The 72,089-nt window shown below is 46.0% G+C and overlaps 2 protein-coding genes across 2 annotated transcripts in view; both read left to right on the forward strand.

The window, feature by feature from the left end:
- LOC146196946 (uncharacterized) overlaps positions 1-9,368 on the forward strand; it is a 10,995-nt gene extending 1,627 nt beyond the window's left edge. The window contains exons 2-5 of the mRNA XM_084596421.1: positions 1,364-1,468; positions 2,316-2,363; positions 3,872-3,922; positions 9,160-9,368. Of these exons, the coding sequence (XP_084452547.1) occupies positions 1,364-1,468; positions 2,316-2,363; positions 3,872-3,922; positions 9,160-9,360 (405 nt within the window). The 3' untranslated portion in view covers positions 9,361-9,368. The remainder of the gene's footprint in view (positions 1-1,363; positions 1,469-2,315; positions 2,364-3,871; positions 3,923-9,159) is intronic.
- An 18,552-nt stretch (positions 9,369-27,920) lies between these two features.
- On the forward strand, positions 27,921-58,714 carry LOC146196947 (serine/threonine-protein phosphatase Pgam5, mitochondrial-like). Its single transcript, XM_084597098.1, has 10 exons — positions 27,921-28,081; positions 28,711-28,889; positions 30,082-30,299; positions 33,269-33,399; positions 35,463-35,604; positions 50,516-50,588; positions 51,793-51,887; positions 52,642-52,743; positions 55,978-56,028; positions 58,448-58,714. Exons 1-10 carry the CDS (start codon positions 27,921-27,923, stop codon positions 58,712-58,714), a joined length of 1,419 nt encoding a protein of 472 aa, XP_084453224.1.
- The last annotated feature ends 13,375 nt before the right edge of the window (positions 58,715-72,089 follow it).

Raw genomic sequence — 72,089 nt, forward strand, 5'->3', positions numbered from 1 at the left:
TCTATAGTCGCTTATTAATCGTTCCTGTTTCGTTTGCCTATACTCTTCTGCAGTGTATTGGGTCCAACACTTGGCCCAACATCGTATATCAGGAGGGCGCCTAAGCTTTGCCCTAAGTGTAGACGCGATAGCGAGGCTTAAGCGTTCACCCTATTAGGGAGAAAACGTACATGTACGCAAAGGAGCACGCAGACGCCTTCCATTAACGCTTTCCCATCATACACTTAAAAGTGGATATTTATAGTCCACCGTACGTTTTCCGACCGCCGTCTGCGGTGGAAACGGCTTTTCGGTGAAACAAACTGTATACGTTATCGCGTAGTAAATGCAATCAAGAAATAACGCACTGAACATTAACAACTAGCGTCAATTGCTGGCCGCCAGCTTAGAACACAGCGTAACTCTATGGGATTATAAGAAGAAGACAACGTATTGCCTTGAGATTCTGCGTGAGCATCGTGAATTTCTTATAGATTACTGTTCTGATTAAAGACAAATTATGACAAAGAAGAATATCTGCGCTCACAACGGCTAGTTCGAGCTTCCAACCGCCATGGGGAATGAATGGAGGGCTGTGAAAAAAAAAAAAAAAATACTGAGCGAGTTTTTATACCACACCGTCCAGCGATATAGGTGCTGGCAGGCGTTCCAACTAAAAGCCTTTTACTCAAATTTTAGATCTTGACGGCGAAAATGCCATATTAATTCCGTAGACAAAAACAAACGCATGTCGGTTTTATTATTTTTTTTTCATAGTATGCTAGGACTCCTGCTAGAAGTCGTCAAACGCTTCTTAGTGATGCTTGCTTATCTGCCTTTATATCTCATTTGTAATGATGCATGCAGTTTTCCCTGGGTAACGGTCGCAACTATTTATAATGCAGCAACTCATCATCGGCCTGCAAACGAGCACTGCCTAGCAACTACCAAGAAAAGCTACGCAGCTTACAAATGTCGTTCGAGTACCCGAAGGAAAGCTCCGATTTCCACCGCAGTGGCGTGGCGGTTCTTGTGTAGATGCAAATAAATTATTTCACCATTGACTAAAACATACTGCACCTTTGGAGAACCGTCATGTTAGCGAAGTCGGAGTTTATTCATAGTAGGATTGGTTTGAAAAACCACTCGGGCATTTAGATGTTGTTATTAACATCCTATATTGCACTAATATCTACTTATTTCTATTTATAGCGTTTTCATTGTTGAGTCCTTGTATTCTTTGTTTTATTTTGCACTGTTTCGTTTGCCGCAAATTGTGTGCCACTCCTACATCGGTCGCCGGAAGACAGGCTGCGGTGTGGAGCGAACGAGAAGAAGCAATGAATAAGGAAATAAACAGTGCTTACCTCCTGTCTTTCCACAGGGCAACATTCGCGGCATGAGGATAGGATTCAACATCATCTTTGTGCGTGTCTTGGGAACCCTCATCTACGGCCTGGGTTCCATGTTTTACGATACATTTCTCGTGGTAAGTTTATCGTCTACCTCAGTGAACAATTCAACAGCAAAACCGCTGCGGTAGCAGAATACCTAACGCAGGTTGGAAATGTTGATGTCAGTAGTATTTGATCCCTGCCTCTCTATCAAAAAGGAAATGTTTGATACTAAGTAACAGGGTATAATTCACTCACCACATTTACTAGTCGGTCAGATTTGAACGATGCCCTTCATTCAATTTTTCTGTTCATGAATGAGGCTCACTAAGGTTCTGCTCTGTAAAATTTGTCGCTTTGGGGTAGGATAAGGACAGCCGGGTGGCTATACCTGTGTTCCAATTGAATTCCTTAAGGACCTTGTCCCCGTTTGAGATATAGTCAATTTCGCTTTGATATTGGATCATAATAGAGAGGGGCTTCGTCGTACGAATAAACGCTACGCAGCACTGTTTCCTGTAGAACTCGCGCAATGTCTGTCCATTCTCGGCTGTTCCAAACTGATATGACGTCATCAGTCAAACTTACAAATTGATCGTGCACAACCTGTGCACCAGAAGCCGAACGTCGACCTTTCGAACTTTCGTTCATAAGTTCACAAAGCAAACATATGCGCTATCAGCTCACCAGGGTGAGAATCAGTTGAGCTAGCTTTGGTAGAAGACGGCAAAATTAATTTAGAAGTTAAAATAACTGATCGTAGTTTCACTGAGAAGGACGATGATCGCGCTTGGTATAAACATTGGATGTGCGAATGATAGAGCATGTTACCCATTTTAGGCGTAGTCACGCTGACGGCTCTGATGTATACTGATATTTGTAGTTCTCACTGTAAAAGATTATACAACATCTGCTGTTTCCATTTTTTTTGTATGTATCCAGAGAGACACCCTAGCGCGGCGGTACCGCCAAATTATTCATCCCGAGCTCGTAAGTATCAAATATAAATGCAGAAGGAAGGCGTGCATTCTGTGCGCTTTGCTGATTGTTCACGCTAATTTCAGTCTGATTTAGTGGAATCAAAATTGGAGGTACTCACTCTGAACAATACGCCATTGAATATTTTGTCCGCATAAACTCCAGTGATTCGACTTTTTTCTGGCTTTGCTGGATTCTCTTCCGCAGGAAAGGGTGTAATAATTGGTGACAAATCTGGAGTTAACGGTTCAGGATTACCCCCCCCCCCCCCTCCCCCGCGTCTTTTATTTCCATTCGTAAAGTTGGTGACAAAGTCCAATTAACCCAAGCCTCCGCAATGTCAACTGCAAGAACCGAGCGGTGCGGTCTATAGCCTCCGGGATTTGCACAATGCTTCACTTCACGCCGACTCGATTGTTTGCGAAAAAGGCTCTTTGGTGGCAACGGCTGTCTTTGGCTTCCTGTCCTTCCAATGCCTTATAAAGAGGTACGCTTTCAGGAATACATGTTCTTTGTAAGCACAGAATTTATGCTGCCTCACTGCCACTTTTCCCTGAATCCAGACATTGATTCTTCATTTTTCCCCAACATAATATGCTTTTTGGGGAATATTCGGGCGCATGTTCTATGCTCTGTGCATGCTGACAACATGGATTTAATTTTCTACTAATTTTCCTGTTATTGCGAGTCAGCAAAAAAATATTTTGTAAAAATGAGGCATGGGCGAGAAATGCTGTTCAGTGCATTTTCTGTTTTGTTTTTTCTAACTCGTGCATATTTTGGAAAACTTTCCACGCACACGTTATTTTTAGGCCCAAATTAATCATTCGTGTTTTTCGTTTGCATCAGTAAATAGTGCTTAGAAGAGGGCTTCACGGTACCGATGTCATATAAAATTTAGCCTGGTGGTTTAGTATGTATATGTTATGCATAGTGCGTGTGGTAGTTAGCACATGGGTTCTAGCGCTGCGAAAGTGCTCATAACTTCGGAAATGCGCCAGATAAGAAGAGCATCTGATAAACTTGAAAACCTGGAGTATTTTGATCTTTACTGACAACGGCCAGCCAATGAGTACTTTTACATTTCGCCTCCATAGAAACGAGGCCACTGCGGCCGGCATTCGACTCCGCAACCTTTGTCTGACTAGCCGAGTGCCATAGCCACTGAGTTTGGTTCAGAACGCTTAAAAAAGCAAGGAACAACACTCTTACTTTACCACATTTTTACATTTCAAGCGCTACCATCTGAACAATTCGACATACGTCATTGTGTTGAAGAGTCTTTGTCACGTTTTGTTATGCACGTGCGTCCCGAAATAACAGCTAAAAAAATGTTACGCCAAGGTAAAAAGCACTAAAATATCTGTGAAATTGAGAAATGCTCACCATAAAACAGACACTACTATCGGTAGCAAGGACATTCAAACATAACAAATTATTGGAATTGGATAATGTATCACGCAAATGCTCGATGTTTTGTTTCCGCACAATAAATCATGACATGTACGTTTTTTATGAAGGTACCGAAGGACATGATCCTTATTAGTCTCCTTGCATGGACTGTGACTGAGGTAAGTAACAATTCTTCCTTCACTTCACCTAATTCACCGCTGTTCTAGAGAGAGACCTTCCTCCTACAATCAATCAATCAATCAATCAATCAATCAATCAATCAATCAATCAATCAATCAATCAATCAATCAATCAATCAATCAATCAATCAATCAATCAATCAATCAATCAATCAATCAATCAATCAATCAATCAATCAATCAATCAATCAGTCAATCAATCAATCCGATCAATCAATCAATCAAGCAGTCAATCAATCAATCAATCAACCAATCAATCAACTGTATGCTGTCTGCAAGGCAGACCTGATTACTACTCAAACGACATTTCCCGTTAACCGAGGTCGGTTATAGTATTAAGGCGAAAGCCCTTAATGGCTCATACTGTCCGCGTTCGTTCATTCCATCACATTATAGCTGTCAATCAAATTATGTCATCACCCGAAACCTCAACTAACGTTATCTGAAAAATAAAAATCCCCGTTTAGGATCGAACATCCATCCCTCGGATTTCCAGCCGAGCACTTTAACCAATTGCGTAACGCCCGGGATCGTAAAACGCACATCATAATTCTCCTTTTCTACCGTGAGGTCGATTGATTAAAATAAATTCTGTCTCTACCGGGAATCGAACCTCTATACCTCGGATCTCCAGCCGAGTGCCAACTGCGCCACACCCGGGATTATGAAACATTCATCATGATTCTCCGTGTCTAAAGTGAGGATGATAGTAGCGATGACAATGATGCTGCAATTGGTGATAATGACAACGATAGTATTAGCAATGATAATGGTGGTGCATTTATTTGGTACTGATAGTGAGAGCAATCGTGATGCACCGTGTGCACCATAAACACTCAGGCTTTCACATTTCCGTGGTGTAGATGCCACAGTGCTCTAGGAATTATTTAAAGGTACTAAAGAAGGGTGCCTTTCAGAGACTCCCCGCCCCCTCTTTGGTTATGCGTTTACAGGCTCTCGAGAGCATGTTCAAATTCCACCGAACGTACAGACCCATCGCATGACTAACTTCACTTGAGGTGCCAATCACCCGGAACAGCAGGCGTCGTTCTCACTCGAGCCATGTTTCTTCCACGGTCTCGAAGTCCATTTCATTCTTATTGCTTGCAGCTCCATGTTTCTGTTCAAAGAGAAACAACCCGCGTTGTTACTGATCGATTTGCGTAAGCCACATCTGAACAAGCTTTTACCTTCTAGATGCTGGAAAATGAAGTCTTATCAATAACGGGTGTAATGCAATGATAAGAACAGTAAATGTGGTGTTTGCGATAAAGAGCAGTCTCGATCGTTAAAACAAAGATTACTATTTCCACGGAGTGGCTGAACGGGTCATTGCTACACTCACTGGATTAAGTTTTACTGCTGATGAGATTTTCAGCTCGTTTGCCACGTGTCTGGTAGAGGAAATTGTGCCGTATTTCTAGTTCTTAGCACAACCGGAGAGCTGATCGCCTCGGCGGCCGCTTTTCGATGGAGGCGAAAAGCAAGGCACCCGTGTGCTGTGCGATGTCAGTGCACGTTAAAGAACCCCAGGTGGTCGAAATTTCCGGAGTCCTGCACTACGGCGTCTCTCATAGCCTGAGTCGCTTTGGGACGTTAAACCCCACAAACTAAACCAAACCAACTTTATTAGGAACGAAATTCCGTGCGCGAGAGTTGTGCGCATGATCTGTGTGCGAGATCTGTCAACACGCGCGCCAAGGAACGCCACGCGCCCGTTCCTTGCCGGAGAAAGCGTGACAGATACTGCGCCTCTCCTTTCCTTTATACCAATTATAATTAGATGTAGCACTGCAACGAATGCCGATAAGAGACAAACGAGGAGAGAGTAGGCTTTCGCCATTCTCTTCTTAAGAGACCCTCTAATTGTTTTCATCACTGTACATGCTGCGCTTTGGCGTGATTAAAGAAGCGCTATAAACGATTCCATGCTGTGACTCGAAATATCTGAAAATTCATTTTAGAATTTCTACTAGGATATTACCTAAACAAAACAATATTAGAACCACTGTTCACGTTGTGAAGGGTTTTCCATGTATGAAAAACTGTACCTGTATACTGTACATCCCGTCAATGCGTGCATATCATTGTCAGTGATATTCCGAATCCGTCTCGTGAACTTTTTATGTACAGTCGGGTTCAGAAGGTTCTGAAACCCTCTCCCCTTGTAATTCCGAGCCCTGCTTGACTGCGTGCGGTCACCATGCATCTGAAGATATACACCCGATGTCGGGACCGGCCCACTATAGCGGTGTAACAGGGTTCGGAAATTGGTGGAGGTCAGTGACTTTTGACTTAAACTGTACTCACAAGCTAATGCTTGCACAAGGAAAAGTATACCCTACTACTTACGCTCAAAAAAAAAAAAAAAATCCGACTTAATTTGCATCGAGACGACTGCGAACTTCCTCTCCGAAAAGCTGGTAGCGGCATGTGGCTTACCAACACTTGTGAATTAGTTGTGCCTCAAAATTCATCTTGTTAGCGCAAAAGGACAGGACACACAGAAGGAAGACACGTATACCACAGGCGCTTCCTTCTGTGTGTCCTGTCCTTTTGCGCTAACAAGATGAATTTTGAGACTGATCATCAACTAGCTCAACAATTAACGCTTTTAAGGTATAGTTGTGCCTGTTTGTTTTAATTTTGCCGTTGTCTTTTCTGCCGCTCTTTAGGTTTCCTGCACCTTAATTTTTATTGCTGCTTAGAAATTTAAGATGAGCAGGCTTTAACTGGCACCTGTAGAGAAGGTGTGCTAGTTCTCATTCAAGTTGTACTGGTCGCTAAGGGCGTACAAGTGGGGTTGATTTGTATTTACACGCCCGCCTGACCTTTTCTTTTCTATTGCCTTTCGCCCCCTCTATAACCTTTCCCAGATGCAGAGAAGCCTACTAACTTGACATCGGTACATTTTAGTTCCGCTCAGTCTCCATTATCTATCCACGAGGCTGTTTCTGTTCTTAGGTGTACCACCGTAGCAATAAGGTGAAGTTTAAGCAGATTCCACATTGCACTTGCCTTCCTCGGTCCGAAGAAGTGATTTTCGCGTCGGCGCTGTGCAGTGCGTGATGTTGGACCGCATGAACCACTACGAGGTGTACCGAAGTCACGCGGAGAAGCCTCCTCCTGTGCCCAGTTCCCGAGTCACGAGCCCCGCGGGGCTCCTGTCTCCCACGGGAGCCTGGCCTCGGTCTGCCGTCGCGTCTCCCACGGGCCAGCAGTTAGCGTCTGCGGCGGTAAGCGCGCCACTCTTCTGGTGATCATCCAGTGTAACCCTTCTAGTTAGTAAATGTAGGTAATAGATTCAACAAGCCCATACTGCTTAAAGATTTAAGCCATCGCGTGGAAGAAAAAATGCCATCTTTAGCTGGACCACAACGCGCACCCGCGAAACCATTGCTTGCCTTCCTGGAGATTTGGAATTGCATCTAAGGCTTCCAACGGAACTCAGATACGAAGTAAACAGAGGTGTGGGTTAAATAAATGACGAAGGACGGAGTTAGCAATGAAGACGAGCGTGGACTGTTTAAAAATCTCAAAGCATTCAGCCTGGCCCTTGTCTTTTCTTAGGATGGGAATTCCTTAATGCGAATGAGCATATTTTTGGCCATTTAGTTTGCACTCCTCTTCACGACCGCCCATGAAGAGCCACGTACTGTTTTAACGAGATAGTGCTAAAGGCCTCGTTGTGAATAAAATCCGGTGTTGTCGTTTTTGGCATGGGCGAGGTGCGTGAGAAAGCACGGGCATGGCTGCGGCAGGTGATAATTGGCAGGGGGCATGACAAGGAACTGATTACTCGGCGGGTTTTTCGACGTCACGAGACAAATGACATGGCAGGAGCTGCCAACTAAGGTTTACCCATTGAGATGAAAGGGTGAGATGGGAACCGAACCCATCGGCCTCCTTGGATCTCTAGTAGGACAGATACGCTACTCCTAGGACACACAAGCGGGTCATATGGACAGGTTAAAGCGGGGCTTTAGATCTATGCCCAATGGCCTTCCGATATTGTCATAGGTAACGAATGTATGCTAATGAGTAAGCGAGAGATAATGGAGGTACTCATTGAGGGAATAATTATTTCGCGGACACGAAATCACACTTATTCGAACGATTACGTTTAAGTGCGGATCTTAAGTGTCTCAAAATTTTTCCTCTTTCTTTTTCTTTTCTTTCTTTTAATTCCGCCGTTCCTAGTTCACCAGGTTAACGCGAATAACCGGACCTTCTCTTGTGGGCAGAGTAGATATGTGAGCAGAGTAGATTTAAATGGTTGTGAATATATCGGTTCACCTCGTACCCTAAGAGCGTGGACTGTTGTAGACCAGGACTCCAGGTTACATGCGCTTATTTAGAAGGCATGCATTGTGTTAAAGCCATCGTCAGCTTGCTTATTTTCTACTTCGACACTTACTTCACTATAAGCACTTACTTCAGGGAACCCTTCATGCGCAGTCCGCTAGCTTGCGCGTCACAGCGAGCTGCTAGAATATGTACGGAGGCTGCAGCCAGCAGTCATCAAGAAGTTTGAAGAACAACTTCATTAATGCGAAAGCATCATGTTTCTCCCTTACCATAAAAGCCGGCGGAGGAATCCATGACACGAAAATCGCCTCTGGCAGGCGATTGACATAGCCGGGCAGTGATTTTTTGTCAGTCTGTGGAATGCCAGGAGACCAAATGTCATGGCCGAATCTGCAAAATCTGCCGCTAGGGCTGCACGAATGATATGGGGATTGAAACCACCGCTACCCTCGGTGCGCTCGCCAGGCTACTCCCAAGCCGTAGAGGCACTTTTGTACGTCTTCGTCAAAACGAGGCTTTATGTCACTCCTGCCAATACGGGCGGAATACATCACGGTCCTTCCAAGGGCATGCCTAGGTCACAGGTGACATAGGCGGGTAGTCATTGGCCGGCCGCAGCATGAAGGAAGGTAATTAATATAAGGTAACGGTATGATTTCGCATTATGAAACGAGAGTCTTAAGCGTCTGCGTCGAATTATTTCTATTTTCTTATAAAAAAAGTTCTGTCTTAAAACTTAGTTACAAATTGTAAAATTATGCATCTGCTATAAATGAATATTTCTACTGAATACTTTCAAGTATCAAAATTTTATCAGTGCTTTTAAAGGTGGTTGCAAAAACGGGGCAATACAAACACTCTTCACCTAGCGAAATATCTGTGATTTTGGCGTCGTCGGCGTATTGCAGGCTTCCAGGGTGACAAGCCCCGATGTGCTGAGCCCGACACGGCCACGTGCGGGTGTTAGTAGAGTGGCAAGCCCGACCTCTGGGGCGCCTCTTAAGGGGCCTTGGTCTCCGGGGGCTGTTTTCTCTCCTGTCCGCCGTCCCGCCTCTGTTGCACCAAGTCGTGTGGGCAGCCCTCCAGTCGCCTACGCCACCAACAAGTGACTGCGCGCCATCCAGCTGGTCCTGTTCTGGCTTTGCTAGTACACGAATACAGAAGCGCACTGTTTGTTTCGTCGAATCCACAGTCTAAATAAATCATATTACCTACCTGCTCTCGCCGAGTGCACAGTCGACTGTACAGCTCCGTAAGGGAAAGGGTTAATGAAGTGGAGGCATCAAGGAAGGAATCACCTCACTTTACAGGACGTAGACGCACAAGGGGCGGGGCGAGCACAAAATGAGAGAGAGAGAGAGAGAGAGAGAGAGAGAGAGAGAGAGAGAGAGGGAGATATTAAATGCTTTGTTTTATTGCACTTCGACTAAATTCCATTTTATTGGCATACTTGTGCGAGCCAGTTTGAAAATGCACTGAATGGGGACAAAGAATGACAGGTTGGCTTCAAAGATGAAGATAATCTCTGAATGAAGCTGTCAACCGTGGAGATACTATGAAGAATACTGCACAACGTTTAGTATCCCCCCTTTTAGTAACCCCCGTTCACAACACGCAAGACTGCACGAGCTGGTACTGAGCTAACATTTAAACACACAAGTATAGCGCCCTCAGGGTGCTCACTTCCGATGCAAGCGCACTTAGCACATCTTCAAATCGGAAAATAGAGCGAGTCCATCTTAAACAAGCTCCTATGTCCGTACAACGTCAGGTGACATTTATTAGATTATTATATAATGCTTTGTCATCCATAATATTTTTTTCTTCCGCTTTCTTCATCAATCGGCTATTTTTATCCGCTTTCCTGTACAAGCTTGAGATTATATACCTATATGTTGTGCTTACTTACTGTGTTAATAAAGTAAGATTTTAGTTAAAATGAATAATTCATATATCAGACACACACTTGAATATGGCTGTGTGGCATGGGACCCTTATACATCGAATGACACCCAAAAACTTGAGAATATTCAACACTCATCAGCCCGTTTTATTTTTAATCGATACAGACGCAGTGACTCACCTTCATCTATGATTCTTCTTGCCCGCATTGATCCACTTAATGAAAGGAGAAAGAAAGCTCGTCTAGCCTTCCTTCAATCGTTATATTTTTCCACACGGCATTAAATCTGACACCTACCTGAAAAAAGATTCCTCCAGACCCTCTCGCCATAAGCACTGTCTTGCCTTGTCACCTATATTTGCCCGAACTAATATGTACAAATTCTCGTTTTTTCCACGAACAATCGCAGACTGGAACGCCCTACCGATTGACTCGCCGTTTTTATCGCCTCCCAATTGAAGTGTCATATGTTTTTTTTTTTTTTTTTTTTTTTTTGCGAAGTTTATTGCCTCAGGGCATAAGAGGAATGTCATGATGGATGAGGGATGTGGTCAAATAAATGAAAAAAGGTTGGCTGATGCAATGAAGTCGAGGAGTGAACGATGATGCGGTCCCAGTGTCCAAGCAGCATATGACTCCGGATTATGGGGGGAGAGGCCAGCTGCCACCAGGTGCCGGATCCGCGTTGGCTTCAACGCTGGGCAATCCCACAGTAGGTGATGGATGTCTGCTTCTATATTTTTAGACTTGCAGATGGGGCACCCAGGGTGTGGATATAAATACCGAAATTGTGGCCACTTTCGGATCACTGCTGGTGTTAGGGCCACCCCAACTCTAATCCTCCGAAGCGCCACCTCCTCTGCACGGGTTAGACCGCGGGGGAGGCTTACCGTACACGGAGGTATAAGAGCACGTGTACGGCGCCGGAGGTGCTCCTTTCTTGTTAAAAGCAGGGTGGCATTGTCTAATTTTATGAGGTTTGGCGATGTCGATGTCGAGTTTGATATGCGGGTTGCAGCATCCACTTGGCTTTGAGCACTTAAAAGGTCACGCGGGGTCCATTCAATACGAATTGGATTTGGTATGCGAGCCGCTATACTGTGTATGTTCTGGCAGATTTCCGGGCTACTACTAACTCGTCTAAGTAGCTTTGTCACCTGGAGGGCATCTGTACGTATGATAATACGGGCCGTGGGAAGCATGGGAATGGCGGTAACAGAGCGAAGCGCCTCTTGCACTGCAAGCAGTTCCGCACAAAAAGAAGATGGAGGTTCCGGTAATTGAAATGTTGCCGTCTTGTTCAATGAAGATTTGCTAGGACAGTAAACTGCTGTTATCACTTCACAGGCTTTGATGCTTGCGTCGACGTAAATTATAATTGAACCATGCGGCAAGCGGGCGTCTTGTTCCATAATTCGGTCGCGAAGTGACGACGCCGTTTCCTGTGTTCTTGGTCGGCGTAAATCAGTTGGCTTGTTATCGCTCAGTTGTACAAAACGCCAAGGTGGAAGAACTGGCAGTGGCGGTGGTAGTAGTGAATGTTTCGAAGCATAAGCCTTCAGAGCACACGTTGCGTGAGAGAGTGTGGCCTTAAGCTTGCGTGCATCACGTCGTTGCTGCACCAGTTCATCTATTGTGTTTAGTTGTGCGTTTTCTTGGAGTGCCACGATTGGTGTAATGCGAGGGAGGCAGGTGATGACCCTCATTGCCTCTCGATTTATAGCCTCAAGTCGATCCCATTGTGCCCTTGTTAAATGCTGAAATTGGGCTTGATAAACAAGGCGCGGTTGCACAACTGCCCGCACCAACTGTCTCGCAACATCTGAGCGAGCGCCGCCCATTTTTGGAGCAATGCGTCTAATCAAACCCAGTGTCTGTAACGCCTGTTTTTTAGCGCCAGACAGCCATGTAGTTCCAGTTCCTGATTCATGAATTGTTAAGCCCAATATTTTTACTGTTGGACTTTCTTGTAGTGGGGTTCCGGATAGATGTAGACGAATAGGAGTTGCCGATAGTTTACGGCGGCCCCAGCGGTTGGCGACTGATATGAACGTAGTTTTACTGGCGGAAAGTTCAAGGCCAATGGAAGATGCATATGTGCACGTAATATCTAAAGCTGATTGCAGGGCCGATGATTGAGTCAGTAGGTCGTTGTGTGTGCTCCACACCGTGATGTCATCAGCGTATATTAAGAATTTAACATCAGAAATTTCATGTAACCGCCATGCAAGTGAGATAAACGCAATATTAAATAATGTTGGTGACAACACCGATCCCTGGGGTACGCCGCGAAGAGGGACAAATGATCCTATGGCCTCGTTATTTAGGCGTATTGCGAATTGTCTATTTTCAAGAAAAGATTTTACAAAATTGCGTACTCTAAGAGGTAAATGAAGCATGTCAATTGAATCCAGAATGGCAGCATGACTGATATTATCGTAAGCCTTCTCTACATCCATGGCGAGGACGGTGCGTACATTGTGGCTGCGTGTTGATGATAATACGGAGGACGCCAAGGCATCCAATCCGTCTTCTGTGCCTATAGATGGTCGAAAGCCTATCTGGGCCGGGTGGTAGAAACCGTGATGTTCAAGCCACCACGAGATTCATGTGGCGAGCATTTTCTCAGCAATCTTGCAAATTGTTGCCGTTAAAGAAATAGGTCGAAAGTTACTTAGGTCTGTTGGTGCTTTCCCCGGCTTTGGAATAGGGATCACAATAGCCGATTTCCAGCTGTCTGGTACATCGCCGTCTAGCCATACCTTGTTAATGGTGTCAAGGAGTTGAGGAAGTGCATCACCACTGAGGTTCTTGTAGACCTCGTACGTAATGGAGTCCGGACCGGGCGCTGTCTTTCGGTTGGCCTCATCTATAGCTGCAAGCAATTCGGGCATGGAGAATGGGCTCGCGATTCCCTCGGTGTCGGCAGCAGATGGCAGCTTGTCGACATGGGCTGGCATGCCCCACAAGTAAGTTCTTGTAACTGGTGCAGGCAACACGTCGTACTTGGGGAAAAACTTGCGTGCTGCTTGTCTTGCGAAATCATTCGGAGACAAGTTTGCTGCAAAGCATGCTGTGGCCGCTGCATCAGGAGGACGACAACCGTGCTCCATGGCATGGAAAGTTCGCCAAAGATGAGCATTCGATGACTGTGTGGAGAACTGCTCGCACCACAGGTACCATTGTCGCCGTGAGAGATCACGCTCATACCTTCTAGCCTTAGCAGTAATGTAATTTAGTCTTGTACGTGCATGCGCAGAAGTTGGGTCTCTGGTTGCAGTCAATTCCGCTTGTCGACGAGCAGCCCACAAGTTGAGCAGAGGCACATCCGGTGTTGGTCGACCAACCTCCACCCAGGTAATGGTTGTAGCCTCATTTAGTGCTCTTTTTATGCGGTCTAGAAGCGATGGTGCCGACTACACAGAGTGATTTTGAAGAATGGCGCGGAAATTGTCCCAATTAACAACTGTACACTTGCGGCGTAATCGTCGGGCCTGTGATGGATGTTCTACTGTGCATTGTATTCTTTGTGTTATCAGTTCATCGCTGTGTAAAATTCTGTTTTATTGTTTTCAAACTACATGACATCTGATGCAAACGACCTCTCCTGCTTGGGCATTTAATATGCCTGCAGTATTTCTTAAATAAATAAATAAATAAATAAATAAATAAATAAATAAATAAATAAATAAATAAATAAATAAATAAATAAATAAATAAATAAATAAATAAATAAATAAATAAATAAATTTCACCACTAGCACTCGACTACTGACTCCAAGGATGCGCGATCTGATAGCTGCCGAGGAGGACGCTTTCTCATGGAGGTGAAAAGCAACGCGCCCGTGTAGTGTGCGATATCAGCGCATGTTAAAGAACCCCAGGTGGAAGAAACTTCCGGAGCCCTCCACTACGTTTTCCATTATAGCCAATATCGCTTCGGGGTATTAAACCCGACAAAAACAAACAAACAAACAAAAACCAATCCATAGAAAATTAAATTATTTCGGCCTTCTATAAGGGAAATGCATAATGTGGAACGGAAGAAGAGAATAAAAAATAGCATATACGATGACATAGTAAACACAGTAAAAAAAAGATTATGCGGCGCGTATATAATATGGCTCAATAAAATGCAGTGAAATTCAGCATTCACAAAGTATTGCGAATGAATGCAAACTGATCTGTGACGGAAAATATTAATTTCGAAGCAACGCATGGCATATCAACGCTGTGTAAATTGCAAAGAAGGGCATACGTAAGAAAGGAACCAGCCTTCTAGTTTTTGAAGTGGCGCCTTTATTTCCAATTGCCATCGGTCTCGTACGAAGAGGGAGTGTGGGTGGCGTTGTCAGCGTGCCATGCTTCCGTTACTTCGTGAGCCCTGCAGTTCCGCTTTGGCCGGTCGCATCGCCTGCGCTGATGTCGCTGTCAGTGGCTGCCTTGGCGTCGCTCCTCTGCTCAAAGTCCTGCTGGTAGCCAAGCAGGCAGCGCAGGAATAACGCCTGCACAAGAGAAGGTACTAGCTGTAGAAGACAGCACCCCGCTGTGAATGGCTAGTTACATCCACTGCACGACCGGAGTCTCGAAACAGAATGAGGACATCAACGGGAGATTACGGCCCGGAGCGAACACTTGGTAGCGAAAACGGCAGCCAGGCTTCCTTGCGCACCATCCCCACATTCTTAATGACGTTTTTGGGCCAAGGAGCATGCAATAAGCATGGTTTCATGCTCCTGGCCCTTTCAATACAAGACAAGTTCCGTCCAAGTGTTCACATTACTCTTTCTTCTGGGGCTCTTCATGTACCACGTGACTACCCCTCATAAGCTGTTACGTGGGGTACGCAGAATTTCCCAAAATTACGTAGACGTACTAGCGTGCTGCAATAGTTCATGTACCATGTATAGTTGCAGCAAGGTCGGGAAGATGAACACACACACACACACACACACACACACACACACACACACACACACACACACACACACACACACACACACACACACACACACACACACACACACACACACACACACACACACACACACACACACACACACACACACACACACACACACACACACACACACACACACACACACACACACACACACACACACACACACACACACACACACACACACACACACACACACACACACACACACACACACACACACACACACACACACACACACACACACACACACACACACACACACACACACACACACACACACACACACACACACACACACACACACACACACACACACACACACACACACACACACACACACACACACACACACACACACACACACACAACTTGTTCTTCACTCTTGTTCTTATAAATTGCTTATTAGTTATGGCGCCATCTAGAAGTGGCCAATAAAAGCGATCTACTTTTTTATTTTCCCTCTAGATTATCTCTATGGCGGTTACGTTTAATAATTATTGTGACTGCATCTCTTCAGCTGATTTTATTTGCCAGGTGCTTGTGCATTTGACAACAATCTAGAAGTTTGCAACATCGATGCATTTTTGTTTATGGCCACAGGCGCCACCACTACCCTTAAACACCCAAATTTTGACCAATCAAAACTGCCGTCTTTTGACACATGGGTACTCTAGTTTTACAACTGGTAGTATTGAGAAGCTCTGATATATACAGAATACGAAGATGTACTTGGTAACTACAGAGGTTATATTCAAGTGGAGAAACGCTCCACTTAACGATTAGGCCAGCATAGCGACAATACTGCTGTCACCTATAAATGTAAGCGATGTCGTAGACAGGTATTGGTGGTGAGTAATTTGAGGGACACCGCCCAGATTAGAAAGCAAATAAGCAGGCAGATGTTATTGCCTTACGAGATCATGAACTAGAAATTGGTACTCACCTCTATGCCGGCTGGGATGAGCATCAACCATGGCGGTATTCGCGAAGGAAGCTGGGTGAGAAGTTACGTGGGAGCGTCACGTTATGCACACCAAGCCTTGAATTTAGGAAACCTGTACTCATAATCAATCTGACTGCGATCACTGAAGTTGAGGTTACTAGGTTACTTCTATAAAACATTGCGGAGTAATTCATATCTGTAACACGTGGGCATAACTGGCACCTCGGCCGTTGAATGTTTTGCAGCCACTTTTATTTACGGAAAGAACACGTTTGCAACACGTGAGAAGAAATATCGGTGCAGTTCAGCTGTCACAAAATAGATATCCTTCATATCAATTTCACTGTACCACTGCTTTCAATGAATACGTCAGTCGATCCTTCGCTAGCAGTACCAATGCCGTCAAGCTCCTGCGTAGAGTTCATGATGTGGCTCTTAGGCTCCAAAATATTGAGAAATACTGCCTGTGCACTTCGTGCTGTTAATACGACTGGAATCACGACGTTGCTACTTCGTTTATGATTGGTTCTAACGTGCAAGTTTTATTTTGCCTCTAGAGTTGTTTCAAAGAATGTTTAGGAAGCAAGCAAACTTCGTGTAACTTGTAGTAGCGTTATAAGTGCAGCGCACAAGACAACGACGAAATGAGTTCACAGACATGGCGCTGGCTTACACATACACCTGATTCAGCGATTGCCGCTGCTTAGATTCCGCAGCAAACTGACTCAAAAGAAAAGCGCGCGCTCCAAAAAGTGACAAAAATGCCATGACAAGAGCTCTGCACTTTGCAACATTGACACATGAGCTGCGCGCATTTCCCAATCGATGTTTTAGAAAAGCTTAGCTATTTTTCGAACGGATCTATTGATACGGTGCTTACGCATTGGTGAAGGGAGGTTATCCAAGTTTACGATATTCATAAACAACAAATCCTATGCGTGGGCACTGCACATGTAGCAGCTCTGTTCAAAAAAGAACTACGCTTTTCTAGAACATCGATCGGGAAAAGCGCACCGCTTGTCACTGTTGCCACGTGCAGAGTTCTTGTCATGCCATTCTTGTGATTTTTTTTGGTGTATGTGTTTTCTTTTTGAGCCAGTTTGTCTCAGTATTTCAGCAGTGGCAAACCCTCAATAAGGTATAAGTTGTAAGCCAGCGCTGTGTCGATAAACTCGTCCTCGTCCATGCCTTATGCATTGCACGGATAATGTTATACCGACATGCCCAAGCTTCCATCTTGCAGTAGCGACCCCTGCGTCTCATCTCGGCCCTTTGTCCGCGCTGCTGAGCTCTTGTAAGTCATGAATTGTAGTAGCAGTCCAAACCAAATCTATCTGATAACGTTACTTGATCCCTACAGAATCGAGCAGCTAGATTCATTCATTCCTACTATTTATACAATGCCAGTATTTCATTTTTAAAAGCTAAGTCCGGTCTAACAAACCTTGCATGCCGTCGTTGCATCGCCAGTATGTGTTTGTTTCATAAGTTTCTTTCCAGCTCACATTGAATTCCGCCCTATATCAGCCCTCCGGCACGCATTCCACCCCGCATTGGTCATTCCCTGCAAGTTGCGCGTCCGCAATCCCATACTACAACGTTTGCGGCATCATTCTTTTCTCGCTCAGCCGTAGACTGGAATGACCTTCCACACGACATTGCTGGAATCACCTGCCCATCCACATTTTGTAATTGTATAACTGTCATATTTAACCAATAACATATTTATTTTTCATATAATCTTCATACGTATACCCACCCCTTATGCTTATTTTGTATATAATCTTCATACCTGTACCCACCCCTTATGTAATACCCCCGAACTGGGGGTCTTTAAGGTGATAAATTGATGTGATGTGATGGTGAGAGCGCATCGTAAATCCAGGACGGACCTGCTGGTGCCGTATGTGCAAGGCGGCGGTGGTTCACTGTGTGTAAAACTGAGTGACCAGCTCCGAGATAGCGAGAAATTGTAATAGAAATGCGGGATATATAATACGTACCTCTTCCATATGCAGAAATATGGCCTGGACATAATCAGCATAAGTTTCTTGCTGTAAAAAAACACACACACGCACACAAACAATATTAGGCACAGTTTTCAGATGTTATGCACATGCCGTTTCTTCGCCTCAAGAGGTCACCAACTACTGGTGCTCTTGTCAAAGCCGATGAAAGTATATATTTCAAACATAAGTTTCTTGACCTAAATTTCGTTTAACTCACAAATATAAAATATTGCTAATGCCGATAAAGAAGCCTGAGTAGTAACAAAGAAACAACACTGGGGCCGAATAACGCTCCAATCACGCCACAAAAATTGTCACAACCTGTCAATCAGCCTCCACTCCTGTTGGTCTACAGGTCCGCCGGTTAGAATCGGCCAGTGAGTGTGCTGCTAGCCGATCAGGTTGTGACAAATTTGTGACAGTTTTTGGGACGTGATTGGAGCGTAACCCAGCCCCTGACCTTAGCTTTCCATTTTTCCCACGCCAGCGAGTCAACAGGTGTTGCTCAAAAATAGAATCCCAAGTTTGTGCGATGAAATACAGGTATCGGCGGCCGCATTTCGGCACAGGCGAAATTCACAAATGCCGTGCTAGAATGAATACGCATTGCAACGCAAGAACACTTCCGACCATTCGATTCCTTGTTAGTTGGGGCCAGCTAATAAAAGAGCGAAGTGTCGCAGGCATTCCTGCATTAATATTGGCTATAGTTATCACTTTTCGTTGCCTCGCGGCTACCTTTCATGGCGGCTGAAGTGACGGGCGCCAGCCGATTGCAAACCGTTAAATTGGTCGCGAGATACTCCTATATTGTGCCTCCCTTTAAGAACTGGCTAGGGCTGTAACCCTAACTTCTTTCTTTTTGAGCTAAGCGAGCGACAGTGAAGTTAAGCGCGGAGATGTCGGCGTGGGTGATGCAGTCATGGTTAAGGGCCTCCTCTGGCTGGCGTCCTCACCTGGACCGAGTTGTGGATGGTGCAGATGACGGAGTAGACGCACATACCGACAACGTGCATTGCGATGGCCGTCGAGCTGAACACCATGTGTCGCAGGCTATCCTGGTGAGAAGAGAATAAAATAGAGTTGTTCGGTTGGCACGCAACAATTATTTTGTGCAGGCAAAATACTCTGCATCGCAAGCTAAAACCTGGCCTTCTGGGAATCACATTGACGCGGAAAATCCATAATTTAGTCCTGGGTGGGCAGAAAGGTGGAATATGTAATTACTGACAACGCAAAAAAAATAAAAGTTTCACGAGCGTACTCCGTTTACTTATGTTCGCACCTGCACGTATACAGCTCAGCACGTTGAGCGGTAGGTTGAAGGGTGCTGCGGTGCAATTCACTATTGCTAGTTGAATGTTTCCTAGTTATATTTGACACGTTTAGGCGATTGTGTGAGCTTGAAGGTTGGTCAAGGTGGTGGCAAGCCCTGAGGAGCGAGACGTGAAAATCTTTGTAGAAATATACAGCCGGAAAATAAACGCAATTGGGAAGATCTCCCCACTTCAAATGCAAAAAAAAACAACAACAACAACAACAAAAAAAAAAAAAACAGCCCTCACACATGAAACACAAATTCTGATCCCGTTCGTCATCTTGTTTTCCACACTCTGGTGTCATTGCGCTGAAACACGGTGCATGAGACAGCTGTACGTTGCCTGGCGCGGAGCTGCAGCGCACTATGTGCTTAATTGCTGCACATAGGGCAAAATAACCGACGGGAAGTCATGTGAAAGTGGAAAGTTGTGTTCTTTAGCTTTCAAGTGAAGGTAACACCGTTCTCGCACGGCCCACTGACTATCAGCGCGAGTATTGGCTTCTCTGGCGGCTTCGGCTACTCGTTTGGAGCCAGGAACGGGCCGTGCCGCTAAACTGCCAACGGTTCTAGAATCGAGTTTCCCGCTCGCGGTCGACCGAGGCGCGCACAAGAAATACTAACAACCATAGTGCGCACAGGAAACGACTCTCGCAGTACATGCTGTGAGTAGTATAAAACGATAGAAACTACCGCAAGCGCACGTTTATCGCTCAACATTTACAACTGTGAAAGAATCCAATGCTAAAACATCTTTTCGGATCTTTAATGTTTAATAGGTTAATCTTTTAGTGTATTTTGTGCGAGAAAAGTGAAAATAATGAGCTGATTTTATCAGCAAAAAAACCCACCGATGAGTGCAGGCAACCATGAGAGAGCCAAGATGGCGCTGCACGACTGTCGCAGAACCTCCTCGCCGCGCTTTACCCCGCTGGCTCGGGCAAAGGATTTTTTTTTTCATTTTTTTTAAGGCTTAATTTCATGCCTTATTGTTCGTACCAGGAGACCCCCATAAGCTGAGATGCAGCTTCACGCTGCAAAATGAAGTTGGCTAGGACATTCGCACCATTAGGGATATTTATTTACCAATAGTGCGGATTCATTCGACTCCAAGCAAGGGTGAGCTAGGAGTTGAGAGGCAGTGATACAAAGTGGATGCATGGAGCGTACATATGTGACGTGAAATAGTGCGGCCATTAAAAATTCGTCCCACAACTGTAGCGCCTGCCATGAATTTATACATCCATATCGGCCATGGTAGAGCGACACAGGGTTATCGCTGAATAGCAAACAGGACCTTATTCACTAGCAAAACCACTACTGCCGAGAGACCTCAGCATCCGACCAAAAGCTACGGCCGTCCTTGGTCGCACACAACACTCGTTTATACTGCGCTATGCCGATATGTTGGCCGACCGTCGTATGCATGCAAGCAAATGCCACTAGCCTGAGTGCGTGTTACGTGCTTTGTAACGCAGCAATCGGCGAGAGGGAAAATAGTGAATGACAAGCACGCCACGAACAGGGACGTGTACTTGCGAGTGTGAATGCTTGCATATTACAGCCATGTGGCTTCGGGTTCCCTCTCCTTGAAGCCAGTATTTTAGCCTTGAAGGAACCGGAGCTTCGAGGATGTAAACACAATTATCATTGTTGTGAACGAGCTAAAAATATCTATCACAAATGTGTCACCCATTTTTAATAGCCTAAAATGACTATCAAGAGCCTCCAAGTGTGTCTATCCATTTGCTTTCTTCATCTTGTGATTCGTATTTTACATTATTCATGACTATCTGTCGGCAAATAATAATTTCGAATTTAGGCTCATATATTACCCTTAAATATTTAATTGATGTTTCTATATCGCGAAAGCGTTCATTGCACACTGGCGCGGCAGGGATTTGCGTAAAAACACACCTGACCTACGGCTGCGATCCAAACGATGAGGAAGCCCACGTTGAGTCCCCGCAGGATGCATCCGAAGCCTCTGGACATCCAGATGTACGGGCGCCCTGAATATGAGGAGGTTAGAAAGCATTCATTCATTATGGCTCGCAGGCCTAACTTAGAGTGCGATGCCCAGAAATGGCGTGTAACGGGAAGGTAAGATAGATGATGGTCCATAACGGTGAGAGAGTGGATTCCAAAGGAAGGCAGGCGTAGCTGATCTATAATAGGATGGATGTCAAGAACACAGCAGCAGGTGGCTTGAAAAGGAGGCCCTCCATCCTATAAACGGCATCGAACAATTATCGACACATCTTCGTGATATCAACCCTCAATTGTCAGCCGCCTCGCAGTACGACGCTATAAAGTGCAAATGTTTTCGGTCCAGCTATCTGCTTTGAAATGAGTATGCCGCTGCGTTTTTGATGTTACTGATTACATGTAATTATACTTTGCCATCAGCTTTTGAGATAATGAAAGCTATAAACTTTGCAGGACTCACCAGAGACAACCCCAGTCTGTGGCCTCTTAGTTAAAGTACTTAATCGATATTTACTGAATTTCATGGCAGGAAAACTGTAGACCCAATACAGTTTTAACACACACCTGAACTTGACAATGAGTTATTAAAGCTCCAAAGTCGCCTCGGATTGCCGTCAAGATGGTTGCCACAGACCAATGGCAACAGGACTCAGTGATGACGAGTCTACGTGCCCTATCAGATGACGTCTTACTCGAAGCTGTCCAATGGTTTTACATGTCTGAAATTTCTACCTCATGCTATGGAAGACTTCGCATCGGAGGTAGAATGATGATTGTATATTTCATGTACTCACTCCTCGCTTCGCACGCCATGGCCGATATAAACATCAGGATCACTTGAATGCTGAGGAACAGAATGTTGATGACCTGCGCGAAACGTAGACGGCAGTAAGTGCACTGTTTCGTGTCGCCATCATGTCAGTGTAGACGGAATATCCGCGCTTTCTGAGACTGCTGTGTAGACGTTGCTTGCAATGCACGTGCATAGGGGATTAATGTTATTCCTTAAGCGCATCCTAGCAAGTGTGTGCTTACCGTTAAGACTAAGGCGGTGCTCCGTGCCCCCCTCCTGCTGCCCGTCCCACACATGCATCCCATGTCTGGAGCCTCTGTTGTCTGCAAATCGGGAACGGCCGCGTGAATTCAGGTACTGTTTTCTTCTTTTTCATTCTGTTTTCCCAAATTTGGTCTAGCTAATGTACACTGGTTGTTTGAAATGAGGTTAGGCTAAAGGGGTTTGGGTTAGGTATCGTTACGCTAAAAGGTTTTCGAGTGTGCTTTTCATTTAACCAATACTCAGGCTCGGGCGAGTCGGTTCATTTCTAATAAGGTACGTGCTTGCGGAAAGAAGACAGGACAAAACGAAGAAACACATGACAAGTACACAGCTTTTTTTTTTTTTTTTAAATAGCATTGTTTATTGCCTCAGGCCATAATGGAATATGTAAAAAAAATTTAAAGGGGTATTAAATGAAAGAAAAAAGGTTGGATCTTCTGATAAAGTTCAAAGAAAGCGATGATAAGGCCCTTGCGTCCAAGCAATGTACGAAAATTGGTTGTTGGGCGAGGCCCACTGCCATCGGGTGCCGAATTCTCGTCGACTTCAGTGCCGGGCAAACCCACAACAAGTAGTGAATATCTGCCTCATGATTTTGTGACTTGCAGACAGGACATCCTGGACGTTGACATAAATGTCGATATTGAGGCCATGTTAGTGTTACAGCAGGTAGGAGGGAAACCCCTACCCAGATCCTCAGTAGCGGAACCTCCTCTGCGCGGGTACAAGAGCACGTGTGCGGCGCCGGAGGTGCTCCTTTCTTGTGAGAAGCAAGAGTGGCATCATCCATAGTGAGGAAGCGTGTCATTGATGTAGGTAGAGTCGCCTGGCGGGTTGCAGAATCTGCATAGGTTTGCGAATGCTGGATATAGTGATCATCAACGCCAATTTATGGGAATCCAGTGCCATTCTTCAGCGATGTTTCTGCGCCCGTTTGGGTTGAAGCGCGCGTACATACAGCCATGTCTGCTTCTCCGACACAACCAAATGAGGGAAACGTGGAAGGAAATCGACATCCTTGGCGAGCGAAACAGCAGCGTCTTCGGCGCCAGCAGCAAAGAGGATGACGATGCAGTAACTCAGATATATAGTATCATGTTGTGCGATTGCTCATATATTCGTGCGGGAAGAATAAAGGCCACATTCTGAAATAACTGTCCGTCGTCTGAGGCCGCCGAGAAGCGATGAAAGAAAAAGATTCAGAGCACAGATAATCATCCAGAGAAGATTGGAACTTATAGCCTTCGATGCGGTTCATAGGAGCACATTTCGTGCATTGGAACCGAAAATAAAAAGCTTTATCGGGGACGGCGACGGCTTCCATAAAAAACTGGCGCACGCCGAGCAAAAAAGCAAAAAGTAAGCTAAGACACCTTAATGCACACTTCACGGACAATAAGAGCAAAATATACAATGCATAAATGACCACAATTGTTGCTAAGGCCGATTTCTCCTTAGCCGATCAGATATTTCGTTTCAGCGAATGCGTTTTTTTTTTGTTCAGAGGTACTTTGTGTGGGTGAGGTTGAAACAGTTTAGATGACGTGCCAACACTGCAGAACCACGCCATGTCATGTCACCTCCCAGCTGCTTTCTGCCAGACCACCTGTCAAATGAGCTGTTAAATTTTGTTTGGTGCTGTCAGAAGGTCATATGACCTAGCTAGGCGCCGATAGGTCGATGAGGTGTGGCAAGCCACGTGGCCAACCCTTCTGGCCCAGTCACGGAACTTCGTGAGGAGGGAAAGCGCCAGCTTTTCATCGGAATGTGGACTCAAATGCTACCCCCCTGAGAGAGAGAGAGAGAAAAAAAAAAAAAAGAGAGAGAGAGGGAGAGAGAGAGAGAGAGAGAGAGAGATAGAGAGAGAAAGAAGAATGCGTATGACGACCTAGGAGCCGTAATCGTACACTGCCGTGAGTTATTTTGACGGGGAAAACACACCCAGGTCACAATCTTTGCCACAGCGAGGTCTTTGCTTACGCTATTCGGATTAAAGCCACATCATTCATTTCGTCTAATTTGAAGTTCTACAATCGAAGTAAGAACACAAAGAACAAGATTATTCCACTGATTTGCCACAAAAAAAAATGCACAGATCGCAGTCTTTGTTTACGCTATTTGTATTAGAGCCACCGCATTCTTGTCGTCTAATTTGAAGTCCTGCAATCGAAGCAAACAGAGATAGAACGAGATTATTTGAGGCAGGATTTCGGTGCAGTATAGCACTGCTACCGGAATACTGGGCAAACGCCGGTCTACATGTGAATCCTCCATGCTCGCGCAGCAGCTATGCTCTTGTCTGTGTCACGTGACTACAAGTTGTGGCCGAATTAGCAGGAGATGCTAACTTGTGCAGGCACGTTTGAGATAGGAGCAGATACTGGGAGCCCTGGATCTAGAACTGATTTGCGAAAAGAGAAATGGAAGCCAATTCTACTTTGACAAATAAATAAACACAAAACATTCTAAGGAGGACTGCGATACTCTTTAATGCGAAAATCGAGCGCACTATGTAAGCGTTCTTGCCATACACTGAGACAAAATAATGTTAGAGACGCATGTATGTATGTATGCATATATGTATGCGTGTATGTATGTATGTATGTATGTATGTATGTATGTATGTATGTATGTATGTATGTATGTATGTATGTATGTATGTATGTATGTATGTATGTATGTATGTATGTATGTATGTATGTATGTATGTACGTACGTACGTACGTACGTACGTACGTACGTACGTACGTACGTATGTATGTATGTATGTATGTATGTATGTATGTATGTATGTATGTATGTATGTATGTATGTATGTATGTATGTATGTATGTATGTATGTATGTATGTATGTATGTATGTATGCGTGTATGTATATATGCGTGTATGTATATATGTATGTATGTATGCATGCGTGTATGTATGTATGTATGTATGTATGTATGTATGTATGTATGTATGTATGTATGTATGTATGTATGTATGTATGTATGTATGTATGTATGTATGTATGTATGTATGTATGTATGTATGTATGTATGTATGTATGTATTGTCACGTGGTGGTGACCAGGGTCGATGACACAAATGAAGACACAGACTTAATGGTACGGAAATTAACTCTTTATTGGGCTGACTTGCGCCCGCAAAAGAACTAAGCAACTCGGCGGCGGCGATAGCAGCAAACGTGTTGGTCGATCGTCGAACAAAGAATGCTCGTCACACTCATCAACGCTCAATTTAAAGGCTGCACAGAACAATCTAGATAACGTCGCAAACAGCTACCAGCACGGGCTGGAACATTGTGGAAAGACACACGAGTGGCCGGAATCTTCGAGATAGATCTCGGTGCATCTTGCGCTACAACGAAACTGATAAAGGTGTGACTCGCGACATCGAGCATTAACAAACAAAGATTACGGAACTGATACGCGATCCAGAGTCAGAGTGATAAGCCTGTATGCCGGCGGCTGTTGAAAAACAACAAATACAGTTTTGAAGGTTTCGCGGCAGTATGTATGTATGTATGTATGTATGTATGTATGTATGTATGTATGTATGTATGTATGTAATGTATGTATGTATGTATGTATGTATGTATGTATGTATGTATGTATGTATGTATGTATGTATGTATGTATGTATGTATGTATGTATGTATGTATGTATGTATGTATGTATGTATGTATGTATGTATGTATGTATGTATGTATGTATGTATGTATGTATGTATGTATGTATGTATGTATGTATGTATGTATGTATGTATGTATGTATGTATGTATGTATGTGCAGTTACAAAATACTCTTTATCTCACGCGTCAATGAGTATGGAAAGAAGTGTAACTTTATTATTGAAAGGAAAGGTAGGGGTTGGGAAGGTCGTCAGCACACGCCTCCGAGGCCATGTGGATCTCGTACGACTCAGGCCCATGCCACTGCTCTGGATTGAATGTCCGGGTCTTCTCTGTCCTTTGCTTTATTCCACATGCCAAGCCCAATAATCCAAAACTATATGGCTGAATGATTCGATTTCCCCACATAAGAGAATTTCTCAGACTAAGAGATAGAAGAGCCATGAGCGAGCAGCAAGATAATTTCTCAGGAGAAGAGAAAGAAGAACCATGATCCAGCGGCGCGGAGCTCTCAGCTCTTCTTTCTCTTCTTCTGAGGATTTCTGTCGTGGCTCGGGATTTTTTCACTCGTTCACACCGATGACGGCACCAACGACGATGCTGTTTAACCATCGAAGAGCTTGCCTCGCCTCCAGTACGTGGCCGAGGCAAGCAAATCATCAGCCTTGCTGAGTTCTGTTTTCGACCAGCGCACTGTCTCTGTAGCCGGTTTTCTTCACGTGCTGAACTGCTAGTCTTCTTTTTCTTGTGCTTCTTCTTCTTCTTCTTCTTCGAGTTCACTCTGAGCTTCCGATGTCATCGCCTTTGTCGCCTCGCCCGGTTCTTATGCGTAGTCGATGACTGCCTTGGACGAACCTGCTTCATGCCGCAGCCTACACGTGTCTGAGCAGGCTGTGCCGGCTTTCTCTGGAGGCTAACCCGGCCTTGCTTGGCCTAACGTAGTGTATCGCCATCCTCGACTACAAGAAAAGCTGCAGGCAAGACGACCGAGACAGTTGGAGTTAAGCGATCGTAAGGTCTCGGTTCGGGCCAAAGCAGTCAGGGCAAAAATTGCTACTGCACGGTACTCTGCTCTTAGATAGGCTAAGCCGCCAGTAAAATTTTTGTTCTCATATTTTATCGCGTGACGGCAAGCATTAAGTCACGGATATGTTTACCTCAGCTAATTGTAGTGTATATATCTCTTGAAAACACTGCACAAAGGCAGCCTAAATTCCAACTTTTTTTTTTCACCGGCACAAACGAAAATATGCGTGGAGCGGAACGTTAGCAGAACAACATAGAATCTGCGCAGAGATTTAGTAACCGGTAAAATAAAGCTGAAGTGCGTAAGGAGTTTATTATGGTGCAGTAAATCGAGCTGAATACCCAAAAGGTGCTAATAAGTTGTTGGAAGAGCACCTCGCCACCGTTATCTGCCGCCTCTAGAGTTAATCGATCACCGAACAGCCTACCTTCACTCTCCAAATAGACTTTTAGCCACTAAATCGAGTCTAAATCGAGAGTCTAAATCGAGATAATGTATTCAATCTTTGCAGGTGCACTGAACTCTGGCCAATCCCCCATTGTGAGTATGTTCCATATGTAGAAAGGCGTCGAGAAGAAGAAGAGGGGAGCACCACGGCCGGTCTCGATGGGAAAGCGCGCGCTCCCCCCAAAACCGGCCGTGGGCGTTAACTTATTCTTTTGCAGCTTAGGATGGTGATGGTGCTGCAGTTACGATCTGTGCAAGCTACTTTTCGGAAATAGGCCACGACGAAGCACGCGCCTTTCGCGCTCGGGGTTCCTGCAGCTTTAGTGGCCGACGCTGGCGCTTCGAAATTCGCTATAACCATCGCTGCTGTTCCAACGAAATGCTTCGCGGTATCTTCGCGGGCGCCGGCGTCCTCGGCTGCACCGCGGCAGTGTTCGCGTTGAGCATCGAGCGAGAGAAGCTGCGCGAAGAGCACGCCCCGTGGACCATCGACGTCCGACCGTTCAAGCCCACCTCGCATTGGGACAGCAACTGGGACAGGTGGGTACACGCAGGGCTTAAAGTCAGCGGGATCTCCTTGCTATTACTTTCGCTCAATATTCGGTTCAGCAGCGTTGAACTTTTCTAATTTTTTTCCCTTAAGGCACGGTTAAGGTGTGCACCGATACCTGTGACCAACACGTCTTTTCTTTACGAATATCAATTTACAAAGGAGCTGTCGTGATTTATGGGGAATGAAATACGCAGTATCTGTCACAGTTGTGAATTTAAAAAGGAGCTGTAGTGTGCACCCCCACGGTGGCGCAGTGATCATGCTGTCCGACTACTGTAGCGGAGTACCCGGGTTCAAACCCGACCGCCGGCAGCCTCGTTTCAAGGGAGGCGAAACGGAAAGACGTCCGTGAATTGTGCGTGTCATTGCAGGCTAAAGATCCCGATGTGGGGGAAAATACGCCGGAGCCATCCACTACGGCATCTCTTTCTCTTTTCGCTTTCACTTCCATTTTCCTCCCTTACCCCACAGTGCGGCAAAGGTGTTCATTGAAACAATTGTGACGTATATTGCGCCTTTAGTTTCCTGTAAACCAATTTATTAAAGAGCTGTCGTTCCTACTATTAGGAAAAAGCTTGAGTGTCCACCAGAATTTTGCCTTTTGCTCATTGCCCAGGAGAGACCCCCATTGCTGCGTGAGGCCACAAGTGGACCTCTCGAAAGAAGAGCAAAGCCGTTACGAAAATGAGGTAGAGGAGGCTAAGCCGACGGCTACGCGGTACCTTTACCTAATTCGCCACGGACATTTCTACACCCCTGGGGAGTCGGATAAGGAGCACGCGCTGACCGAGCTGGGTGAGCAATCTTTCACTACTGTCCACTCACTGCTGCCCACCTCGGCTTGTGAGGGTACGCCTTACGCAATAAACACGTGCAGCCTTTGTCAAAAGCCTCAAAAGTTTGGAGCGCAGGGGGTTAAGTTCTAAGCCGTTCAGCGGGGCTCCTTACCACTCATGGAATTGCTTCCCGCTCGAAAAGGTAGGAAAAAAAAAAAAAAAAGGCCCATTCGAGGCTGCGAAACATCGATATTGAGTTAGCTCAGAAAACATTTTTAGGGCACACCTCGATGGCAGCATATTGCTGTGTAAAAGAGGCTTGAAATATTATTTTATTTCTTAATTTTTATGATGTGATGCCTGGGTATGCATGAGATCACGTGATAGGCCTCAACGCAGAAGCGAACACCTGTTGTTGTGGTAATGCCAAGGGTCGATTACGGCATCACTCCAAACTCGCTGAATGTGCTCAGTAGAGCTAAAAAGCGCTAATAAACGTTCTAAACTTGTTTTTCTTCAGGATTCTTGGGACGCTAAGAATACATTACGAACCACACTGTGGGGCTCAGAAGTAAATCCCCTGGATCAAATTTCTAACAAATAGTGCACGTACGTACATACATACTCTAAGATCAGTAACCATTATTCTCAGCACATTGTCGGTCGCTCTTGCGCTAGTGGAACATGTTATGCTCGTAGGTTGTCTCGCACTATAGGAATTGCGCTTGCGTACATCTTCGTAGTTTGGGATAGCGTCAAGTGATCGCGAGACAGGTGGCTGTTTTCAGGTCGTTTTATGACGGCACCCTGAGTGACTCTGAGTTTTCCTCGTAAGGGTTCTACTAATGCGAAATCATTAGTAGAACCATTACATTTATACAATCCACTGTGGCAGGTGGGTCATGACTTCACTGATAATGCGCTAGCACTATAGGGCTTTCAATCCGCCAAAAATGGCGTTTTCCATCTGTCTGAGCCTACTCATGAGAATGGCTCTGGCTGGGGATAGTTGGCAAGTATAATGCCACCTCATATCTGTTGCAATTCGTTGCACTAATCAAACACGACCTGACAAGAAGTATGCTTGTGAGTTTCGTGTCATCGACGACATATATTGCTTTCGAATTAAAACTTGCTAACCTTTCACTTTGCAGCTGCAGCAGGGCTGTCCTTGCGAGTAGCATATTTTCCGACTTTTCTGCGCAATGCAGGTCGCAAGCAGGCTGACCTGACGGGCCAGAGGCTCAAGAAGCTGGGGATCCCTTTCACGCGCCTCATCCACTCGACCATGACACGGGCCACCGAAACGGCCGAGATCATACTCAAGCACCTGGGGCCGCTGCCAAAGGAGTCGTGCGAGCTGATCCGTGAGGGGGCTCCCGTGCCGCCCGACCCACCTTGCACGACTTGGACGCCGGATGACAAAACGGTTGGCGCAAGCTCTTAACTTTAGCCTGAAGCGGAGGGTGCGAAGCATGTGCAAGGAATTGCTGTTCGCTAATTTATGATACTAAAATGCGCGGGGAGCTAGGCGTGTAGAGAATAACTGGTTCACAGGAAGAGAAAGGCGCAGTATCTGTCACACTCGTTTCTGTGGACACCTGGACACCTGAACTACGCAGGTGGTCGAAATTTCCGGAGTCTTCCACTACGGCATCTCTCATAGCCTGAGTCGCTTTGGGACATTAAACCCCCAAACCAAACCAAACCAAACCAAACACCTGAACTACGCCGTGAGGGAAGGGGAAAGGGGAGCCGTAGTGGAGGGCTATGGAGTAATTTTGGCCACCTGGGGATCTTTACGTGCGCTGACATCGCACAGCACACGGACGCCTTTTCGTTTCGCCTCCATCGAAACGCAGCCGCCGGCGGTCGGGATCGGACCCGGGAAGTCCGGCACGGTAGTCAACAGCTACATTTAGCCTATTGCGGATTGCTCCGTTACTGCTGTGACCGCGCTGGTGCTTTTTCCTGATAGGTCGCAGAGTTCCATACCTCAGCCAGATACCAAACTGCGCTCAAAATACCCGAAACGATCAATGATCGGCGTCCCCGAATAAACCAGATGGTGCCGTCTGCTTCATATTTTCCCCCTCAAACAGCCAGAGGAGCCAAAGTAGGTTTTCCCAGAAGGTGAGTGTAATCAGCGTACTGGGACGCGGCAACGCAGCCGGGAGTTCGAGAGAGGAAGACGAAGAACCGCCGGGGTCACTAGCATAGATAAGGCCAGCTAAAACGTCCGCTAATGCAGTCCGGCCGCATGACGGCGTTTAAGATTGATTAGGAATGCTGCGTCTCTGCAAGGTGCTGCCTCAGCGGTAACCGTTGGGGAGCCGTATACGACAAGGAACATCGGTAGTGTCGGGTGGCTGGGGAAGTGGGAGGGGGACAGGTACGAACGAGCGGCTAACATGCGTGATAAGGCTTCATTCGTGCAACGTGTACCACTTCGGATGTCGGCCGTCGAGAGGAACGAACAGTTCCCTGGGGAATAACTTCATAGTTCACTTCGCAGAGTTGGCGGACCACCTCATGCGGACGAAAGTATCGACGAAGCAGTTTTTCAGATCGCCCTCTCATACGGATTGGGCTTCACACTCAAACGTATTCAGCGGGCTCATAATTCGCATATCTGTGGCGTAGATATACCGATGGGCATCTTTTTTCTTGCTGGCGCCGGATACACTGTCGAGAAAGTTGGCGGGCGGCCTCGGTATGAAGAACGAATTCATCAGCATCCATAGCTATGGGGTTAACACTCTCAGGAAGCGTTTGGTTAGTCGGAGACTGACTAGAGGAACAGTCTCTTTTTTACGACCCACGAAACACACTTGTCACCAGTTTATATAGGGTTGATTCCCTATGTTCCTTAGATGAGAGGCGGGTCAGATTACGAGGGAGTGTCTTCCGTCATCTCAATCTCCCGCACTCTCACACACTGGCACCAACACTTTGCTCGCACTCGTGGACACTCCCCTCCGATTGGTCCTAGCTTGATGGTGAGGAGGGGGTTGTCCAGACGGCGCACGTCAGCCAGTTGTCACCGTGCGTGCTTACACCTGGGCCCATCAGTCCCGACGTGGGCGGGAGGCACTCAAAGAGGCAACCTAGCCGAAAGCTGTCTCCTTGGCCCACCACGAGACGAAAGGGAAGAATGCACGCCCGCTCTCCGTAACGGTGCTCGACACTTGAAGGGACCGGAAGTTGGTCGTTTCCTCTCCTTTGTCCAGCCGCCGACTTGTTGGCGGGATCCAAGACGGTAATTGCCGCCGGGTGACAAACTGCTCCCTCGGCTGGTCCATGTCAGGGACATTCAAGGGCGTCTGACCGTCGCCGATGTTGGGCGCTCACAGCCGCACGATCCCCCAGCTCTTGCTTGGGGGGTCCGAGGCGCCTGCTTCCAGTCTCGATCGTTGCCGCCGTTCTTGAGATCCGACGCGGCGGTCTCCGCAGATCGTCCGATCACAATAGCTCGTCCGCCGCCAGGTAGAGGCCTCGAAAGGGGCTACACCTCCTCGGTTTCCCCTGAAGAGGCCGCATCAGCTGGATTGGTTTCCGGTTCCTTCTTCTATCCAGGAGTTAGATGCCTGCAAGCAAAAGGTCTCAAGTAGTGCATTAGAGATGATGTCTGCACAATACTCCTACCCTGGCAAGACAAACCGCCATCTCCTGAGCTATGCCAGGCAACCAAATAACAAGCCTTAAACTATAGGCTGCAAGAATTCCCTCCCCTTTCTGGTCACTCTACGGGCGTCCGGTGGAGAGAGCTGCTGACCAGATCTCCGCGGGTGATTTATTCACGCCACTCCTTGCAATTTTGAATCCAATTTTGGTAACAAATAAAAACCGCTGCTGGCGTCGCGATCGCTGGACAAACGGCTGATAACATGAATATCGAGAGATAAACCTACATCATAAAACTAGGTATATACTAACCTCAAATGATAAAGTGCTGTTAAAGAAAAAATTCTGAAAGGGGTATGACCAAGAAAATTAGTCCCCTTTGAGCATAAAAGGTACACGCACAGGAGCTACTGGAAGGTATCATTTTGCCTAGCGGAAAAAGCCTCGGTTTAGACCGTCAGAATTCCCATTTTCCTTCCCCTGCGGTAGCGCACTTCAAGATTATGCTCCTGTAGGGCGAGACTCCAGCGCAGCAAACGGCCGTTGGCGCAGTTTATACACCGTAAACATAATTTTAGCTTTGGCCAAATGAGTACTGTTGTTTGTCCCTTGATTGCTGTTGTTTCAAAGCGCGTAATATTATAGCCAGAAGAGCGCCTATAGTGACAGGCTGCTGCTAAGTGCATTCGCAATTCGTTTCACCGTGCGCCCAGTTTACGGAGTCATGTCGAATTTCGAAGTGACAAACGTTTCCGTGTTGTCTGCTGTTCCCAGTATTTCGCAGATGGTGCCCGTATAGAGGCCGGCTTCCGGAAGTACTTCTACCGGGCTCCTACCTCCCAGCTGGAGGACACCCACGAGATTATCGTCTGCCACTCGAACGTCATTCGCTACTGGACGTGCAGGTGAGAACGCGAGCAGCGTGGTTTCTCCTTGTGCTGCCACGAAATTTATTATTGCCTTTTTCGAAATGTTGAAATGCAGATATGCATTCCAAGGTTCCAATGCCTGGTTTTCGCGGACTTTGTATTGCGTTTACACTGCGGACTTTATCTGGATAACAGAGCGGAACCCAGTTTACGTGAATAAATACTGACAGCCTCTTATTCTTAAGCGCTTACAAGGCCACAACTAGCCTACATAACGTACGTAGCCGCCTAAATAGGATGATGAGTTGTTAGAAATACCGTAGTGGGCCTAAAAAAAAAAGACGAAGAAGAGAAACACACTCTAACTGAGAAAAAGACATCACGAATGGTGTAAAAATGCCTCTGAGTTAATTCATTTAGAGGTCAAATTGCAAATTATAGCCTTGCGGATCCCGAAGCGACACAGGGGATGTAGTGGAGTGTTCCGGACCTAGACTACCTGGAGTTAGAGTGAACTTTTGCAGCGGTTACGCCTATAGAGTCTCGCGTTTTTATCTCTAGTTCATTTTATGTTGTCTGTTTATTGCCACTAGCCAGCACTCGGGAGCTGCTAATTGTGCCGCATGTCGCCCTTAGAGGCTGAGCTTAAGTGCCCTACCATTTTTGTAGTCATGAACTATGGCCCTGGAAATGAACCCTACGGGGTGACCATTATCTTCAACTACTGAGAAACTGCACTGAAAGGCAGTGGAAAGATATGAGTAACTATACGTATATTCAAGAGAAGTCGCGAAAACATTTCTGACGTATTATTTTAGGACGATTCTTTTCGCGATTATTTTTTGGTCGGTTGCTCCCTCTAAATATATATATATATATATATATATATATATATATATATATATATATATATATATATATATATATATATATATATATATATTCGGATATATATATATATATTTCGGATATATATATATATATATATATATATATATATATATATATATATATATATATATCCGAAAACAGCATTTCTGGCTTAGCTCTTAGTCGCGATGTCACGAGTACCCATTGATGACGGTTGAACAGCCAAAAAATGAAACGTGACAGGAATTGTTACACTATGCAGCCGCTCCCTTTCACCTTCCCTATTTTCTTCTGCACAACAGGTATTCGCTGTTTTTTAACACCCATGTGGTTTGCCTGTAACACCTGTTTGTGTGTACATGCCACGGCTAAAATTCAGCCACATGATCCTTGCATAGTATCAAACTCCGTACGTAATTCTCTTGCTAATGCGCTTTATTAGTCTTTTGATCGATTGTACATCACAGATAAGAGGGCGTTTAGTGTCCCTTCGACAGCTGGCCATAAATTCGTACCTGCGGTGCTTCCAGCCACAGAGCAGCAAAAGCGGTTTCGCTCGCTCACTCACGTTAGGGCGTCTCTCATAGCCTGAGTCGCTTTGGGACGTGAAACCCCACAAATCATCACGTTAGGTATTAGTGCAAAATCCCAATTACGGATGATCAGACACTGGGAAATCATGTAATGCTTAGATGTCCACTTGCTCCCCTCCCCCTACGCAACGCAAAGCCCCAAAGTGGACTAGAAGTTTTAAAGAGGGAGTGATTACTCATCGGCATTCACCTAGGCGCCGCCACACGGCTACAAAGGAAAACTATACAGCGTTCTGAAAAACTTCGTAGTTAAAGGAAAGTAGTTCATAGGTCATAGTTAAAGGGCTCGAACCCAGGACGAATACCTTTCTGGAAATATAGCACTACCAATTGAGTTAACTAACAAGCTAGCAGACGGTATGGCGAGAGCAAAAAAATGAATTACTCGAAGTGGGAAATGAGCTAGTTTAGAGGATCCCCCAAAGTGGAGTGTGCTGAGAAAGTTGTAAAGCTCTGCTTTGTAGCCGCATGGCTGCGTTTAGGTGGATACCAATGAGTAATCATTCCTGTGTGTAGTGCGATGTCACTGCACGTTAAAATGCCAGGTGATCTCCGGCTACGGCCTCCCTCATAGCCTGAGTCGCTTCGGGACATTACAATCTCTCTCTCTCTCTCTCTCTCTCTCTCTCTCCACAGGGCTCTTCAGCTGCCTCCCGAGGCGTGGTGGCGTTTTTCGCTGGCCCACTGCAGTGTCTCGATGGTCAAGATCTCGCCGAACGGAGAGGTCAGGCTGCGAGGACTCGGCGACGTCGGACATTTTCCCATAGACTTGATCACCGTCGGATACCCCCGCTAACTGCGGAAGAACGCCGCCGGCGTTTCGTTGAAATATAGTGTCGTGTCAAAATCCTCTTGGCGGCATTGATTTCAGAATGTATAAATTACGAGCAGGACTATTGATAAGCACAGCTGTACGACTTTGACCACGCCGGGAAAAGATGTGAACACACGAAAGAAACGCTTCTGCAGCCAGATTATTAATGTGTGAGCATTAAGAAGCTATATTCGAAGGAGCTTGTCCCCAGCATAGTTTGTCATCACGACTGCGGTGAAATGAAAAGAGTTAGACGAAAAAGAACAATTGCATGCTAAAGAAGATGAAAGAATCTCACCAGGGAAATCGTACGGTCGAAGTGGAGTCATTAGTTAACTGAGCCAAAAAAGCCAATCATAAGTGCTGGGTATGACACCGTGCACGTACGTGCAGGTTGTCAGGATATCCCGAGCAGTAAGAAAATTTAAGGCGGGAGGGATATCCAGCGATATATTAGAGGATGTGATGGATGGGAAGACTGTTTCTGGTTTTGTCGGACAAATCGTAATCTCGACGAGGAAAGAACTTGTAAAGGGATGGTAGAAGGCAGGAGTTCCTGGAGGAGCAAAGCACTGCAGAATCTGCACTGGAGAAATACGTAAGCCTGAGCGTTGCTGTGTTGTCCGCGAGATGGGTGAGGGAAACTGACTCGCGGAATATCGCTTACACATCTCGCGGACAACACAGCAAAGATCATGCTTGCGCATTTCTCCAGTGCAGATTCTGAAGTGCTTTCGAAAATATTTTTGTTAGTGCGAAGCACCAGTGCTGAGAAGAAATCTTGGACCTTGTGTCTCAGCCTACATGCCTTAAAGTCATATGTCGATGGACACATCAAGCGCTTCCTCGACACGAAGGCGAACGTTGGCAAACTCTCGCAAAACTAAAAAGGCTCTATCACTTAACGGTGGAGGCTTCAAAAGCGCTGTCAGAACCACATGCCCAGGCAGAAATGAGACGCCCTTGAGTGCTGTATGCTTTTTCACTACTTGAGTTCGTGATTCGATTCACTGGCGACGGCGAGATATCGACTGTGAAGTTAGTGCGAAAGCAATGCGTCCCACCGTCCAACCTGACACGAATTTTTTGCGACGCCCTGGCGAAACGTAGCACACTGTCGTGACGCTGGGACTAAGTTGACCCGGCCTTCACTTGGTAGCGTGCAGAGACTCGGGGTTGATGAAGGATTGAATCTTCGAAGTTGGTAAAATATATACAAGCAGGTTTAATGGCACTTTGACAAAACTTATTTACACGATTATTTACATGAAAAAGAAGGGTACATCAGCAAAATGGCAAGCGTTAAGAGTTCATAGCGAGAAGCGACTGGATGAGCCGTTTACCCAGGGCTCAGAGCGACATTTCGTGCTCTGCAACGTCCTTAAAACCCCCTATGTCCAGCCCCTCTCTGAAGATGCTGACCAACCAAATCCAGGGCACGCCCCTCAGATATCGGCATCCAATCGAACACATCACTGCACTGATGGTCTGAAGCACTGACTGGCCCGGCATTGTTTCGTTGGGCCTGGTCACTTGTTGGCGGGAAAAGCTTGGGAACGGCGAGGAGGTACATTTCTATTCTTCAGCCAAGAATCGATAGGCTGGTTCCGGCAAGTGGATTTACTTCTCAGAAACCCAAGGGCACGTGCGCGCCGCTTACTGCTCCCAGCATTGTCCCTTTCCGGCAATTGCAAATCATTCCTGCATTCCCGGGAAATCCTCTAATGGCCGTAATCACCTTGCTCCTTTCTTGTCCTGTACGTCAGCGGACGTGTCACTCTGTCGCCTCCTTTGGACAATAGGCATTCCTTACTTGACCATAGCGCTTCTCGACGGGAAGGGTGAACAATTGAACGAAAGCACTTCCGGCTATTTCCCGCAGGGGGACATTTCTTTGTGTTTTTCTAGACGTTCTCTTGACAGGGTCAATTTGGCATTTGCAGGGTGTCCACAAGGCAAAACAGGCTTACAAAACAGGATTCCTGGAAACAGGCTCACTTAGAGCCATTGTACCAACACCACATATCCACAGCACTTATCCATGCCCACAGGCGAACAATAGAGCGCGCAAGTGCGGATGATGCACGATCGTAACAGCCTCCTCCCCCGCCAGAAGAGTCTCGGAGGGCAGCAGTCGCAGCTGCTGCATGAAGAGACGACTTAATGGCCTGCACATGAACGCTTGAAGCTCGCTGTTGCTTGTCGCGTTGTCTTGATTGTCGTAGGCCAAATTGCTCGAGCTGTCTGAAACTCAACCACATGTCGAAGCAAGCACTCGGCTCCCGTCTGAAGAGACCAGGTTAAAAGAAAACTGCCATTGTTGTTCGAGAAAAGCCCACTCTCAAGACGTTCAGGACCCACGTATTCCTAGAAAACCAAACGTGCTGCTTTACATAGTCACACATATACAAGCGCACGAAAAAAAAAAAAAAACCTGATTATCAATTTGGATACATGGTGAGGAACACCTCGGACCGCTTAGAAACAGCGGCTAAGCGCGTCCGCATTCCCATTTAACTTCCTCTTTTTGTATCTTATTTCAAAATTGTACTGCTGTAAAATCAAGCTCCACCTAAGAAGGCGACTGTTCTTCGATGTCGCAGTTTGCAGCCAAGCCAGGGGACAATGGTCCGTCTCTACGGTGAATTTGGCCCCTCCAAGATAGCACTGCAATTTTTGAATGGGCCATACAATGCAAGCGCACTCTTTCTCTGACGCGCAATAAGCCCTCTCTCTAGAACTCAGTTTTCTGCTCAGGTAGAGCACGGGGTGCTCATTACCGTCGTCATCTCTCTGGGCAGAGAACAGCACCTAACCCTCGATCACTGGCATCACACTGGACTGTGAATTCTCGGCCATAGTCCGGAGCTCGCAATACCGGACGGCTAATCAGCACAGCCTTCAGGTTTACGAAGGAGGCTTCCTTTTGTTCGTCCCAGACTACATTTGTCGGTTCTGTCTTGCGGAGAGCGTCGGTCAGAGGGCTAGCCAAAGCTGAATAGTTAGGGATGTAGTGATTGTAGTATCCCGTCAGCCCCAGGAATGCTCGAATTTCCGTCTTCGCGCTCGGCCGCGGGTAGTCTGCTACCGCAGAAATCTTAATCTCACTGGGTTTCCTGAAACCTTGACCTACATGTGACCCAAGTAGTCCACGGTCGCCCTTACCAGGCAACATTTCTCGGCCTTTACGGTTAGTCCAGCTTGACGCAAAAGGCTCAGTACAGCTCTTAGATGTACCATCGGAAAAAACCGCAATGTCATCTAAATAAGGCACCGCGAATGTTTCACACCCCTTTAAAACCCTATCCATGAGTCGGGAAAAACAAAATGAAGCATTTTTGAGCCCGAAACTCATCATTGTTGGCTGGTAGCTGCCCGTCGGAGTGACGAAAGCCGCGTATCTGCTGGCGCGTTCAGTGAGCGGTACTTGCCAGTATCCTCGAGTAAGGTCCAGCGTAGTCACATATGCCGCTCTACTGACCTGTTCTACTCTCTCCTCAATATTCGGAATAGGATACACTTGATCCCTGGTGAGAGAATTTAGCTTTCGGTAGTCTACCACAGGCCTAGGGTCTTTACCTGGAGCTTCTACTAAGATCATAGGCGAAGCATAATCGCTTTCCAATTCCAGCATGCGAGTTACTTCCCTATCCAGAATTTCTCTTTGCCGTGGAGAAAATCGGTAGCACCTTGATCGCACTGGCACGTCTGAAGTCAGCTCAATATCGTGCTCAGTCAAATCAGTCCTGCCTGGCCTGTCCACGAAGCAGGCCTCAAACTCTGTTATTATCTCGCCCAGATCGGACAGCTGGGATTACTTTAGTTCTCCTCTCTGCTCCGTCTTTTTGAGAAGCTCCTGAGCGTTGCTTCCCTTTCCGCTGAGGCAAATCAAGTTGTCCCCCATCTCCTCGGGAAGGTTTAACGTTAGATTTACCACGGCTTGCTCCATAGCTAAGTCCTCTCGGGTTCCACTTAAAAGTCTCGTGAGATTACTAGACACTGGCGGCAAGAGGTTACTCTCTAGAACGTCCTCATTCCGCGTCTCATCAAGCTCACTTTCAAGTTGACTTATCTGAGATGCCTCGCTCTCAAAGTTTTCTGACCCGCTATTTTCCGCATCGACCACTGTTTTAACTGCCGTTTCCTCCGCTGTGGATTTTTCTGGAATGAGCAGTGTAGCTAGTTCTCGCGCCTTTGAACGTGTTAAGGCTTGCACAACTCTGTCTCCGAAAAGGATGCCCCTCTTTCGCAGTAGCATGTCCGATTTGTTGGAGAACAAATACGGATAGCACTTAGGAAGCTTTCCTGAAACGGCAGCCTCGGTTGTTAACTTGCCGAAAGGGCCCTCGATGACCACGTTCGCGATTGGCAAGCACACACTCTGTTCCTCCACTACCTGGCGGATCCACGCACACTGTCCGGTATAGTCGGAAGGCGACACATACGCCGGATGGACAACATCCATCGTTGCGGCCGAATCGCGCAGTACCTTGCAAGGCTTCCCGTTGACTACTAGGTCATGCAGGTAGGGTTTCAAAAGCTGCATATTTTCATCGCAGTCACTGACATACGAGAAAGCAATCTTCTCTTTGCGGCAGTTGGCGGCAATGTGACCCTGCTCATTACATCTAAAGCATGTGAGCGGCTTCCTAGCCCCAAGCTTGTTCTTTGTGTTCTGCGCGTTGGTCACTTCCCCACTTTTCTCACTGCCGTCCTTTCTAGGGCGTTTGCCTGAAGAAGCCTTCCTTTCTTCGTTTGCAAATCTAGCAAAGTGCCTTTTCTGACGGTTATTCACACTCAACTTGGGACTGCGGGGCCTATCCACTGCTGGGTTGCTGAATTGTCGGCGCGAAGCGTACTCCTCAATGAGTTCGGCAGCTTCAGTTGCCGACTTAATGTCGCCTCGGTCCTGTAACCAATTTCTTTCTTTTTCTGGGAGGCAGTTATGAAACTGCTCCAAAAGAATTCGCTCGACTACAGCGTCCCTATCACTGTAGGAATCAGTGCTCTTTAGCCACTCGCCCAAATTGACTCTTAAATTGTATAGGAATTCAGAGTAACTCTCGTCCCTGGACTTAGTAGCGTTCCGAAAACGTTGTCTGAACGCCTCGGCGCCAAGCCTATACTTTCTCAGAAGGCAAGCCTTGACCTTCTCGTAGTTGTCCGCGTCCTCCTTGCTTAGCCGCGCGACAACCTCCGCTGCCTCGCAGGGCAGAACCGTCAATAATCTCTGAGACCAAGTGTCTCGCTGGAAGGACAGTTTTTCGCAGGTTCGCTCAAAGTTAGCCAGATACAGACCGATATCCCCTGATATCACATATGGCTGCATGTACTTTGACATCTTGAAATCTGCCTCCTTGTTGAGAAGAGGTACCGCTAGCTGGGGACAATTGCCCGACCTCTTGCTCAACTCTAGTTCTAATTTCCGGAGCTCAATTTCTAGCTCCAGCTTTTTTGCTTCTCTTTCAATTTCACGCTTCTTTTCCTCTTTTTCCCTCTCAAGTTCACGCGCCTTTTCCTCTTTTTCCCGCTCTTTCTGCTGTCCGAGCTGTTCCTTTTTTTGACCGATGAGGTTCCATGCTTCACTGAGCTCCTCATCATCGGTTCCCAGATCAGTGATTGCCTTTATAATCAAGGGTTTTCGTGCCAAACCACTTGTATCAATTCCCAATTCCTCACACAATAGCAACAGGTCCGGTTTCTGCAGCTTTTGTAGGTCCATGATCGCTCCGAGTGTCGGCTACTTCCAAAACAACAGTGCAAACTACCAAACCTAAAGGCGTTTCAACACTTTTTACCAGTTCTAAAATCTAACCCTGTTCTAGAACCTGGTCCACATCAGAAGAAAAGCCAAGCACTCACCCACACATGCGATCGATGTTCCGAGCTGCTCTCTTGTTGGCCGATTGTTGCGCCTGCTTGTTGCTTGAGATGCCACGTCCGATCACCAGATGTTGTGGCTTGTAGATTCTGATCCACCTCGAATCACCAGATGTTGTAGCTTGTAGATCCAGATCCCACCTCCAATCACCAGATGTTGTGGCTTGTAGATTCAGATCCCAACGCTGGTCACCAGTTGTCGCGACGCTGGGACTAAGTTGACCCGGCCTTCACTTGGTAGCGTGCATAGACTCGGGGTTGATGAAGGATTGAATCTTCGAAGTTGGTAAAATATATACAAGCAGGTTTAATGGCACTTTGAGAAAACTTATTTACACGATTATTTACATGAAAAAGAAGGGTACATCAGCAAAATGGCAAGCGTTAAGAGTTCATAGCGAGAAGCGACTGGATGAGCCGTTTACCCAGGGCTCAGAGCGACATTTCGTGCTCTGCAACGTCCTTAAAACCCCCTATGTCCAGCCCCTCTCTGAAGATGCTGACCAACCAAATCCAGGGCACGCCCCTCAGATATCGGCATCCAATCAAACACATCACTGCACTGATGGTCTGAAGCACTGACTGGCCCGGCATTGTTTCGTTGGGCCTGGTCACTTGTTGGCGGGAAAAGCTTGGGAACGGCGAGGAGGTACATTTCTATTCTTCAGCCAAGAATCGATAGGCTGGTTCCGGCAAGTGGATTTACTTCTCAGAAACCCAAGGGCACGTGCGCGCCGCTTACTGCTCCCAGCATTGTCCCTTTCCGGCAATTGCAAATCATTCCTGCATTCCCGGGAAATCCTCTAATGGCCGTAATCACCTTGCTCCTTTCTTGTCCTGTACGTCAGCGGACGTGTCACTCTGTCGCCTCCTTTGGACAATAGGCATTCCTTACTTGACCATAGCGCTTCTCGACGGGAAGGGTGAACAATTGAACGAAAGCACTTCCGGCTATTTCCCGCAGGGGGACATTTCTTTGTGTTTTTCTAGACGTTCTCTTGACAGGGTCAATTTGGCATTTGCAGGGTGTCCACAAAGCAAAACAGGCTTACAAAACAAGATTCCTGGAAACAGGCTCACTTAGAGCCATTGTACCAACACCACATATCCACAGCACTTATCCATGCCCACAGGCGAACAATAGAGCGCGCAAGTGCGGATGATGCACGGTCGTAACAACACCAATAGCCTACTCATAGCCACATCACCTATAGCATAGTATAGTATAGCATAGTAGATGAAGTGGTTTGCCGCTTCGGTTGCCAGATGTACAGCCTTTGTCAAAAATATACGGCCCAAGGGGTTCGCTTCAAAGCGGTCTAACTAAGCCCCTGGAAGCAATAGTGGAATATATAGGTAAACATAGACAAGGATGGGGACTAGATTTGTCGTCTACTAGATTTTGAGCGGTGTAGATGCGTACTGAGCTCCGTTACGGGGCTTAGAAGCAAAACCCTTGGGCTGTATATTTTTGACAAAGACTGTACATTGTCGGCCTTGTTGCCGGGTCTTCGCTATGAAGCGCGGTCTCCCATGCTTTTGCGTCTTTGAATAAACTGTAGCCCGGGGAGTGGCTGCACTTTCAGAGGATATATGATTTAAAGTTTCTATGTCATGGCAAAATGTGCAGAATTGGTCTTCCGGATTTCCCGTTTGAATGAGGTATCTTTATCCGGCAGATATGTGATTCTTGGCTTGCAGGCGGCGCCAGGTGACTATACTTCTGCGGACGTGAGGGATGGATGGAGGGGTGGATATTTCCGCCGTCCTAACTTGTAGTGCTCGATGACCTCGTTGTAGGTAGCGAGTGTCTCTACCTTAAAGTTTCGTTGAGGCCGGCGTCCTCCCCAGATAATGAGCGCTCGGGCGAGGGCGTTGACCGCTACGTTTCCTGGTATGTTGGAATGAGCGGGGGTCCAGGTTAGGGTGATCTCTCTGTCTATGTTTCCTTTCGACACTATGCTCAACGCGTCGTGTGCTAAAGCCTTTCTGCAGACCCCCAGACAAGTTGAGGCTGGTCTGGTGGTCTGTAGGAAGGCTGTAGCAACGGCGCAGCACATAGAACGGTCTCGGAACAGGAACTGTAGTTGAACCAGATAGAAACACCAGACACAGACATTTATATTACGGCTGCAAGTCTACGTCTTCTTAGCCAAACCAGCTTTCAGTGAAAAAGCGAAGCCGGCGGGGAGCCTCGGACACGAGAAAGCATACCCTGTCATATGGAAGAACGATAACGCGCATTCCATCAAGGTTACCCACCAAAGCTACTCTACCGCAACAAGCGCGCTCATAAATTGTGAGGCCGTGTTTTCCAGAGAAGGACAGTCGGAGCTGGAAAGGCGAGCGCCGATCATAACAGGGAAACGAAGAAAACTGGCAAGCGTTAAGTTGTCAGCCCAAGGAGAAGCTCTGTGTACTCCGTCCTCTTCGGGCGTACCATGTACTCAAGCCCGTATTATAGTCCCTTTTCGTGTTCCTCAACAATTCTAGCTGTCCCATTACTCTTGTCAAATAACGAACCCACGTTTAAGGTTATCCCACACGGACACAGCAACGCGACAATGAAGCGCGCAGCGAGCGCGGCTCACACAATTAGTGGTCTCCGCTCCCCCTTCACCTGTCAGTCAGGGACGGACCAGTTGATGCCGTCCTGGGTAAGTGCAGGGTATGACGCCACAATCCAGGGTCGGCGGCAAGAGCAGAGAGCAGGGAAACTCTCTTTCGAGGTGAAGTATGAGAGAGCTTTGATTTGTATATTTACTGCTTTCAGGCGCGCGCATAAATGTAGTATTTTGAAGACTTTCTTCGATACCTGATCGAAGCTTTGGACTTCCTTGTTTAAACTGACATACCCTGGTCAGTGGCCCTTTCAGCGCCGAGCACATTGCGACGGGACCCAAAGACACTCGTGTGCTGTGCGATGTCAGCTGCTGTTAATGAACACAAGGTGGTCTAAATTACTTAGCGTTAAACGTCTCAAAACACACACACACACACACACACACACACACACACACACACACACACACACACACACACACACACACACACACACACACACACACACACACACACACACACACACACACACACACACACACACACACACACACACACACACACACACACACACACACACACACACACACACACACACACACACACACACACACACACTTCACGGGGCCCCAAGAATCATGTGCTGTGCGATATCAGCTCCTGTTAGCGAACACTAGGGGGTCTAAATTATTAAGCGTGAAATCCCACAGTTCACAAATTCACTCTAGAAGTTAATTAACCTCATAAAAACTGTCCCGGATATTCATGCCTCGAGGTAGGAAGGGGAAGTGGCGTCGTCACAGCACTGCGTATAGGGTATAGGAGACAGAGTGCAGCAGATGACACTTCCTGTGCGAGCTTTCTGCTACTCTTCCTTCTCTCGAACTACCAGGGTGTTCCTAGAACCACTGCTGGGCCGTCACTGTCCTATTTATAAAGCAACTCGAGCCAGTTCGCAATTTCGTACTTGAAATAGTATGTAAACTCCAGCTCATGGTACAGATTAAAACAAAGGTTTGCGGATATGGGTAAACAAAAAAAAAAAAATACGAGAAAATTTAATAGCGGTGTATGTTAGACTGGCGCATATTTACACGTAGATATACATCTAGAAACTTTTGCAACCCAGTTCTTGGCCGATCCCTCTTTTGTGGGTATTTGTCAGCTATCTTATGGTCAGCAATAACAACGACATGAAAAAGACGCTGAAAAGCAGTACAGATAGTTCACTAATCCTAAATTCTAGTTTGCCTATCTTCTGACTAACAGGCTAATCAAGCGTAGCCAAACCTAATATAGCCTCACATCCTGTTCCTATTCAAAAGTCATCACGACACACCTCAATGTGGTGCCTACAAATTACATGTCTCACAAAATTGTGGAGACGCCTTTACGGACACTTCCAAAACTCCACGCGCGCGAACACATGCCAGGAATACGAAAAAGGCCCGCCTCGTTACAGCTGGACTCAAACAATTTGCACTATCACAAATCTTATCTACGCACGGTGACTCAGTGCACATTTTTGTCGATGACTGAGTGACGACCATATCTTCAGCAGCCGCATTTATAGTGCCTAAAATAGTCTACAGCCACCGCTTTAGGCTTGTACATAAAACGTCGTCCACGGCAGGTATCGAACGAGAGGCCGTTCGATACTTTTGTCTCCAGGCAGCAAATCACTGGACAATATTCTGCGACTCGAGACTTGCGTTCCAGATTACATAAAAAACATATATGAAGCCACGTACTTACGAGCACCTAATTGGGCTAACTTTGCTGCTGCTAGCTATGACTTTCAAGCGTGCCCATGACATCAAGTTTCAGTTAGTACTGAGTCTATTCCAGGAGATGAAATTAGGGCTGATGTAGAAGCCAATCCAACCCATGCTGACCAAGATTCCATACAGATACCTTTCTTGAGGAGTGACGCTGCCGTCTCACTGGCTCATTCTTAGCAGGGCGCCATGCAGTTACTTTGGAACGACGTAAGTCATCTGCAGTACTGCATTTCTCGCCTTGATGGAGGTTTAAGACTCCACCTACCATTAAAAATTATGCGACGTCAAGGAACAATCCTCCGTCGGTTAGGCATTGGCGTCGCGTACACCAAACCTAGTCTCAACAAGATCGAAGCTGAGAAACAGCCCGAAATGCTTCAGCTGTAACACTCCAGAGACAATATATCATATCTTTTGCAAGTGCCCTCACTGTACAGAAGAGAAGATAATATAGAAAACTGCTCTTTGCTGGATGCGTATTTTGAATTCCTTGTGCCTGCATACAATGACAAGAGGAACTGTGGCTAATTTCCTCTGGTGCATTGCATGATGTGTACTTACGCATTTAGGCCTGTATTCGAAAGTGCAGATGTCTTATCTGACAAATGAAACTGTGACTAATGTGGTGCAGTGTGCAATGTGGTGCAGCAACAAACATGGAGAGCTCTTCTCTGCAAGCGTGCATATTTGTACAGTGTGTGGAAATCCCACATACTATGTGCAAAGTCTCATACATTACACCTCACCTCACTGAACTATGACATTGTCACCTTACATTGGTACCCTGCCTTTTCTTTATTTCCCTTTTCACCCTACCCCAGAACGGTGTAGCAGGCCAGGGTCTTTTGCCACAGGCTGACCTGTTCGCTTTTCCTTTCATTTAATGCATTATTTTTTTCTCTCTCTCTATTTAACCCTAATAAAGGTTATTCACATGGCCAATGTAAATTTTTAAGAAAATTTTATTTCTGTGTTACTTTTCTCCAGTTTCCATGATTTTCACGTGTCTCTATGCCTTTTACGTGTCAGCGCATACAGCTCGCTCGGTTGAAGAGCCGACACCGTACCCTAGTTCCGGCTCTGTTGTCGGAAGTATGAGGAAAGTGGTAGGAATAATTCAGGCCTGTAATTGAGGCGGTTTCTCTTCCTTTACGGCGCGGTTCAGGCGACCAACGAGGACTATGACAGATACCGCACCTTTGCTTTTCAATAAACAATTTATAAATTAAGCGTAGACGACCACCACAATGTATGACAGGTACTGCGTCTTGGAAACCCCCATAACCTAACCAAACCTCCCTAACTTCTTCCGTGAATAGAACTTCGCGCCAGATCCATTCAGTAAAGATGGCTCACTCAATATGCCAATTGCTTTCCCTGAAACCCTATTCACCGGGACGCTTAAACGATAATTAAGGAATGTTCCCATGCAAGAAATCCATAGAAGGAATCTTTGTGGGCATTCGATTCAAATTTAAACTCTATGTGTATCTTACATATATTTATACCCTCAGGGCTTACAGGAACCGTTATAGAGGTTGCAGAACGCATTGGTAAGAGTAGCCTTCGGTCGGCATTGCTTGTATTCTTTCTTCCTATTTTTCTCAAAAAGACTTAGTTTATCTGAGTGGCAACCTTGCACGTAGAAAGGAGGCTTCTCGTCTTCTAAAATCAAACGAACAAATGGAAGAGGAGCAAACATTTAATAAGGGATGAAGAAGGTGGTTGGAGCAGCAAGCGGAGACTTTATTCTAAGACCCCGGTGACTGCAGTCAGGCGCTGTAAAGATAGCGAACAGCTACTCTCTTTAGGGCCAAAACCTACACCCAAAATAACACCGAATTTCTTGCCCAGACTCAATTTGTGGGTCAAGCTACCAAACACAGCAATCCATACGAACCATTTTCTCGCCTGTTTAGGTCTTTTCAAAAAGATACGATATGAAGCTCGAATCCACACTTAGCGATCCACGAGACACTGATTTGGACTCTGATCGTACGGGACAGCAGAAGTTGTCAACAATGGGTAATTGTGCCCATGGCGGTCCCCATCAGCTAGGTAACCGATCTGTTCGTTAATTATGGATTTTAATTGTTGTCTAAGTGTCACTACGGCGGAGCAATAACCTCAATCTCAACTCAAAAACTCGAAACGTTCTAACCTGTTTTTGCCGCACATTCATTGCGCGCGAGCGAATGAGGCAAGGTAGAAGAAGACGAAAACCTTCCCTGACGCATCGAGGCCAATATCGATTGCCGAACAGAGGAAGAATCGACGCAAAAAAACATGGGATGTTTGGCCAGCAAGACCAGGAGGCAGGCTCGGTCGGTCGGCCTGTCGTTTGCGGTAAGTACACTGCTCGGAAACACGAGACAGGACGGTGCAGCTCATTCGCTTCATATTGCGCAGACTTATCCAGAAGTTTCTAGCGCGTTCAATTGCGGTCGAACAGGAAGAGCGATGTGGGGAGGGAAAAGAGGGGCCTGCGCAATTGAGGGGACGTTTATAGCTCCAGCCCTCAGTGCATATCGTCTGTTCATGAAACAAGTTAATTACCGACTGCACCCAGTCGAAAAAAAAAAAAACTACAGAAAATTTTCTGTTGTTACGACAGAATTTCGGTGCGGTTTTTGACGGGAAACCTGTTGTGACAACAGAACGTTCTGTAGTAACATCAGAAATATCTGTAGTTACAACAGAAACGTGCTACAGAACTACAGACAACAAAAATATATTACAGAAAAACTACAGGAATACAGAAAAGTACTACAGAACTACCAATAAATCTGATGTTTACGACAGACCTGCATACCATTTTGTCGTATGTTTGACATGGTTCTGTAGTTTTTTAGACTGGGCAATACTAACATTCTCAAGAGACCTCCTTCTAAGCTCAACAACCTCAACAACCCTGTCACAACTTGCTAAATAAAGCGGTGTGACGCCATGTAATCTCTGACAGCGTTCTTATGACGGAGTCTAGCTGCTTGTGCTTGATCCAAAGTGGAGATTTTCCTCCGTGGAAGGCGATTCAGACACAAGGTAAACGATAACATTGGTATTTGCAGGTATATGCTCTAACTATATAGTAATCAGCCGTTTATGTATACTTTATTAACGCGATAGCGTTCAATGCCCCATTCTGCAGAAAATACGATGTCGGCGTGGTCGGTATTGTAAGCGAAAAACCACGGGCATGGTACTCTGGGAGGTGGCAGCTGGTTGCTGCATGGCCGCTCACTTGTCCGTGTCCGTGTCTTGTCCGTGTCTTACTTCCTTCCGTCCTTCGTGTACTTTCGCGCTATTTTCCATCATGAATGTTAACCAACTCGCCCAACTTTCGGCATCACTAATTGACCATAGGATGGTACGACGTCATCCGACCACGTGGCAGGGTTCATTTGGCAGGAACTCCAACTTGCTCTTCTCAATTCAGAAGGTGATAAACGCACGTTCCAGAGCCTTTGCGTTCAGAGACAGACATGCTACCGCTGGCTGTGTACATATATAGGGAATTACGTTCGTGCGACTTCGTTAAGCGGGCTTACATCTGTGTCAGGTTCTATTTCGCATAACACGGTAGCTTATATCTGCATGCTAAAGATTATTTATAATACGATAATAAAGACCCTACTTAAGGGATTAGTAAATTATTTAAGCGACTGGCAATGTGCATGTTAATGGCTATCGTCTGTGGGTCCTCTTGCTAATCCTCATTCGAGTACGTGCACTTTTTCACTTTATTAATTACTAACCTCTTAATTAGTGCCTCTATTATCTCGCACTTACTCCTTATCATGCAGTTGCAACTTACTACGTGATGTAAAAAAAACACTGGACAGATATAAAGACCCGATTTAACCGAGGCGTACGAACGTGCCTGCGCTTCCTCGGTGCAGCCTGTCTGTATTGGGATCGAAGGGCTTCGGATGATTGAATTCTTGTCTCAGAGGAGCTGCTCGACTTTGTAGCTCCTGCCATATATCAAATTTTCTCGTGATGTCACAGAAAACGCCCACCAATTAGTTCCCGGCCATGTCGCTTTTAAACTGTCACCTACTAATGATATTTCGCTCACAGCGCTGGCGTCGACCATGACGCCAACGCCGACGCCGGGTTTTCAGAAGAAAGTGCTTTTTTAACGCTATCGCGTTACAATTTAAATATAGGAAAACGGAGCTGCAGGCAAGAATGGATTGGGGCTATCACAGCAAACAGAGCACACTGTTTAGATCTTCACCAAGCCGTAGTGCACTCACTTGATTTCATTTCGGAAGAAAGCTTAGGTTTTGTTTTCTTTTTATAAATCTTGGGCAAGCTTAGCTGCTACACCTTGTAAAGGGTCGTCCACTTTTAGGTTGAACGCGGGAGCTCGTAGCCGTGCTTTTTAAATTGTTATTGTGTTTCACCCGCTCGCGCACTGAAGCAAGGTGGCGCAGGCACAGGATGACTTGGAGGTGGTTACCTCGTTTGCTGCGCGACCGGGTCAGACGCAATAGGTTCCGAAGACAGCGGCCATGCAGTCGCGTGTTCGCTCTAAGGTTAGACGATATTGTACAAGCCTGTTACTTTTAAAAATCACGAATCTTTTCAATACTTGAGCATGACGCTGATAACAAAATTTCGCTTCATTCTGGTTTCATTTCGCGCAGCTCGCCAGCTTCGTGCTCCTCGCCGGTGACTTGGCCGTCATGTTTGTTTCGGCGATGTTGTGCCAAGGAAGGCGTAAGTTCACGAAAAGTTGCCTTAATCACTCTGTTTATGTTGAGAAGGCTTCCACTGCATGACGCGTAGCGATCGAGGACATAGAGGAGGGATTATGCAACTAAGAGTATGCAGCTATCCGATACGCAATTCACTACACTTCAGGTAGCTACTCAATATGACTTTGATAGTGGCTTTGATGCTCAGCCAGTGATCCCAAGCTCTCGGGATCGACTCTCGAATGTCATGACGGCGTTTCGACTCAGGCGGACCGTAAGAACGCCCGTGTGCTGTGCGCTGACGTCGCAGTTAAACAATAAACAAATACGGCCTCAATCCAGTCCTCAATGCTGACTTCTTCCCTACGACGACTCTTACATAGCCCATTAGTCACGTTGAGGCGCTAAAGCTCATTGTTAGTAATTTGCGTGGTATTAGGGATGATTCGCCTCACCTATTTAGCACATTTCACTGGCAGCATTGGCGACGAAAATTAACGAATCCAAAAAGCCTATTGTACTTGAAAGCCCACTTCGCTTCCTGGGATACATTCGTTCCATGTAAGTTACCTTGCCGTTTCGGAAGCGTTGGCGTGTGTCGTATTGTATCCTGCAATAACACCTGAAATAAGCTTCTCGACTTCTAGAGCTTATAGCTTGTGCTCGTTTTCAGGTTCTCTTTTCTGGAGCGAGTGACTGTGGGTTACATCACGAGACTCTGGTGTCCTTGCGCGTCCCTTTCTTTAGTGTTTATTCTGTGTTGACTTAAAAAAAAAGGGGCAAATACACCAGCAAGACTCTGGTGTTTGTGCTTTAGAAATGTGTTCTCGCCGACTGCGCTTGCTATTACATGGCGATTGATATTTTGTTGTTCTCATTAGAGCTTTCGCATAAACCCTGTGTCCTATTCAGTCTATATTCTTATTCGTCTACCACTGTGGCCCTGGTTTCTAAGTGCTCCTGGATATAGCTCATATTACGCAACTATGAACTCACTGTAAGTTATAGACTACCATACATGTAGCGCGTGTGTCGATTGAAGCACGGTGGCTCATTCTGACCAAAACGTACGTAATATCGGTTGCGCTAAACAGCGCTCTACAAGCCCTAAATGCACGTCACCGTAAAAATAAAACAAACACATGCGCAAAAAAAAATAAATCTCGAACTGGGATGGTACTTCTTTTTTTCTGACACATGTTGTTATGGTACCTCCTCCTTTCCAGGGCGCCCGTATATTTGGCTGTCCAGGGGCTTCGGATGCCTCCTGAGAGTGGCCAACTTGGGCTTCATCATCGCCTGGATGGTCGCCGCTGCACAGGCATGCACACTATCGCGTTTTTCCTTAACGTAGAATAAGTAATGTTTGCGCTATACAAATGACGCGATAGTTTAGAGAGCTTGCGTATTCGGCAGGGCATGGCTGATGATAAAATACGCTCATATCTTTTACGTTGTGCGCGCAATTTAAAGAACCTCAGGTGATCTAAGCTAATCCTGGATCCTCCATTACTGAGTTTATCAAATGCTATGCGTCGCTTTTTACGTCAAAGACCAGAATTCAGTTCTTCATTGTAGCGCTAGAAAACGGGCGTCCATGCCAGGTTTGGTATGGTTTGGTTTGGTTTGTGGAATTTAACGTCCCAAAGCGACTCAGGCTATGAGAGACGCCGTAGTGGAGGACTCCGGAAATTTTGACCACATGGGGCTTGAGGCATCAGTATGATACCGCTGGTGAAGAGTCGATATCAACCACAGAACAAGGGTACGATGTACTTAGCAGACAAATCTTCGCCGCCCGCCGAAGGCGTTGTGACATTGCTTTATAAGCGGCTATGCTATCTGCGACAAAGGACCGTAAAGCACGCGAACGGCAACCGAAGCACAGGCCAGTAGTTTCATGCCATACTTGTGGATCTGAAAGCTGTACTTGCATTGTCTGAAGTATGCTAGACAAGTAAGGCATACATTCGTTCACATTGCTCTTCTAGTGCGAAATCGGCGGGCAAAATAGCAAAAACGGTAATTATTGAGCTGGACCAACTAGCGGTGCTTTCTTCACTCTTCCTCGACAGGACAACATGCAGCGAATGGTAATTTGCTCGACGGCCATTGCTACGCGCGTTCTCGGAATGTTCCTTTACGCCGTCGTCTACTTCGTCGAGGGCAAAATAAAGGTGAGGCCAAAGAGCCCAGTCAAACCCCCTGCATGTTGCTGTAAGTCCTAAGCCTCCGTACTTTAATTATGCCACTCGATTCGGCGGCACCGGAGTGGAGAGTGCAGCCTGCGCCAGAGAGTGTCTGACCTAAATATATATGGCACAGAATCTCGCGTCTATGTAGAATGTTCTCCGACTGGTTTACGCCAGTCACTAATTAGGCAAACGCACGCTACTCAAGGTTGTTGAAAGCTTCACCATTCTAACGCTTCCATTTATTGGCTCCAGGTAGCTGGTTCGGTATTATTATAGCCTATTGCTTTCAGCAGACATATAAAATCATGTTTAAGATTCACACGCGTTTTTCCCTTCCCCGAGTGTGAAGACGAACATCAAAGCTAAATTAACAATGACGTATAAATAATCTCCTATTGCCGAAGAAGATCAGCAAAGAGTTACTACATGATGGCGAATTTTGAACGAGATGACAGCGTAGATGTTGGTAGAAGAAACTTCCTCATTCATATGAATAATTAGGCTTCTTCTTCGAAGGGCTGATTAGAGCTGTTTCATTTTTAGAAAATTGGACACTTTTAAATAATCTGCAAGCAACAAAGATCAACAGGGATGGCTGTTGAAGAGTATACGGCACCCTTCGAAAAAGAATTTCCTTCTATAGATCCTGTTAAGACTGGCGAGGATATCTATACTGCCATCTCGTCAGAAATTCGTCCCTAAGTAACCGGTCCACGGGCTATCTTCAATGGCCGTCTAAACCAACGCAACGCTATATGCGATGTCTTTGTCCCGTGGTCTCCGGTTTCAATGTAGTTTCAGTGCTTGTTTATGCTAGTATGCAGTGCTGAGCTGACAGCGATATAGCTGTACCTATAGGTACACAAATAGTCTCCGCTTCCCTCAGTGTGCGCTTCCGTCTAAGCCGTCATGGACCACTGGACCACAGCATTCTCGGACACTCGCCCCTTTCTGACCAAGCGCCTTTTACATGGCTCAGGATAGCCCTAAAATAAATACACTTTGGCGGTGGCCTGGAATGATAGGACATTTTTTTTTATTATTTATTCAATAAATACCCACAGCTCCAATAAAGTGTTATTGCGGGGGTTACAAGTCTTTTATAAAACAAATCCGCCGTGATTCGCCTCACTACTTCACTTGGCAGTGCATTCCATTCCTTGATGGGTGGTACAAAAAAAGAATACTAGAAAATATTTGTCCTTGAGCTATACGGTCGCACTTTGTAACTATGATCGATTCGTAAATGTACATAATGCGGGGGGTGCAAATATGCTTTGGATGAAACTCCTGTTTTATCATGATATAGTGTATAAAAAAGCTTTAAACGTAGAACCCCGCGGCGTTCACTCAAAGAAACCCAGCCCAATTTCTTTCCTTTTACTTGTGCTAAGGAAGCGGTAGTAGAGGCCAAGGACAAATCGCGCAGTGGCAGATTGTACGCGCTCAACCATGTGTACATGAATACTGTAAACCGGATCCCAGATAGGGCAGGCATACTCTAAGATGGGCCTGACGTATGTTTGGTCTCCCTTTGCGCTGGAGAACACTGAGGGATCTACCTGCATTTCTTGCTAAACTATTGACATACGCCGACCATGTACCATCCCCGAACAAAATAACACCTAGATACTTACACGTCGTTTTAATTTAATTATTTCTCCATAGAGGGAATATTGATATAATTTATTTTTATTGTAGAAAAGCTATATGGTCTTTCGGTGACGTAACCAGGCATTGATGATGACGATATCACGAACTTGAGAAATCATGACTTTGGCAGCTAACGAGTTTTCACCATCGAGAAACTACTTCACTTAACTAACGAACAGTTCCGTCATCATCTAGCAGCAAATTCAACGACTGTACCTAAGCATCCTGGATATCGTAAACATTTTTATTTGGCTTTCTTCTTGACTAGAGTGACAAGCAAGAGTCACAGCTGTGCTCATATGATCTAGAAAAGATGATTGCGTGGTGCAACGATTGGCAGATGTGTATTAATTGTGAGAAAACCGTTTTCATGAGAATTACACACAAGAAAAGTCTTCTTCATTTTGTGTACGGTACTAACAACACATCATTATTGGAGGTAACAGAATATGAATATTTGAGCTTATGGATTACTAACAACCTTTCATGAACAAAACACATAGATACAGTTGTAGCTAATTCACTGCGCAAACTTTTTTTCTTGAAACGCTCACTGAAGTCATCTCCGCCCAGTGTCCGCCTATTAGCTTACAACTCCCTCATCCGTCCACTGTTAGAATATGCCGTAATTAAATGGGACCCTTTCACCTTAACTAACATTCATAAACTTGAGCGCATACAGCACAAGGTCGTTAGGTTTGTATTTAATTAATATGGCCGTGCGTCTGTCAGCGAGCTTGTAAAGCGTAGTGGATTACCTTCTGTGACTGAGCGCAATCGTATCTGCCGATTAAAGTTTCTTTTCCAGCTCGTAAAAGGTCATTATAATATTAACACTTCCAATTACATTACTTACTCTTTAGGTTATAATACGAGACAAAGGCATGCACTAACAATAACCCCTGTGAACGCGCGAAATAACTGTTTTAAATATTCTTTCTTTCCGAGGACAATTACGAAATGGAATAAACTTAATAGCGAGACTGTAACTCAGAGTTCTTTACTAATGTTTGAAAAGTGCCTGCAAATTTTATGAATTTGAGTGCGTTTATATGCTTGTATTTCTTTTTGGTTTTCCCACCCTGCTACGATCTGTAAGATCGCAGTATCTATAAATAAATAAAATAAATAAAAAATATTGATATTTCAGTATTATCGTTCTGACAAAGTGTGTTTCACTGATTCTTATAATTAGCAATTATCTGCATACATGTGTCAATATGATTTCAGGTAAACTGAGTGTTTGACACTCCCACCGCGCACATAACAGTCCACCTCTACCGCCCCTGGTGTTTCAAATCACACCCAGCACCGCCACTTCTTTGAAGAAACGTGAAAACTTTGTTTTATTTTCGCTTTTACAGCCGGAATCTACCGCTGATCTCATCCAGTCATTGGTTCTACACTCGGAAGAGGTCGGTAAAATATGATGGACCAAAATAATTGGTCGGTAGTTAAAGTAGATATGTCGCCGCCTACAGTTTGCTGCTCCTTCCGCGAAGCGATGCTCGAAGTGCAACGAATTTTTCTCTAACACGGCGCTTTGCGTGCCTCTTTGCGCAGCTGGCGTCGCGAGTGGCGATACCTGTCATCCTGGTCACCAGCGCCATAGATGTGAGCCGTTTTCAGACTGCTATCTTTGGGGATAAACTTGCTTTTTTTTTTTTTTTTAACTCGTGCTTCATTATTTGGGTGCGAGCTCTCAATGCCCAGAGATCAACTTGCTTTTTTTAGCTGGTGCTTCATTATTTGGGTGCGAGCTCTCAATGTCCAGAGATCAACCTGCTTTTTTTTTAGCTGGTGCTTCATTATTTGGGTGCGAGCTCTCAATGTCCAGAGATCAACCTGCTTTTTTTTTAGCTGGTGCTTCATTATTTGGGTGCGAGCTCTCAATGTCCAGAGATCAACCTGCTTTTTTTTTAGCTGGTGCTTCATTATTTGGGTGCGAGCTCTCAATGTCCAGAGATCAACCTGCTTTTTTTTTAGCTGGTGCTTCATTATTTGGGTGCGAGCTCTCAATGTCCAGAGATCAACCTGCTTTTTTTTTAGCTGGTGCTTCATTATTTGGGTGCGAGCTCTCAATGTCCAGAGATCAACCTGCTTTTTTTTTAGCTGGTGCTTCATTATTTGGGTGCGAGCTCTCGATGTCCAGAGATCAACCTGCTTTTTTTTTAGCTGGTGCTTCATTATTTGGGTGCGAGCTCTCAATGTCCAGAGATCAACCTGCTTTTTTTTTTAGCTGGTGCTTCATTATTTGGGTGCGAGCTCTCGATGTCCAGAGATCAACCTGCTTTTTTTTTAGCTGGTGCTTCATTATTTGGGTGCGAGCTCTCAATGTCCAGAGATCAACCTGCTTTTTTTTTAGCTGGTGCTTCATTATTTGGGTGCGAGCTCTCGATGTCCAGAGATCAACCTGCTTTTTTTTTAGCTGGTGCTTCATTATTTGGGTGCGAGCTCTCAATGTCCAGAGATCAACCTGCTTTTTTTTTAGCTGGTGCTTCATTATTTGGGTGCGAGCTCTCGATGTCCAGAGATCAACCTGCTTTTTTTTTAGCTGGTGCTTCATTATTTGGGTGCGAGCTCTCAATGTCCAGAGATCAACCTGCTTTTTTTTTAGCTGGTGCTTCATTATTTGGGTGCGAGCTCTCAATGTCCAGAGATCAACCTGCTTTTTTTTTAGCTGGTGCTTCATTATTTGGGTGCGAGCTCTCAATGTCCAGAGATCAACCTGCTTTTTTTTTAGCTGGTGCTTCATTATTTGGGTGCGAGCTCTCAATGTCCAGAGATCAACCTGCTTTTTTTTTAGCTGGTGCTTCATTATTTGGGTGCGAGCTCTCGATGTCCAGAGATCAACCTGCTTTTTTTTTAGCTGGTGCTTCATTATTTGGGTGCGAGCTCTCAATGTCCAGAGATCAACCTGCTTTTTTTTTAGCTGGTGCTTCATTATTTGGGTGCGAGCTCTCGATGTCCAGAGATCAACCTGCTTTTTTTTTAGCTGGTGCTTCATTATTTGGGTGCGAGCTCTCAATGTCCAGAGATCAACCTGCTTTTTTTTTAGCTGGTGCTTCATTATTTGGGTGCGAGCTCTCGATGTCCAGAGATCAACCTGCTTTTTTTTTAGCTGGTGCTTCATTATTTGGGTGCGAGCTCTCAATGTCCAGAGATCAACCTGCTTTTTTTTTAGCTGGTGCTTCATTATTTGGGTGCGAGCTCTCGATGTCCAGAGATCAACCTGCTTTTTTTTTAGCTGGTGCTTCATTATTTGGGTGCGAGCTCTCAATGTCCAGAGATCAACCTGCTTTTTTTTTAGCTGGTGCTTCATTATTTGGGTGCGAGCTCTCGATGTCCAGAGATCAACCTGCTTTTTTTTTAGCTGGTGCTTCATTATTTGGGTGCGAGCTCTCAATGTCCAGAGATCAACCTGCTTTTTTTTTAGCTGGTGCTTCATTATTTGGGTGCGAGCTCTCGATGTCCAGAGATCAACCTGCTTTTTTTTTAGCTGGTGCTTCATTATTTGGGTGCGAGCTCTCGATGTCCAGAGATCAACCTGCTTTTTTTTTAGCTGGTGCTTCATTATTTGGGTGCGAGCTCTCGATGTCCAGAAATCAGCTTTCAGATGTCCTAGTGTTAAAAATTATACTTAGAAATGTCAAAAAAGAAACTGTGAGCAGTGGATGAAAACCGTTGTTGCACGTAAATTGTGCAACTGGACGAACACAATGCGAGAACCGTACTCCTTAATATTGAAGAAAAATTTTTCTTGGTCCGGAGACGGCCCTGGACCAGGACGAATTTATTTTAACTACGAAGTTTATGAGAAAGCTGTATGCTTTCATTTGCAGCCGTATGGCTGCGCTTGGGTGGATATCAATACGTAATTACTCCCTCATTACAAATCTGCTCTACTTTGGGGGGATCCTCTAATCATTCGACCGGATCAGGTCTAATTGGAGATAGGTTTACAGAAGCGGTTTTCCCGCAGCGCTGATGATGACGACGACCGACGCTATGAGACCTGCCCTCTTTCTCGCAGGCGTTCTTCCTCTTCTTCATGGTTCGTTATCAGATGATCTTCGCTAAGAAGGAAGCGACCGCAACCCCGCCAGCCGCATCTCCGTCAGGTGCATCTCCGCCAGTCTCACCTCCGACAGCCACAGCCCCGTCAACCGCAGCCCCGTTAACCGATATCCCGTCAGAGTTGTCAGCCGAAGCGGACCGTTCACCAACGGCAGAAGGGCCGGCGGCTGACGTCACCCTCTCGTCTGATGCCTCGGCATCAGGAGACGCTGGCCACAAATGAAGCCTTCGCTGCTGCGCAGACTTAACGCGCCATTCGCGATTTTAACTTTGGCAGGTGTGGCTGCTCAATAAAACACTATCAATCATCATATAGGTATAGGACGTAAAAATGGATGGATAGATTATAACAGCGTTCTCTTTGAAACGGAGTGGTGGCAGTTGCCACCGTGCTCGTTTTTTTCCCTTATATCTTTAATGTTGTTATAAATCCATCAACTATTTCGTTATTTCAATTGGTAAATTTTTGTTTCTACTCTTAAGTTATTTTTTTGCTTTCCAACCTCCAATCTTCCGGTTGCTTTTTGCTGACTTGCACCGCAGATTCATTCACCCGACTACTGGTGTCTCTAAACTCTACGACCTCAGGGAGAGTGACTGCGCCTGAGTCGAAATCCGGATGGGTACCATCGCATTCGAGTATAAGATGTTGAGTAGTTTCTACGGATTTATCACACACTGCATATGTGACTTGTTAAACTTTCTTGTCGTTGCGTGTTCTCAGACACCCAGCCCAGATTTAGCTTCAAATAGTAGGGCACAACCTGCTGAGTTACCAAATAAAGGCCTCCTGATCGTCCTTTTCCTGTTTCGTTGTGCTTCTACTGTGAACTTGTTTTCCATGAAATTTATCAAATTTTTAACTTCTGTGTTTTTACCTTCTGTTTTACACTGCATCTCCGGCCTTGTGCCCCGCATACTTAGGCAGTTTCCGGCTTCGTTTACTCCATTTTGAGCCAGCGTCTTTTAGGTATAGATATTTAAATACTTTAGCTGACCTCCTGTTATTGTGAGTTTTCCCCATGCGTTCCCCATGTAATATTTTACTTTGAGCTTCCCGTGCTTCGAATGATGTCCAGACAATATACCTTGTACCGTGTCATTTGTGGTTTTGCTGTAGACACCTAGAGCCGTAGACACCTAGTTCAACAGCTTTCGGATTTATTTCTAATCCCGATTGTACCTCTGCCCTTAGTACTAAAACTGCATTCCTGAAAGTAAGCCCTGACACCATAATTCATTTCCAAATACCCGTCAGAATCTCATACTACTTGTATCCCCACAAAGCCCTATGTTTCATTATCCCCGCATCTTGTGTTTTTGTGATAACATGCGGTTCGTGGTTTTCTATGTATGTCAGTCCTTCGTTTATCCATACCCCGATATATTTAAATTTTGCCGCTCTGGACATTTAATTGCACCATTCTGAGGACGCCATGAACACTACTGTATGGTTTTTAATATCCAAGCCCCCCCAACACGCACACACGCACGCACGTAAACACATAGTGAAGGATGCCATCCAATGCCTACGCTTTCGACCCCTTTTCGAACACCTGATGTTCTTTGAAGTGAACAGATTTGCACAACACAATGGAATAATTTGAATTTCGGTTCCATCGAGATACAACCATCGCGACGCAGGGCTCACCACGGGAAGAATGCAGGTACTGAGCGCCGCGGCAAGTGATGCAATCAACAACTGAGCACTTTAGTCACAGCGTTTTCATTTTATATCTGTGTGTCAGCTGAGTAAAATGCGTTACTAAGGGCTCGGTATAGACTTTTAACTTTGAGATAAAGCATTTACCACCGCTTAAATTGCAGGACTGTGAAACATAAAGCACGAAAGGGCATTTTTATTGGGTGCCGTGACGTTCTATATTAACTTTGTTGTGCCTCCGCTCAGTGTCTCCATTTAACGGCTTTACATGTGTCGGTTAAACATGCTGATTAGTTTGTAGTTACTTGTTATAGAGAGCAGATCAAATGTACATTCAAGAAAACAGTCGTCACTCTGTGGGCAATGAGGAGCCAACCAATGTGTAATAATAATTTGAGCCAAAATTTATCCCGTACATCGGTGGGATGCTCTTTACCAATTTGAGTAGCTTTTTTTTTTTTTTCACTGAAAATTATTTCGTGATGAAAGCGGTAATAAACCCATGGTTCACAGTGCTGACAAAAAACACGACATATGTAGTTTGACTTCGTCTAGAATGGTAGTACCATGCCAAAGTGTCCAGGAGTGAGCGATGATGAGGTCCCTGCGTCCAAGCGATATATGAGGCAGGATTGCTTGCTGAAAGGCCAGCTATCGTCAGGTGCCGAATCGTGTCGGTTTCAGTGCTGGGCAGTCCCACAACAAGTGGTGAATGTAGGCTTCAACATTTTCGTTTTTACAGATCGGGCACTCTGGGCGGGGATTTAAGTGTCGGAAGTGAGACCACGTCCTAGTGACAGCTGGTGTGAGGGCAACACCGACCCGGATCCTCCTAAGCGCAACCTCCTCTGCAAGGGTGAGACCGCGGTGGAGGGATACCGCGCACGGAGGGATAAGAGCACGTGTGCGGCGCTGGAGGTGTTCCTTTCTTGATAAAAGGAGGGTAGCGTGGTCCACTTCAAGGAGCCGTGGCTTTGATGCGTCTTAGTTCACGAGGCGGGTCGCTAAATCTGCTTGACTTTGAGAAGGCAGCAGGTCCCGTGGGACCCACTCAATGCGTACTGACTGCGGGATGCGCGCCGCAAGCTGGTGGATGTCTTGGCATATTTTAGGGCAATGGCTGACACGTCGGAGCAAACGAACTGCTTGAAGTGCGTCCGTGCGGATGACAACGTGGGCTGCATGGAGCATAGTTATGGTAGCAACGGAGCAAAGTACCTCCTGAACTGCCACCAGCTCAGCGCAAAAAGATGTAAATGGTTCCGAAAGTTGCAACGTAGTGGTATGATTCAGGCTAGGTCTCCATGGACAGTAGACTGCTGTTTTTGCTCCCCAGCCTTGTAGGCTTGCATCCACGTACACTACAATGGACCCTTGTGACAGGTGAGTATCTCGCCCTTCAAATCTCTGGCAAAGCGACGATGCCGAGTTGGCAGACGTTGGTGGATATCAGTTGGCTTGTTGTCTCCTAACTGTACAAATTTCCAGGGAGGGAGAACTGGAGCAGGTGGCTGAAGAATACGCCCCCAATGCTTGAGTGGAATGTAATAAAGTGGCCTTAAGTCTGCGAGCATCACGACGCTGCTGCACCAGCTCATCGATGGTGTTGAGCTGCGCATTCTCTTGTAACGCTACGACCGGTGTGAGTGGTGGAGGCAGGTTATGATCCTCATAGCTTCTCGGTTTACGGCTTCAAGGCGATTCCATTGTGCTGTTGTAAGATGATGGAACTGGTCTTGATAAGCAGTACGTGGCTGCCGAGCCACCCTCACTAACTGGCGTGCAACAGACGAGCCAGCGCCACCAGTTTAACTTTCTTCGTCAACGTTAATGCAGCCCCATCGCCATCAATCAGCAGGCACGTCACGCACGTTCCCTCATCGCGTGAGCAGAAGAAGAAGAGTAAGAAGGGGAGCAGCCGGCTGCTTTTGCAATGTGTTTCTCAGGAAGTGGAAGGAACCGCGCCAGGAGAACGGGACTCGCGTATGCGGTAAGTGCCAACGCACTGCTTGCTTATGCTCGTTCTTACTTGCTACGCCAGGTGCATGCATTAGTATGTGTACAGGTAGGGTATATGTTTTTGAGGCTCCAAATTGGGCTCGGCTGCGGATTTCGGCTACGCGTGCAGTAAACCTAACCTAACCTAACCTAACCTAACCTAACCTAAAAAAAAAAACGCGTAGCCAAAATCCGCAGCCGCTAACGGTCATAGCGAGCTTAGGTTTGTTGTAGCCGCGGCGAGCGAAGCAGAGGCAGAGCGACTAAGCAACATGTTTATTCGGCATGCTGGACCGTACAGATTAAGAGACCCGCACGAGCGATCTGCGCGCTGACTTCTTAACAAGTCCACGCTCCCCCTCACGGCGTTGCCATTCACACACGTCACAGCATCACGTGACACTACATACCAATCGCGCACAATTCGATCACATGATACTTCATTCCTTTTTCCCCTAACTGTTTTACACCAGCTCTATGGGGTATAACGATCAGGAGGCTTCCGAGAACGAGCACTGCGCCGAAGAGGTGGCGTGTCCGGAGGTGGCGCATGCTCCCGGAGCGGTGGTGCAGGCAGCGCGGACCTTGCAGGCGAACTGGCGTTCTGTCCCCGCAACGTAGATGCTTGGGCAGGCTGTGGTGCTGAGGAATCCTGTGGCTCAGACGTATCTAAGGAAGGGGTCTTAGTAGACGACTCTTCCGTTACAGAATCAGGCATTGAACTAAGCACAGAAGGATACACAGTTGGCCCGGATTCAACACTTTGAAACGAACACGGACGTAGGTTGTCAGCATGCACAAACCTCTGTTCCTGCCCTATTCTAACATTGTAGGTGGATGCACTGCACCGCTGTTCTATAACGCCTCGCAACCACTTCGATTCCCCAGGACGTAGTCCTTGGACGAGCACATGGTCGCCTTCCTCAAATGATCTCCATGACCGCCCTCTCTCGTTAGCCTTCTCTTTCGTCTGGTAGAACCTGTCGTCCATACGTTTTTCCAAGTTCGGTTGGAGAAAGGTCAGGCGTGTGCGCGGCTTCCATGACAGAAACAATTCCGCGGGTGTCAGCCCCGTGGTTGCGGTTGGTGTGTTTCGGTACGTGAACAGAAATTGGTCAACCCGATGTTGCAAGGTTTTCTTGATCCCTGTTCTTCTCTCGTCGAGAACCTGTCGCAAAAGGTCCCGCTTAATGGTCTGTACGTACCGCTCTGCGCTTCCATTTGATGCGGGGTGGTACGGTGGCGTCCTGGTATGCCGCACCCCATTCCTGCGGAGAAAGTCTGCGAAATTCTTGGCACAGAACTGTGGACCATTGTCCGTAACTACTTCTTCTGGCAGGCCGTAGGACGCAAAGACACTCCGCAGCTTTTCAATGGTCTTCTCGGTAGAGGTGGATGGCATGACGAACACTTCTGTCCACTTGGAATGCACATCCACTAGGACTAGGAGCCACTGGTTATCGGTAAAAGCAAAGTCCAGATGGATTCTTTGCCATCTGCGAGTTGGCCAACCCCAAGTTATCAGTGGAATACGTGGCGGAGCATTTTGTGTTAACTGACACGTGTCACAGCTTTTCACAATCTGCTCAATGTCCTCCGTGAGCTGAGGCGACCACACAAAGCTACGGGCGAGCATTTTCATGCGCGTCATCCCGGGGTGTCCTTCGTGCAAAAGATGCAACACCTGTTTGAGCAACCCACGAGGTATAATCACTCGATTTCCCCATGTAACACACTGCTGATCTACAGATAGCTCATGTCGACGAATTAAATAAGGCATTAACTCATCATCTTTAACATGCGGCGGCCAACCACTCATAGTATAACACAGCACTTTCGACAATACTCTGTCAGTTCGAGTGCACTTCTGAATTTCAACAGCAGACAATGGCACTTCATCAACAACTGAAAAGAAATGTGCATAATCCGAGACATCATTGCGATTTGCAAGTGGTAACCTTGAAAAACCGTCAGCATTTCCAACCTCTCGACCTTTGCGGTAAACCCAACGATAATCGTACGCTGCAAGCAGTAAAGCCCAGCGCTGCATGCGGGCTGCTGTCATCACTGGTACGGGCTTACCATGAGCGAGCAAGCCTACCAATGGCTGATGGTCGGAGTAAATCTCAAAGCGATGCCCGAACAGATATTTGTGGAACTTTTTCAGCCCAAAAACAACAGCCAAGGCTTCTTTTTCGATGTGAGCATACCCCTGCTCTGCTTTACTTAACGTTCTGGAAGCATAGGCAATTGGCCTTTCGTCGCTTCCAATCTTATGAAAAAGAATGGCTCCTACGCCGTAAGCCGAAGCGTCGCACACTAGTCCTATCGGCTTTTTCTGGTCGTAGTATGTCAGCACATTGCTTTGTGTCAACCAGCTCTTACTTTCTTGAAACGCTTGCTCAGCTTCCTGTGACCACTGAAATCCCTTTTCTTTTTTTAGAGCATTATACAGAGGCTTAAGCTTAGCTGACATGTTCGGTACAAACTTCCCGTAGAAGTTAATCAAGCCCAGGTAAGCTCGCAACTGTGCCGCATCTTTTGGACTTGGTGCCTCTTTTATCGCTTTTACCTTTACATCTGATGGCCGAACGCCCTTGTCGTCCAGAATGTGGCCTAGGTAAGAGACAGATGTCTGAAAGAATTTACACTTTTCCTTTTTCAATCGCATGCCTCTTTCTAGAAAACGTGCCAACACCCTTTCCACTCGATGAAAACATTCGTCAAATGTTGAACCTGCGATAAGCACATCATCCAAGTAGCAGCTTACCCGCTCAAGCCCTTTTAACACATCATCCATGACAGACTGAAAAATAGCAGGTGCACTTGTGATGCCATAGGGCAAGCGCGTGTACTTGAAAAGCCCCAGGTGTGTATTGACAACCACCATTGATTGTGCCTCCGGATGCAGTTCCAGCTGTTGGTACGCTGTCGACAAATCAAGCACTGTGAAATACTTGCATCCTGACAACTTTGCAAACAAATCTTCCATCACGGGAAGTGGATAATGGTCAGTTCGCAGGCACGGATTCAATGTAACCTTGAAGTCCCCACACACTCTGACTTTGTTGTTCGCCTTAGGCACAACAACTAGGGGCGTCGCCCAGTCGCTTTTCTGTACAGGGACTAACACTCCCCTGTTCACAAGAGACTGCAATTCAAGTGACACGGTTTCCCTCAAAGAAAATGGCACCTGTCGCGCTTTGCAAAATACGGGGTTGCTCCCCTCCTTCAAAACCAGCCTGACTGGACTACCTTTGATCAGCCCCAGAGTGGGCTCGAACACCTTTGCGTACTCAAGTAGCGTCGCAACTTTGTCTAAACACACGCCATGCACACTTGACCAGTCTAGCTTAAGAGCCTCCAGCCAGTCACGCCCTAGCAATGCAATGTCGCTATTGTTGTCGGTTTTAACGACAATGAGCGGAAGTTGCTTGCACTGACCATTATGTTCGACTGGAACCGTCAACTTCCCTGTGACTGTTAGCGGCGACCCACCGTATGTTCTCAGCTTTATGTGGCAAGGCTCTTTAGGTAGACTGGGCCACAATTTCCTGTATAGCGTTTCTGGCACAATGGAAACAGACACACCCGTGTCTATTTGCATGTTAACATCCTTCTTGGCTACCTTGAGACAGATTTCATAATGCCCTGGGCGTTCTGCACAAGAATAGACATTGTACAACAACACTTGGTCACAATCCGCGTCCTCCACAGCTACCGAATTAGCCGCGTCTCTAGACTTGAACATTTTCGCCAAGTGTCCGTAACGCTTGCATGCACGACAACGATACTTGCGAAATTTGCAGTTCGATGCTTCGTGCGCTGAGCCACACCGAAAACAGACCGGCGATTCAGACACTCGGTCCCTTGCTAGTCCTGCACCGGTTGAACGCTGCTGCTGGCGTTTCCCACCGCCTGGCTTATGACGTACGGCGTCGACTGTACCTTGCGTCCAGGTCGGTTGAAATTCCCGACTTTCCTTCCGCGCTAGCTCGATGCTTTTCGCAACGTCGCAGGCGTCCGAAAACGTCAATTTGCTTCTCTTCAGCAACTCTGCTTGCGTTGCGCTGTCGCAGAGGCCCACTACAAAGCGGTCTCGAAGAGCCTCATCGAGGAATTCCCCGAATTCGCATGAAGCTGCCAAACGCCGCAACTCCACTGCATATGCTGCTATGGACTCTCCCTGATGCTGGTACCGCCGATTAAACTTGAATCGTTCTGCGATGACCATGGGCTTTGGGGTGAAATGACTTCCCAGCACTTCTACGAGTTCCGCATAAGTCTTGTCCTCTGGCGTTTTAGGCTCTAGCAAAGTCTTCAGCGTCTTGTAAGCCCTCTTGCCTATTGCCGTAATAAACATCGAGACCTTGAGGTCGTCGCTCACCTGGGAGGCCTTCAGGAAGTGCTCGAACCTTTCCACGTAGGACCCAAAATCCTCGTCTCCGTCCTCGACGAACTGGTCGAAACTTCCAAGCGTTGCCATCCCTGTGCCTCGCCCAAACGCTCTCCACGAACGCCGGTGCTTCCACGCCCGCCGCGATGAGTTTCACGCAGTACAGCAGGATCACGAACGCCGCGATGCGTTTTACGTAGTCCAGCGGGATCACGAACGCCGCGATGCGTTTTACGTAGTCCAGCGGGATCCCATCCTCGTCGCCAATTATGTTGTAGCCGCGGCGAGCGAAGCAGAGGCAGAGCGACTAAGCAACATGTTTATTCGGCATGCTGGGCCGTATAGATTAAGAGACCCGCACGAGCGATCTGCGCGCTGACTTCTTAACAAGTCCACGCTCCCCCTCACGGCGTTGCCATTCACACACGTCACAGCATCACGTGACACTACATACCAATCGCGCACAATGCGATCACATGATACTTCAAGGTTATGTTAGGTTAGGTTAGGTTAGGTTTACTGCAAGCGTAGCCGTCAAATCTGGGGGAAACACTGGCAGCATAGTCTGGCATCAGGTTAAGTTACGCATACCGGAACGAAGCCCCAAATTGACGAGTTTAGGTCCAGCTCACTCGGGTAGGATCAGTGTTCTGCAACACCGTTCAAGGACAGCATATGTTGCTCTGCAGATGTATCTTTATGATAGTATTTTATTTCCGTAACGCGATCGGTATCCCGAATATGTCGCTTCGGATGGCCCTGTTGTCAGCTTGTTTATTTAATTGGTTTTTTCCTCAGAGCCAAAATCATTACAAAGGGAAGTGGGCTAATTAGGTTTGGTTTGGTTTGTAGGGTTTGACGTTCCATAGCGACTTAGGCTATGAGAGATGTCGTAGTGGAGGACTGCAAATTTCGATTACTTGAGGCTCTTTAACCTGCACTGACATCGCACAGTACGCGGACGTCTTGCTTTTCGTCTCCAATGAAAGCGGCCGCCGCGACAGGGATTCGATCCCGCATGATCGGGCCGAATTAGTTCGCGAACCTTCGTTTCGAACGACATCCAGTTTCCACAGGGCAGTAGTCAAATGAGTGCGTTGTTGGGCGAGTCGGTCAGACAAAACAAGGACGAGAAGGACTCTCCGCTTGTTGTGTACCCTTCTCGTCCATGTTTTGTGTGTGCGCAGTATACCTTGAAGAACAGTAGTCAAACGTTTCAAACTTCAAGAATCGAATAAAATCATGAAACGTAATCAACGAATGTGTGCAGTTCATTGTTAATAGCGGCAAAGTAGGTGCGTTTGTAATCTAGAATGATTTTTTTATTTCATTTACTTTTGGGCGCCGTATTAATGCAGAAAAACGTTGTTGGCAAATAAGATGTTGCCTACACTCTGAACCAATAAAAGAATCAGTGTTCTTGGTATCAGCGTTTTGGAGAATTGAATACGATCATTGTAGCTGCTCTCGTTAGTGGCTATGGTGTTGAGGAGCTTAGCCCAAGGTATCGGGATCAAATTCCGGCTTCGGCGGCCGCAGGCCGATGAAAACGTGTGATGAGAACAGTGCACGCTAAAAAGACACCATGTGGTTGATACTAATTCCGAGGCCCCTACCTACTACGGAGTCACTCGTAGTACGTTACAATGTGCTCCGTTTCACAAGCTCTTTGCAACACTAGGAAAGGTAAAGGTGACCGGGACCAATCAGGATGAGCTCACATTGCTGTGTTCCTGGCACATTGTTACACCGTAGTCGACAGGCGTGTATAACATATTCATGCAATGAGCGCCATCCTAACTGACCCATGTTCGCACTGCTTTTCATCGCTCTACAAATAGCTTCTGAAAGAGAGCATATGAATGTCAAATGTCAAATATGAATGTCACAAACAGCCGCCTACTCTTCGATAATTTAATGCGCTATACGGTTTGTCCATAATGTTTTACGAACAGTTTAGTTGGGCAGGGCTGAACCTCATGCTGGTCTCCCTTAGTATCAGAATTTAGCGCACGGGATGAGCCTTATGAGGATCGAAACGCATTGATTTAGCCTTATACATTAATGTAGTGCTTGACGCTGCAAGCGTTTCGTGCTTTAGGTACTGGCCGCGCAGTCATCGTGAAGTGTTTTGACGTTAACGGAATCTGATTGTCTAATACTATCTTAAAGGGTTTGTGAGGGAAATATTTTCAATTTCCTAGTTTATACAAACTTTTTTGTTTTTTTTTTAGTCATGTAAAGTCCTCTTAGTTTAAAGTCGGTTAAATTCGTGATGACCAGGGAACCAGTGTAAAATGCTGTTATAGCTAATTAGCGTCAAGTGATCAAGTCAAGCTGTCAAGTAACGTTGAAGAAGCGCGCACATATGTTATGTTGGATTTCAAATGTAGAATAGGAAATTTAGAAAATGCGGCTAAATAAGGTAACAATGTCGGCAGATATTTAGGAAGAGTATCAACAGATATTGTGTCTAAATATTGTTTCTAAATTTCTAAATAACTTTTTAGATATTGTTTCTGAATATAAGAGAACAATATCAACATATATTTAGAAACGTAGATATTTCAGTAATTAAATATCGATTTTTAAATAATGAATCAAAGTTAAATCAGCGTTGCTAATCAAACGTTCTCTTCTCGTCGCGCAGGTGGTGTCACTGCAGGCGCTGGCGGTCACTGTGGCAGGCATGTACCTGGCGGCCATGAGTTGCGAAGCGTCCAGTAAGCTGATAATAGCGCTTTGAGGTTCCGTAATTTCTTGGCTAGTCGGAACCAGGCGTCCACTGTGTTTACTGATCAATGGTTATCTTGTCTAGACTTTCTCAACCTGCCATATAGACCGTAACCCGTGGCCCGTGTCATATTTTTAAATTAAGGTGGAAATTTCCAGAACTTGATAGATAGAAAGTGTCGCTCCTATGTTCATTTTGTTTTGTATTGTGTATCCTAATAACCTTTACAAATTAGGAATAAACTGGACAGGTATGGAGGAACAGAGAATAATAGTACTCGTTGCCCATTACTATACCAAAAAGGCGCACACTTTTTCTAGAACTCACCTTTCCTTTGTTGTGGACTTCAGCAACGGCCTAGTTTGTTTTTGTTTTTTTGTTTTTTTTTTTTCAGCATACTTTTCGCGTTCGGGAAACGCGAGGTTTGACCCCCTTGGTGCCGGCGGGTGCGAGCCGACTTTTTTATAGATGCAATATTTTCCGTGCTCGGATTCCTTGGGGACTGAAACCCCTCGAAAGCTATATATATATAGTCTTTGACCTCATCATGGCATCGCACAGCACACGAACGCCTCTCCGTTTCGTGCTGTGCGATGTCAGTGCAGGTTAAAGACCCCCAGGTGGTCAAAATTACTCCATAGCTCTCAAACACAGCTCCTTTACTCTCTTTCAATTTTCACTCCCACATTCCTCCTTTCCCTTAAGGCGCGGTCAGGTGTCCAAGGAGAAAAGCGTAACAGAAACTCGGCTTTGCCTTTCCTATAAACCAAATTATTATTATTTATTAGTGTAGTGTAGGAATGAACCACGAAAGTTCAAGTAGCATTCTGGTGTGCCTTCAGTTCGCATCCGTGTTTTCTCTGGCTGCGCCCTGACAACAGGCACACAAAAAAAATAAAAAACATGTGCTTAAAGGGCAAATAAGGCGTTTTTGGCCTGCTGGAATTTGCTGGAACCTTCACAGTACGTTCGCCTTAACTTGCTGGTCCTTTGTACGAGGAGTTTTGCATCGTTTGTTGCATCGGAAATGAATTTTAATGTTTTCCAGTTCGTGGCCTGAACCGGCGCGATTCCCACGGGCAACCTTGAGTGCATGATGACACTGGAAGCATGACAGTGTACACATTTGCTTTGCGTTTGCTGCGGGACGAAAGTTTGAGCTTTCCTTTTGATATTTCAGACAAATAAGGACTGTAGTTGTAGCTTGCAATGACTGTTTTTCTAATTAACGCGAACACGATAGGTTTTGCTGCAGTACCCGAGTCTACATAGGTTGGTAGGATGTGACTACAGAAGATCGTCGAAACCTAGCTTCGGTGTCACTTTCCCGTTGTTTTTTTTTCTCTATTAATAGATTATTCCACTTAATATTTTCACAACTGATATTGTATCGGAAAGAGGGACTCCAGGAATGCTTTGCGATAATGAAATCAAGATGCTCAAGAGACCTTCGAATGTATATTTTTAACCTAGATAGCCATGGTTTCTTAGCCAAAGCTGCCTGCAAAACTTCATATCAAATAATTCGACCAGTGTAGATCAAGTTTGCCTTACTTCTGATGCCGCAAAAGCCTTACGTGTAGCGACAAGAGCATTTCTCGGTACTATCGCATGGCGTGTCACGATGGTTGATTCTAAAAATAAATTTACGGAGTATCCCCCACTGGTTCGTAGCCGCACAACGCATTTTTACACACATGCTTGCACCACGCACCACGCTGGTAAGTCAGGGTCGTGATAAAGATGGTGGTCTTTATCACGACCCTTACTGGGACCATGGTCTTTGCCGTAATAAAGGCATTTCAAGGTCGCCCAAGTGGCATTTTTAACCAAATTTTCCAGGATCAGGTCCCGCTGTTTTTCTAAGCGCTGCTGCCAAAAAATAGAGGGGACGGAGGCCTGCTTGCACATAGTTATTCATTCGCTGTTTCCTTGCCACCTACGCAAACATGACAAACGCCACTAATCTGAGATTTCCCTGCGGTAAATATAAACAGCCACACAGTGGCTGTCTTTGAGTTTAGCGTTCGCCAAAGTGCTTCCGATAGTAGATTTCACGCTCGTTTGCTGCTAACTTGTGAAATATTTTTATATCTAGTTTATAAAAAAAAAAAAAAAAGAAACGAAGAGGGGACAGTTACGCAATGTTACTGAATTAAAAAGAATGTGGCGTCAACGTACTTATTTTTCTTTGAATCACATTTTTATGTTGTCTATTGCCACATCTGACGTTTCTAGCTTTTCGCTGATTCTCTGTACGAAGACTTATTGAACACGCTGCTGTTTTCTAAACGAAATCGTGCGTGACATTTTTGCCGCCTCTAAACCGGAGCTAATCATGATGGCACTTGGTTTTATGTTCGGTGCGTTTGTTGGTTAATGAACGAAGGCAACAAAGATAGTCAAGGGAACTTCATATGCCAATATTTATAAGTAGTCAGCGTCATCACAAAACGAAGTAACGTTAATCGCTTAAACAAAAACACTAAAATATTAGCAGTGAGAGCATAATACAGCTAAGGTATATTAGCGATTCCTGAAGGTTGTCTCCGCGACATCATAGTGCAAATCAAAGGCACCGATATTTACTCTATCTCAAGTGAAATTAGTTTGTTTTGCTGTTACCACCTCAGCTCCGCATTTCGCGTATCTTCTGACGCTTATCGTCGATGGGTGAGTTTACTATGGCTGTCTGTACTGTAGTATAAATTTATTTCAGCTGTTTGCGAGCGTTGTCACCAGCAACCATAAACTAAGTTGAATCATCCCAGGCCCGAATGTCACTACACTCTCTTGGCCTCTTTTCC

The sequence above is a fragment of the Amblyomma maculatum genome, chromosome 3 (genome assembly GCF_055883805.1).
Source record: "Amblyomma maculatum isolate TAMU_Amacu chromosome 3, ASM5588380v1, whole genome shotgun sequence".
Lineage (NCBI taxonomy): Eukaryota > Metazoa > Arthropoda > Arachnida > Ixodida > Ixodidae > Amblyomma > Amblyomma maculatum.

What these genes read in the sequence shown, in the direction of transcription:
- LOC146196947 (XM_084597098.1), top strand. Translation starts at nt 27,921, where the DNA reads ATGCTTCGCGGTATCTTCGCGGGCGCCGGCGTCCTCGGCTGCACCGCG. An exon ending in TGGGACAGCAACTGGGACAG is followed by an intron (nt 28,082 to 28,710) that starts GTGGGTACACGC and finishes CTCATTGCCCAG; the next exon opens with GAGAGACCCCCATTGCTGCG. An exon ending in TGGTCACCAGCGCCATAGAT is followed by an intron (nt 56,029 to 58,447) that starts GTGAGCCGTTTT and finishes TCTTTCTCGCAG; the next exon opens with GCGTTCTTCCTCTTCTTCAT.